Source organism: Phytophthora infestans, genomic scaffold (genome assembly GCF_000142945.1).
Source record: "Phytophthora infestans T30-4 supercont1.22 genomic scaffold, whole genome shotgun sequence".
Classification (NCBI taxonomy): domain Eukaryota; phylum Oomycota; class Peronosporomycetes; order Peronosporales; family Peronosporaceae; genus Phytophthora; species Phytophthora infestans.
In genome coordinates, this window is record NW_003303737.1 from 317,161 (window position 1) to 374,524 (window position 57,364).

Below are 57,364 nucleotides of genomic sequence, written 5' to 3' on the forward strand. Positions count from 1 at the left end.
CGCCACCTCGCGTCATGCATCGAGACAAATTCGATTGACACAGCACTCGCAGGTCCATGTATTCGTATTTGGCATGCGTGAAGGCATGACACGTACTGCCTGACCCGAGCGGAACCTTCCTCTCTCGAGGTAGCATTCGCCCTCGCATTACGCGAAGACTACGTTGTGGCGGCGTCTTACGCGCGCGCGATGTCTACGGCAGCTCGTGAGTCAGCCCCCGAGCCCATGGAGATCGACGCGATTAACGCGTCGAATATTCACCGTCAGTCGACTTCTCGTGGGCCCAACGGCCGTCCTAATCGCCCGCTCACTTGCTTCCGCTGCCGAAAGATCGGTCATCGCGCGGTGGAATGCCGCGCGCCAGCGCCGGTACTCGCGCACACCGCCGAAGTCTCACCTGCCGTTCAGTAAAAAAAACGGTCAGGGCCAGTAGGTGCGGGGCGCCCTACTGGCTGGAATGGAGGTCCGGGTCCCCCGGTGGCTACCCAGCCTTCTAGCCCTCCTGTGCTCCACGCACACTTTAATGCCACCGCCACGTCGGGCGACTCGAGACTGAATATCGTCAGTCTTCATGTCGCCGGCGCCCGGCGACCACTTCGGGCACTCCTGGACTCAGGAGCGTCGAATAACTTCTTTCCCGAATAGTGCTTATCGATGCTTCCAAGAGAGATCGCAGTCCGTAATAGTCGAGGTCAGGTCGTCGTCAAACTTGCTGACGGAAAGCCACGCCGCGTTGCGCAGCACGAGATCACGTTGCCGTACACATTCAACGGCTTCCGCAGCAACGACGACTTCCTCGTGATTGAGATGAACTACGCGTTCGACTGCATCTTGTGTATCCCGTGGCTGTCACGATATCAACCAGAGATTGACTGGTTGGCTCGGTCGGTTAAACACCGCTCTGGCTTCGATGTGAGTGAGGTGTTCACGTTGGATCGGTCGGCTAAACACCGCTCTGGCTTCGATGTGGGTGAGGTGTTCACGCACCTCCTGGTTGCCCAGAAGGACTGGCCCAATGTCACGGTCGTGGACCGGTTGTCCACAATGCAGGTTGAGCAGAGAGCGAGCGATGACCCTCTCTGTATGTCTTGCACATCGCTGTTGCGCGAAAACACCTCGCTGCGAAGCGAGGTTTTAGCACTTTGGCGGTAGAGCAGGGGCTCCCGCAATCCGAGCAGGCGGTCGAGCATGGGTTCCCGTCACGCAACACGGCGGTCGAGCATGGGTTCCCGCAACACACCAAGGCAGTTGAGCATGGGTTCCCGCTACACACTCTAGCGGGTGAGCAGAGGTTTTCGCAACGCGATTCGGCGGTCGAGCAGTTGGAGCTTCCGTCATCCACACCGGTGGTCGAGCAGTTGACACTCCCACCGGCTACGACGGCGATCGAGCAAAGACTCTCGCCAGTCGATGGCGCGGTCGAGCATCGAGCGCTCCCGCGCTCAACCGACACGGTTGATGATGCCCCTCCGTGTGTGGAGGGGGGTGATCCCTCGTCCAGCGATAGCGAGTCTTCAGTCTCGAGCAGTTTCTCGAGACGCCACAAGAAATAATCCAAGCGACGCCGTCTTAAGCGACGTGATCAGCCCACCGCCGATATCGCAGTCACTGAGTCCATACACGTCCTGAAACACGTGGAAGGAGGCGCCGTTCGCTCACGCACACTTGACATTGAGAAGTCACATCACGAAGCTTCTTCCATCACACGCCTTCCGGGTCTTTTCTGGAAGCATTTTCTGCGCGATCTGAACTCAGGAGACATCGAGCAGGTCTGCTTGATCACCGAGCCTGCCTCGGCGGAAGAGATCCACACGGTCGCTACCGAAAATCTTCCACTTCGTCCAAAGAACGCTGAGCCGAAGTCGGCGCGCGAAGAGCGCTTCGCTGCCCAGTCGTGGGAGTCACTCCGCGACTCGGGCAATCGAGTATACGACACCGTCCGCGAGCTCGCGGATGTCTTTCCCGACAAGATTCCAGCTGAACTCCCTGCTGACATCCGCATTCGCCATGAGATTGACCTCACGCCGGGTTCCAAGTACTGTGTGACGCGACAGTGGCCCCTCCCACGCGATCAAGCCATTGACGAATTCTTCGAGAGCCGCCGCAAAGCGGGGTCACGTGCGCGAGAGTACCTCGCCACACTCGAGTCCGACGTTCTGCGTGAAGAAGGCCACGGGTGGATGGCGCATTGCTCACGCTTTTAACAAGCTAAACGACGCCACCATTCCAGCACAAACTCCGATTCCTCGGAAGGATATGGTACTCGACACCATGGTCGCACTGTTATTTTCAGCGCCATCGACCTGACCGATGGCTTCTATAAGATCTTGATGCGACTCGCGACATCCCGCGCACAGCGGTGAGCACTCCCAGCGGGAAGCTGTGGGAGTGGTTTCTCATGCCGCAGGGTCTGAAAAACGCACCGGCCACGTTCAATCGCATGGTTTCCCACGTTCTGCGCCCACTTCGCGACTTCGCCTCGAGCTACTTCGATGCCATATTCGTTAACAGCCGTGCTGAGGGCAATCGCAGCGCCACAGAAGTTCATTTGAATCACCTAAGACAAGTGTTCCGGGTCATGCGCGAAAACAAACTGTACGCGAACTTGAAGAAGTGCATCTTCTGTGCCCCGGCGATCCCGGTCCTTGGCTGTTATGTGGGCAAAAATGATGTCCGAGCGGATCCTGAGAAGGTCTCGTCCATCTGTGCGTAGCCCACGCCGCAGAATCAGACGGAATTGCGTCAGTGGCTTGGCCTCGCAAATTATCATCACAAGTACACAAACAATTACGCTGGTCTGATCCAGCCATTGTCTTCATTGCTGAAGAAAGCCATCACGTGGTCGTGAACTCCCGAACATCAGTCAGCCTTTAATGAAGTGAAGAAAAGCTTGAACTGATGCAGTTCGACGACGAAGGTCGAGAACGCGTCGTGAGTTACCAATTCAGACAGATGAAGCCCGCCAAGAAGAAGTATCCGGTCCACGACAAGGAACTCCTTGCGATGCGCTACGCACTGATCACATTCAGAGTGTACTTACTCGGTGAGCAGACATTCGCGGTCTACACAGATCACGCGTCGCTGCGAACAGCAACGAAGAGCCCTCATCTCTCTCAGCGCATGGCACGATGGCTGTCATTCTTCTCCGAGTACAACTTCGTCGCTCACTACAAGCCAAGCAAGAATAACATCCTTGCGGATGCCCTATCTCGGCGCCCCGATTAAGATCCACGCCGAGATTAGGGTCGTCAGTCACCTGAAGACGAGGACGACGACGAATTGGACTGCACCACATGTGTGGCCGCAGGTATGAACCTGATGACGGCGGTTTCTCCAATACTTCTCCTGCGGGAAGGGATCTCTGCCGCGTATTGCCGTGACTCGATATATGCCGGCATCCTGGAGCACCTTCGCACACCAAATTCATGCCACGCTAAAGACACTGAGCCGATCCACGCGCGACCAGGATTCACAGAATACCAACTTGACGGCGATCTGCTGATGTACAGTATCGATCGATTCGATGCTCCTCGCGTCGTTGTCCCCAACGACCCCGATCTACGCGCAAGAATTATACACGAATTCCATGACGCTCCAGTGGGTGGTCACTTGGGCCGTGAGAAGACTTTCGCGGCGGTATCCCGCGATTTCTACTGGTCGCACCTATACAAGTGGGTGCGCAAGTGGGTCCGCTCCTGCGAAACCTGTCAACGCGTTAAACCGCCACCGTCATCCCAAGCTCCGCTGCGTTCTCTCTCTCTGGCGACAGAGGCGTGGCGCTCCGTGTCAATGGACTTCATATTTGGTCTCCCACCCGATACTGACGGTCGTACTGGTGTTCTGGTCTTCGTGGGTCGCTTTAGCAAGATGTGCCATCTCGTTCCGGTTCCGGACTCAATCACCGCGGCCGATACCGCGGTGCACTTTGTAGACGCTGTCTTCCGACATCACGGCCTTCCTGAATCAATCGTCTCTGACCGCGATCCCCGATTCACATCGGCGTTCTGGACGAAACCCTTCGACCGCCTGGGCACCAAACTCCTCATGTCGACTGCGGCACACCCGGAGACTGACGGGCAAACGGAACGCGTCAACCGCGTGCTGGAAGATGTTCTGCGCAGTTACGCCCCGTCCTTCGACAACTGGAGTTCCTTCCTGCCTCTTGCGGAGTTTGCACTCAGCAATGCCGAACATGCGTCGACGGGATTGACTCCGTTCTTCGTCAACAACGCGCGTCATCCACGTGACCCCGCACAACTTGCTGTGGGCCAACCCACGGCGACTGATGGCTTCACTCTGGAGGGTGGGGTGGGGGGGGGAATGTGATAACCCTGCCAACCGGTTCCGATACTGGTTCAGCCACCAGTTTCCGGTGAGACAACGGCTCTGCCGTCTACGCCTTCAGCTACTCCTGCAGTAGACATCAACGCGGTGACGCGTTTACAGTCGAAGAAGCTCCTCGCACCCGCGCAATCTACGTCGTCGTCGTTAGTTGACTGGACACACCGAACGCTGATCGCTCCAGCACAGCCACACTCGACTGTGGCTAACAAACGCGCCGAAACCTCCTGCACGACCCACTGACAAGGCAGCGGTATACGACTTTGTCCTTCATCGCCAATCGGTTACCCGATTCGTCCGTGACGCGCTACAACTCGCGGTTGACAAGCAGAAAGAAAACGCTGACAAACGTGGCCGCAAGAACACAAGTTCATTCAAGATTGGTGAACGTGTATTACTCTCAAATGATGGAATTCGTACCTCTGCTATTACGAACCTAGGCGCGAGCAAACTCGCGCCGCGCTACATTGGGCCATTTAAAGTACTACGAGTTATGGGTGATGCCTACCCGCTATACATTCCTACGTCGCTACGACTACACCCGACGTTCTATGTCGGGCGACTTAAGAAGTATCTTCCCGCGACGATTCCGGAGGCGGAACAGGAGCATGCGTTGAGCGGCCCTCGCGACGAGCCTGTCGATCCAGCGTCCCATCTGGCCCAGTTTCCCGCTGGCGCGAAAGAGCTCCACTCCTCGGTCCGCCAAACACCTGCGCCTCCAGACTACGCAGTCGCTGCACGAGTTCACGATTCGACTGCCGCAGACTACTCGCCGTCGCCTCGGCGTTCCGAGAGCTCTCAGCCGCCCGCTCGGCCCCCTCCTGTGCGTCCCGAGAAGTGCTCAGCGCCTGCTCAGCGTCGTCCTGGTCAACCAGGTCGCGTCGAATTCGACCGCGACGGTCCTCCGCTCATCGTTGACTCGAACGGAGATACGTGCTAGATCGTGGACCGTATTGTTGATCACGAAGATCCTCCCCGCGCGCGTAACTCGACCAAGTCGTCGGCTCAATTCGCGGCTCCCGCCGCGCAGAAGTATAAGGTACGATAGCTCGGGTTTCAACCTGCTGATGATACGTGGGAGCCCCGCGCCAACTTGCTTCGTGACGTTCCTGATGTCGTCCACGAGTACGACTCCAGCCTTGAGTCAAACGCGGCCGCGACCGACCTCGCGGCGATCGAGAACGCGACTACGCGCCCAATGAGACGTCGAATGCGCCGGATACGGGCTCCATCGCGAACGCTGTCGGCGCGAGCCGCCGCGAATAGCCGCCTGGGTAAACTCGGAGATTGAGCGCTTATACTTCTCGATCCAAGCGTGTTCGGTCGGCATGAGCGGATACTCGACAATATGCTGATCCCACTCAGCTTGCGTCGGGCGTCGCCCGATGTCACACGAACTGCAACCTTCGCGTACGTTGACATAGCACAAACGGTCTTCGGTCCAAGCGTCGTCGCAGACTTTCAGGCGCAGATCACCGAGTGAATGCTCGGCCTGTAGGGCTTCGCGATCACCGAGCCAGCCGACGACACTTTCTCCAGCCTCATGCATCCGATTCCACCGTCGGATGAATGCGCACCATGATCTCTGCAAAGCTTCGTACGTCGCGCCGTCGAGTGTTTTGTTCCGGAGACGCCTGAAGCGCCGAAAGTGGTCCTGCATGGTGTCCAACGCGTCCGAGGTCACCGCCCCGGACAAGTCGTACAGCGCCCACGGCTTCATATCCTCGTTCATTACGCCGGGCCGAATTCCAAGTCGACTCACGCTCTCAGGTGCGATACCAGCGGTCCACCCACTGTTCAGCGTCGTCGCCGAAGCTGGAGCCGCCCGCGTTATTCCGCTTCCTGTCTGGTTCGCCGCCCTAGTCTGCTTCGCCATGTTGCTCCCGTCCGCGCAAGTTGTATTGTGCTGCTCCTGGGCTTCGCAGGAGCTCCCGTCCGTCAAGTTCTCTTCTCCGCCATGTCCCAGTTTTCCCGATTGTTCTCCGAGTACACTCACGATTAGGTGATTGCTGCCTTAAGGGGGTGATGTAATGGGCCCTCTCAAGTTACATATGTAGGTAGTTTTATAGGTTCTTTGTTGTGGTTCACACCATTACATAAGTAGGAGGATTTGCATTACAAAAGTAGGTGCAGCAGCACACGAATAGCACTGCTGTCGCCCTATTAGTTAAAATATGGGGAGCCAGACCCATAATCAACCAATAAGGTATTGATGTGTATTTGAGTGGTCAGGGCAAGCCGCCCTGGACCCAAATAAAAACAGAGTTGATTTTTCTTCAGACTAAGTACTTGGATTCAGTATCACTGGACTTGTACGCTTCCTCATCACTACGTTTAAGCAAGTAACGGACACCCCAGGCCCGTTACAGTGTTCATCACAATGTTGACTATTTCATCGCTCGAGTCTACGTCTGAAACGTAAAGGTTTAGTCTCCGTATATTTCTCGCAGCTGAAGTTTGGGTGGACCGTTTTTCCGTTTCGATTTTTATCTCCATCGGCGAATCGGGCGCGAGAACACGTCCAGAATTGGTTGTATTTTCACCAACACTAGACAAATTGGTGACACCATCACCAATATCATCACCAATATCATACGAATTGGTGACACCATCACCAATATCATCACCAATATCATACGAATTGGTGACATCATCACCAATATCATCACCAGTTTCACACGATTTGGTGACACTGTTACCTCTAAACGGGGGGAAAGCGACGCTGACGCCTTCGAAATCCTCGGCATCATCTCCGCTGTTGTGGTCGCTGTCGCTGACATGGACCCGCTTCTTCGTCTTCCGTGACGGCATCGCTTACTATTGAGTGCTGGTACTGATAGTGTGGAGAGGGAGATTTTGAAACTGAGTGGCCAGCAGAATCTCTAAAATATTAAAATAAGATACCCTTACCCCGATATCCCGGTAGCCAAACCCTGGCCGTTCTCGTAGCAATAGTACTGGTGAATATAGACACTTCCTTATTTATTTCTGCTAAGACGTGTCGATCAATAGTACTGGTGAATATAGACACTTCCTTATTTATTTCTGCTAAGACGTGTCGATCAATAGTATGTAAGTGGACACTTGGCGTTTTGGTACTTTAACGGCTGCGAAGATATGTAAAATTTCTAATTTTGAACTGCCACGGATTTAAAAAAATCACCCCCTCCTCCCTTTCACTCCTCCCCTTTTTTCGCGGCTTACAGCCTTTCATTTTGAAAGATTTGAAAGCGCTGTTGAAACTCGCCGTCATCGGAGATATCAACAGCCATGCGTCTGCTTCGGATTCCGACGCCGCTCATGAGGCCACGCAGAGGCAACCCTCCCCCCCCCCTTCTGTAGCGGTTGACACCGTGTAATGGGCCCCTCCATAACATAAGTAGGTAGATTTCCTTACATAAGTAGGTGCATCAGCACACGCTAGTCGTGTGCAGAAATACTGTTATGTCATTGGCTGATATATGGGGAGCCGGAACCATTATTAGCCAATTAGACTATGACGTGTATTTGAGTGGCCAGGGCTATGACATTGGTCCTAAAATAAAATCAGAGTTGATTTTTCCTTAAACCTAAGACTCATTCGTCCTATTGCCAGCTTCCTCAACTCTATAGTATAAGCAAGTAACGGAGTATATACCTCGCACGTTATACCTGGTAGTACTTCGAAGGCCTTCCAAAAGCCAAAGTCGAAATGAGTTAAGACCTCGACCTCGCTGCTTTCCCCCATCTCACTCGGATCGAGTAGGAAGCTCTCCACCGCCTCGCGGCGGTGTCTGGATAAACCGTCGTCACGTCGCTGCTGCGCTCAGCAACGCCCGACGAGCAGCGCGTTGTGACACAAGAATTCATGGAACGCGAGTTCGCCGATGCGAATCGGCAAGTGCCAACTCCCTCGCGCATCTCCACGAATGACGTCGTGAAACTAGCTACGTCCACCTTACTCCGGTGTCGGAGAAGACCGACTTCCGCTGAATCTCTGGTTTTGAGAGACCGCCGTCGCCATCGCCTCGAGGCTGATCGAGGCACCTTTCGCGAAGGTCCATTTCCTCCTCTCGCGGCGGTCTGGAAAAACCAAGGAATGGGCTCTCGGCAAGTTGGTCGTCGATACCAACGTCTTCCCACTCTGGATACCCTCCAGAGTGACCTTCGGCTCGCGGTCGAGCCGCCGCAAGATGAATCTCGAATTCGGTCAGACGCCTTCGCCCTTCGGCAAGGAACGATGGCTATGCGCGACTACGTCCAGAGGCCACGACACCTCGCGTCGTGCATCGTGTCTAAGCAGCCCATCGTTATGACCTCTCAGGTTCATGGGTTCGTGTTCGGTATGCGCGAAGGCATGACGCGCAACTGCCTTACAAGATCGGACACCTCTACACTCGATGAGGCATTTGCCCTCGCCCTACGCAAGGACTACGTGGTTGCGGCGTCATACGCTCATGCGCTATCTGCTTTAGCTCGGGAATCTGCGCCCGAGCCCATGGACATCGATGCGACGAGTAATTGCCAGCGTCATGTAGCGCGTCGGAACGGTGCTCGGAGCTGACGTTCTCTCACCTGCTTCCGTTGCAGGAAGGTCGGACATCGCGCGACGGAGTGCCGCGCGCCAGCTCCAGTGCTTGCGCATGTCGATGCCGGGCCCGTGAGTTCTGATCAGCCAAAACACGGTCAAGGTCAGTAGGTGCGCGGCGCCCTACTAGCTAAAATGGAGGTCCGGGCTCCTCGGTGGCAACCCAACCTCCTAGTCCTCCTGTGCTGCATGCACACTTCATGCCACCGCGATTCAAGATTGATCATTGTCAGTCTTCGTGTCGCCGGTGCCCGGCGACCACTGCACGCTCCTTGATTCAGGAGCGATCAACAACTTCTTTCGCGCATCGTGCTTGTCGGTACTCCCGTCGGACATCACTTCCGGAAAGGCAGAGGGGACGTCACTGTAAAGTTGGCCGATGGGAAATCACGCCGCGGCACGCGGCGCGAGATTTCACTTCCGTACACGTTCGACGGTTTCTGAAGCAACGATGACTTCCTCGTCATTGAGATGAATTACGCGGTTGACAGCATCCTGGGTATGCCGTGGTTGACGCGCTTTCAACCAGAGATTGGCTGGTTGGCCCGGTCGGTTAAGCGTCGCAGTGATTATGATGTGAGCGAGGTGTTCACGCACTTCCTGGTCTCCCAGAAGTATTGGCCTCACGTCACCGTCGTGGATCGTTCATCCACGACGCACGTTGTGCACAGAGTGAGCAATAGCCCTCTCTGTACGGCTTGCGCAGTGCCGCTAGCTGATATATTCCCGCTGCGAAGCGGGGATGAAGACCAACTGGCGGTCGAGCAGGGGCTCCCGCAGACGAACAAGAATGCGGTCGAGCAGGGGCTCCCACAGACGAACGAGATGGCAGTCGAGCATGGGATCCCGCAGACGAACGAGATGGCGGTCGAGCAGGGGCTCCCGTTAATTGAGCCGGTGGCCAAGCCGTTGGCGCACCCACTGAGCACTACCGCTCTCGCGGAACACTACCGCGGTCGAGCAGGGGCTCCCGCTAGAGGGGAGTGACCACTCGTCCAGCGAGAGCGACTCATCATCCACGAGGTCGCACTCGAGGCGTCGAAAGAGGAAGTCAAAGCGGGTCGGCTGAAATCAAACAGGTTTGCCTGATCACCGACGTCGATTCAGCGTCTCTCAAATGAATGCAGTCAGTGACGACGACGCCGCCTCACGCCCAACGTGCGCTGAACCGAAGTCGACCCGCGATGAGCGCTTCGCAGCGCATTCTTGGGAAGCGCTACGCGAATCCGGCAATCCTGTCTACGAGTCCACCCACGAATATGAAGATGTCTGTCCGGATCAAATCCCAGCTGACTTACCAGATGACCAAGGAATGCGCCACGAGATTGATCTCGTGCCCGGCTCGAAAATGTGAGTGACGCGGCAGTGGCCGCTCCCTCGAGATCAGGTTCAAGCTATCGATGATTTCTCCGAGAGCCGCCGCAGGGCGGGTTATGTGCGTGAGAACATCGCCGCAGTCCAGTCCGACCTTCTGTATGAAGAAAGCAACGGGTGGATGGCGCATCGTCCATGCATTCAACAAGCTGAACGACGCTACCATCCCTGCCCAGACGCCGATTCCTCGGAAGGACATGGTGCTCGACACAATGTCGGGTAGTGAGGTCTTCAGCGCCATCGATTTGACCGATGGGCTCTACCAAATCATCATGAGGTTAAGCGACATACCGCTCACAGCGGTAAACACTCCCAGTGGTAGTGGCTTGTTATGCCACAAGGCTTGAAAAATGCTCTCGCCACGTTCAATCGCATGGTATCCCATGTGCTGCGCCCGCTCCGCGATTTCGAGCTGAGTTACTTCGACGCTATCTGAGGCAAGGCTTTCAAGTGATGCGCGAAAACAAGCTGTACGCAAACGTGAAGAAGTGCAACTTCGGTGCGCCGGAGATTTCGGTGCTTGACTGATTTGTGAGCAAGAGCGGCGTCCGCGCCGACAGCGAAAAAGTGTCATTGATATGTGCGTGGCCTACACAACAGAATCCCACTGAATTGCGTCAGTGGCTGGGGCTCGCAAATTATCTCCACAAGTACACGACAGATTACGCCGGATTAATCCAGCCGCTTTCTTCGCAGTTGAAGAAAGATAAGACGTGGTCGTGGACTTCCGCACATCAAGCCGCCTTCGACTCGGTGAAGAACAGTCTCGACGACGCCCCAATTCCCGCGCTCTCGGATGACTTGAAGTCTTTTCACATCGTCGGCGACGCGAGCGATTTTCCAATGGCTGTGCCCTGATGCAATTCGATGATGAAGATCGAGAGCGTGTCGTGAGATACCAGTCCAAACAGATGAAGCCGGCGGAGCGCAATTACCCTGCTCACGACAAGGAGCTCCTTGCGATGCGCTACGCTCTGATCAAGTTCGAAGTGTACTTGTTGGGTGAGAATACCTTCGCGGTGTACACCTACCATGTATCGCTGAGGACAGCGATGAAGAGTCCTCACCTCTCCCAGCGGATGGCCCGCTGGCTCTCCTTCTTCTATGAGTACGACTTTGTGATCCATTACAAGCCCGGCAAGAGCAAGTTTCTCGCCGACACTCTGTCTCGGCGTCCCGACTACGACCCACGCGGCGCATTAGGTCGACAAGCTTCGCTCGATGAAGACGAAGCAGACGAGTGTGCCAAGTATGAGGCGTCAGGCGTCAACCTGACGAGTGTCTCTCCGGTAATGCCGTTTCGCGACGAAATCCAAGCTGCTTACGAGTATGACTCGACGTACGCCAGTATCCTGGAATATCTTCGCTCTCCCAGCGCTGACACACTAGGAGCTCTTTCTCGCTCTGTACAAAACCATATTTACCGATATCGTCTCGAGGACGAGCTGCTGACGTACAGCACCGACTACTTAGATGCCCACGTGTCGTTGTCCCTAACGATCCCGATCGGCGCTCACGGATTATCCATGAGTTTCATGATGCCCGACTGGGCGCTCATCTCGGTCGTGTGAAGACGTTTGCCGCTGTATCACGCGCCTTTTATTGGCCTCATCTGTATAAATGAAAACGTAAGTGGCTGAGCACCTGCGAGATCTGCCAGCGCGTGAATTCTTCTTCGTCGTCCCAGGCTCCCCTGCACCCTCTACCAGTGGCCACCGAGGCCTGGTACTCGATGTCGATGGACTTCATCTTCGGGCTCCCACCCGATGTTAAGTAACGTTCAGGTGTCTTGGTGTTCGCATACCGCTTCAGCAAGATGATCCACCGGGTTCCGGTGTCGGATTCGATCACAGCGGCAGATACCGCTGTGCACTTCATCAATGCGGTCTTCAGCCATCAGAACCTTCCTGATCCATCGTCTCCGACCGCAGCCCGCGATTCACGTCGGCCTTCTAGTCAAAGCTCTTTGCGTTAATGGGCTCGAAGATATTGACGTCCACGGCAGCCCATCCGGAAACGGACAGCCAGACGGAGCGCGTAAATTGCGTCCTCGAAGACGTCCTTCGAAGCTACGCGACGTCGCTCTCCAGATGGAGCTCGTTTCTGCCTGTGACCGAGCTCGCGCTGAACAACGCGATACACGCGTCGACTGGGCTGACACCCTTCTTCATTAACAACGCGCGACACCAGCGTGTACCTCCTCGCCGTGGACCATCCCACAGCGCCGTGTGTCTCCTCTCTGGGTGGGGAAGAAGTTGTCGACAAGCCGTCTACTCCAGCTCCGATGTCTCCGGCGGCAACACCAGTACTGGGTCAACCGGTACATACACCGGTTGCTAATGATATGTCGAGTGTATCCTCGGTTCCCACGTCGGTCAACGTAGTGACACGCTCCGCATCGAGCCCTCTTGCGCCGGCTAACTACGCGCCGAAGCATGCGGCGCGACCAATCGACTCCGCAGTCGTCTCCGACTTCGTACTACAGCACCAAGCAACCACCCGCTATGTTCGAGACGCACTGCAGGATGCAGTGGCCAAGCCGAAGGAGAACGCCGATAAGACTGACCGCAAGAGCACGGCCACGTTTACGACAGACGAACGCGTGCTCCTGTCGACTGAAGGTATCAGACACGCTGCGGTTACCAACCTAGGCGCGAGTTTGCTCGCGCCGCGCTTTATTGGGCCGCTTACGGTAATCAAGGTCATTGGTGATGCTTATACACTTGACATTCCTACGTCGCTACATCTGCATCCGACGTTTTACGTCGGACGGCTCAAGAACTATCACCCCGCTACGATTTCAGAGTCGTCTTAGTCTACTGAGCCGGAGCATGCGTCGAGCGACCTTGACGGCCGTGGTTAGCCATCGATCCATTCGCACCAGGATTCGGATCTCGAGGCTCTGTCCCTGTCTGTTAGCGACCGTGACCCGACCTCTTCAGTATCTGCAGCCAAGTAAATATCTCCCGGTTCGACTGACGCAGCTGCGCACTCTCCCCGATGACCCAGGCAGCTTGCCCGAGAGCCTCATCCAACTTCTGCTGGGCATCCCAGTAGCGGTTCAACAAGTCATTCGCGTTCTGGACAGCCAGAGCATGAGCTTTATCGACGCGACGGCCCTCCTCCTGTTGTTGACGGTACCGAAGATATTCGCTGGATTGTTGAGTACATCGTTGTCCGCGAAGATCCACTCCGCGCTCCCAGGCGTCATCGTGGACGAGCCCACGATGTTCCGGCCGACCGTCGCTATTGGGTATGATGGCTCGGTTTCCTCCCGACGAGGATACGTGGGAGCGTCGTGCCAATCGTCGTCCTGATGTCCCGAATGTGGTCCTGGCGTATAAGCCCAATCTCGTTGCGAACTTCTATGTGACGCACGCCAGCTCGCACGAGGAGAACGACTCAAGCGATCCCGCGAACGTGATCGAGACCGATGACTTGGTCGACCACTTGAACGGGACCGAGATCTCCGATTTGAGCGACCACGCGAACGAGATCGAGTCCGGTGACAAGAAACTTTGCGTGCAGAGCGTCGGCGTGAGCCGGCGCGACTAGAGGCGCACACGATCTCGGCCAATGATCGACGATACTTCTCGATCCACCCGTGTTCTTGTTCACCGAGCGGATACTCGGCGATGCGATTTCTCCACTCCTCGACGGTCGGACGCGACCCAGTACAAGAACTACAGCCTTCAGCGACCCTCACGTAGCAGATGCGGCGCATTTTCTCCCATGCGCTGGTACAGACACGCTCACGGAGTTCCGTGAGCGCTCCTTGACGATCTCCTCGCGGTACACCAACCAGTCGACGAGTCCCATCCCTTGTTCCTGCGTCCGGTTCCAACGCTGGATGAAAGCGCACCTCGACTCCTGTAATGCGCCATATCCGACACCCTCGACAGGCTTCTGCCGCAGTCCACGCAAGCGCCGTAAGTGATCCGTCATCGTGTTCAGCGTGTCTGGAGCCCGCGCTCCGGATATATCATAGAGAGCCCATGCCCGGAGCTGGTCATCCATCATGCGCGTGCCGCGTGCCGCTGCTGTTGTCCCTGCTGTCGACGACGTCTGGTCGTCGGTGTTCCTGTCCGCTGCTGATCCATCGTGCTGCTTGTCAAATTCTCCGCAAGATGAGTGGTGTCACTGCTGCGCTTGGCAGGAGATTTCTCCGTCCCCGGCTCGCTCCGCCCGTTAGCCAAGGCCCCGTTCGCCATCCTCACATAGCTTGATTTGTTCTTCGCCCGTTGCTTATGTTGCGTAAGTGCAACTTTCAGAGGGGGTTAATGTAATGGGCCCCTCCATTACATAAGTTGGTAGATTTCTCTACATAAGTAGGAGCACCAGCAAACGACTAGCGTGTTTTGAAATACTGTTATGCCATTGGTTTATATATGGGGAGCCAGAACCATTAATAGCCAATTCGACTATGACGTGTATTTGAGTGGCCAGGGCTGTGACATTGGTCCTAAAATAAAGTCAGAGTTGTTTTTTCCTTAAACCTAAGACTCCGTCGTCCTATTGCGAGCTTCCTCAACACAACAGTGTGAGTAAGTAACGGAGTAAATACCTGGCCCGTTACACACCGTCTCCGCAACTGATCCACAAACACCCGAGGACCGTATTCTCTCGTCTGATGACAGGAAGTTGGTAGTGCGGCCTATGGAGAAGCGTCATTTCGCGGGCTGGGACAATTGGTTTTAGTATCTGGACAAGTATCAAGATTAAATGTACCAAGTATTCCGCAAGAGGACGTCTACGAGTGTCGAGGCAAGAAACACGAGCCTAACGCACCAAGGAAAGGCTACATCCACAGCAATTATTCCAGCTTCTTTCGAAACGTATTACCAGCGGATGATATGCACGCATGATTGGTCACGGCAATACCGATCTAAAGGGAAACGAGAGAGGTTTTTTTAAAGTCGACACAATGTCAGGCGCAGTTGTCTATTACAGTGGTCTGGGTTGCGGATTTAGAATTCCAGGTGAAAATAACTCAGCAAATAACTGTCCAAAATCACTCCGTCGGTCAACTCACCTACGCCGATCACCCTGCCAACCGTCGAGTTGAAACTGCTGACGTCCTCGGCTTCGTTGAGGAGTTGCAGGCGGCTGGAGCAAAGGAAAATATGATCATGGCGTTTTCGAGACGGAAAGCAGGTACGCCTGCTATTTATTATGAGATCTATACCGTTACTAAGCCGCTTTTATTAAAGGCAAGCGAGTCACCCTAAGGGGCGAACACAACGTGGTTGCCAATATCAAGGAAGCACGGCGGGGAGTTACAGCTGTGGAATCTGGACTGAATTGCTGTTTCCGCGATTTTTGTTCTTAGAAGGGAAACACAGCTACGGTCTATGTCGACGAAAATAAAGTGGCTCAGACGATCACTTTTCAGACTAATCAGGTGCGCCACTTCTTTGAGGCTTTTCCAGAAGTGATGTCGATGGATTCCACCCACAACATAAATGACGCTCGGTATAAGCTGCTTAACGTTATTATTCATGACGTATTCGGCCATGTAAGTGACAACTCTGTTGTAATTTTTGGCTCTTTGTAACTCATAGTGTGCCATTGTGTCTTTTTGTGTCGCTTTGTGCACCCGGTGCCTTATCGTGGCTTTTATGACTCTTGATGCCTCATTGTGGCTTTTTGTGATCTGTGTGTCAAATAGGGACAATGCGTTCAACATGCAACATGCACCGATGGAAAATGAGAGCGCTGAATGTCTTACGGACGCCGTTCACGTGAAATCACTAGTTCACGTGAAATCACTAAAACAAGGCGACTGAGTCGGCTGCGGACCTCTGGTATTGCACTTCTTTGAGTGTACGGTCCGCTGCATTGCTCTTCTAGATTCGGTTTCAAACGCCATCCTGCGGTATATTCGGTTGCGGTTTTTGCTGAAGTCTTCGCATGTTTAAATTGTTTAAATACACACCACACCATTGGAAGGATACGTCTTATACGCATAACTCATATGTTTTCCTTACTTATATGTGTTTCCCGCAAGAATAATAAACTGCGTAGCGACACGACAGACACGACCTTGGCTCTCGTCGATAAAACCTGTAGATAACTCATTCTTTTTCACGCTATTGGTCTCCGTGCAGGGGTAGTGACGCTGACACGACATGCCAGTAAAAATCACCAAGTCAATTGTACACTCACGTAACATTTCATTTCGAGCCAGTGTACGTGCTACATTCAAGCTACAATTAGATTCGATGATGTATGCCAGAAAGTCTATGATTGATGAAATTTATGAATTTAAATTACGTACTTATGTTCAAAACGTGTGCCTTTTGTGACTTTGTTTACGGGACACACCTATATGTGTGGCTTTTCTATGCACTTAAGTACGAATGCACACACTTACATGTATAGTGTGACGCTAACTTTTAGTAATTGGAAAATTGCGGAAACACACTTCAGATATTGTTTTTATTTCAGGGTCGCCTCGACAAGGCTATGGCGCTGCCTTTTTGGAGTAAAACAGCTAGTAATACAATGAAGACCTGTTCCATACTGGAATCCAATCTCTTATCGTCAAGAGGATGGAGCTCGATATCCCATTCGCATCAACCAGGCTCGTAAAAAACCGTGACTACGTGCATATCGAGGGTATTGGTTTCGTGACGTCTTAAACTGACGAACGTCTTGGCTACAATCTCTTGAACTTCGTCAGCTTTCCATATACAAATTCGAGGGAAAGTTTCCACTATTGGATATTGGCTCCAGGCTGGACCCAACACCACATATATATATATATATATATATATATATATATATATGCGACGTGCATTTTCGATCCATTGCTCGTGATGTCCGGTAAGCCCACTGCGTTCTTGTCAAATAAGCCTACTGAGCCCAGATAAGGAAGCTGTCCTTCATGCTAGACAAAGCCTACGCGGATTTTAAGGCTCATGGCGCACCGAACTAGAAGTATCACTGCGACACCTGTTCGGCTCTGATCGGCCATCGCCTGGAAGACTTTTCGAAAGGTAATCGTACGTGCAAGCTATGCTTCGGTCGCGTACCGGTATGATCAGCGTTACGGAACCCCCGTGGGTCTTTTTAACAACTTTTTCTGCAAACACTGTAACGTTTCCTATCTAACTCAGGCAGAAAACTTGAAAAGAAGATGTCTTAAAAAAAAACGTAGCCGACCGTCCAAATGTCAACCTTAACCGTGTGGGACGAAGATGGCAGAATCTCAGGAGCACGCGGATCCGCTTTCAAATGAGTCACTTTCACACTCAGCGACGATGTTCCCTCGTCAAAGTGAATAACTCCAACAACAAAAAATTTAAGGACAAAAATGAGGACCTAAAGTTGACGGGCCTTGCTTGGCCTCAGTTTTGGTAGATGCTCCTGTGAGCATTTATACAAATGTATCTCTGTATTTGCTCTCTACAACCGTACTAGCAACTTCGCTAAACCTACGCGTTATTGCATGAGCTGCTGTGCCGTACGGTGTCTGGAATGATTTTCGGAGAATGTTTTGTCCTTATGTTAAGTACAAAAATTGTCAAATGGAATAGTACAATCAAGTATAATTTAATTCCATACAAAGTGGCGTCGTGTGTCTCAACTGTCATATCCGACAGGCAAGCGCTCAATTTTTGTCTTTTAAGGACAAAATCACTCGGAATTTCACGATCTTGCATCTTATTTCGTCCTCATTTGAAGAACAAATTTTGCTGGGGATAAGAAACCACTTACTTTTGTCTGAGTACTTCAGCACATTCTTCCATCTTAAGTCACGATGCATCAGATTGATTGCGTGCAGTGCCAATAGCGCCATGTGTATATCGCGCAAGGCCATCAGGAGCTGCTGGGCGGTTTCAGGCGGGGCAAGCAGACCAATGGGTGCCAGTTTCACGTGCTCCTACTTCATGTATGTGCGCTTTAGCTCCGCAATGTTCGGGACAGAATAATTCTGCATTAGACGGCGTAATACTTTCAGATTGCAGATTATGTTGTCACTTGGCATGCCGTCTTCATTGGGCATCTGCCGGCTACAGCCGAAGAGCTGGTTTTCGGAGCACGAGGAATGGGGCTTCATCCAGATGTACACTATCCAGAGGAAAGGGAGCTCTGCCACCGGCCAACCGCAACGGACAGACGTCCTCGCTACCGAAGTCGACGCGGGCTTCTCCGGACCTACGGTAGCTTTTCAAAGTAGTCATTTACGATTTTACTTCGTCGAAAACAAGCCTTTCTACCGCCTCAGACTACTTCGGCCCTCTAGTGGCAATGATTACGCCACCCCGCTCCGTACTTCTCATGCCTGAAGACGTTCAAAACCAAGCAGTAGTGTCGTTTTATTACGTACGGAACATTTAAGACCGTTTTTGGCGGTTACGCTACTGTCCGGTTAGCCACGTCTCCGCATTCGAATCGGCCTCAACAGCCCGTCGTCGCCAGGTTGGTCACAATTAATACGACACGGGGGCTTCAGGCGAATGGCTCCGTAAAGCGGTTGTCGATATCTCCAGCGAAAACTACGTGACCGGCCAAGTTATTAGCTACGACAGAAACTATGTCACCTTCCGGACATTACTTGGCGAGTTTAACTCTCGTACCGTGGACTTAGAAAAGGTCGCACCGGTATTATGCTTCCTGACCGGCAAATCCTGGCCAAAAGTTGAGGTCGTCACCGCGGAGGCGTTAGCCGAACGGAACACTGAGCTTTCGGACAGGGTTCTCGGTACCAACCAACGAGGAACGCGCTCAATTCCGCGCCTGCTCACGGGATTCCAAACTGTTCATGAACAGCCCTAAGTGATGGATACGCTCCGGTGGACGAACAACTTGACCGGGGTCGAGTCTACGGTGAGCGTACGTCATGCCGTTGACTATACCTTCTTCGTTGGCGGAAACCGTCGTATACCCGCCAGGGCACGTGCCAACATTGGTGATGTATCTGATGCTGATCCCCGCCATGCAAACGAGATGATGGAACCGCCTGACGGTGAAGAAACCGAGCTGGACGATCTCGAGACACTGCTACAGTCGATAGAAGGTGCTCCCGAAGCGCCCGAAACCACCCGGACTCCAAATGCGACGTATCCAGCCGCTCCAGTGCTGACAAACACGGAGACACTTGTCCCGCAGGATTGCCACGCCAAAATCCTATCTGCCATTGCAGATGACCCAAACCTCATTCGCTTCTATCTGGGACTTAGTCAACAAGAAACACAAAAACGATCTGCACCGCCATCAGAACATCGGGAATTGAAACGACAGCGAATCATATCCTCTTCTGTCATGCTCGATGTCTCAGAACCTAGCGAACGACGATAACACGACGCCTTCAATCCGACCCGGACACAGTAACTGATCAGCGGTACCATCACGGGACCGGACTACCCAGGTAAGGAAGGATCCCTCACATGCTGTTGATTCTATGACTTTATCGCGGTCCACAAAGTTTAAGCCACATCCGGCCATCATCGCCCGTGTGTACGACGTCCAGTTTGGATCCCGAGGTCTCTGAATCATGCATTTCTGGTGATTCGATTTCTCTGCTCGAAGGGCGCGGTATGCAGATAGATCCGTAAACCTCAGCAATTGCTCAACCTCAGTGGCCATGCCGAAAGCTCGAAAGCCCGAGTCCCTTGGCGGCGATATCGCAAATGCACTAATAGTCCTACTCGACTTTGCGAAGAAATTCTTCAACCATCACACCTGCCCGTTAATCAGTGACTCAAGGGAGTTTGTCGAAGAACTACGGTGTTTCTGCCAGTGGAACTCAGAGGATGTGGGCACTCTAACATTCTGGTTCCACCGCTTGTTTGAAGACTACAGAGCTGCCACCGAGACGGACGCCCGTCATGGAACGAATTCAAGAACAGGGATTCGCAGGAGGCTCTCCTTACAATACCCGGACTTACAAAGTGTGCTGTACGTTATCCAGACAGAACGTTTAGCATCATTGACAGCTGTCTCCACTGAAGCTGCGCCGAGAATTTATCGGTATCGTCTTGCCTTTCGATTGTTGCAAGTCGAACGGAGATAGCCCGTACAACCAAGAAACACCTCAAGACGTCTTCGATGCGTTACCGAAACAAGGTCGTCTCTCAGTTTGCATGAAGTATCTATCGTCACGAGACTGCACGTCCAAGAGTGATGACCGATGTGCATTTCCAAACCACGCTCACTTCATTCCGGACGCCCTACCACCTGTGGTTTGCAAGTACATCTCAGCGCAGATGGGGGGGGCGAAGAGCTGCGCCAATGATGGCCGGCACATCCCGTCCATCGTTTATTTGTCCAAGCGTCTTGTCCGTCTTCGCGGTTTCCTGCTTGTTCAGTGTCGTCAATGTTTAACAAGTCCATGTTCAGCTTCCATTCAAGGTTTTCTAAGCCGCCGAGAACCCTTCAGGCGCCAAAGAAGCTGATCCGTAGCCCCCGACCGAGTGGCTTCCCGTTTCGTGTCACACCGGGGACTGTCCGCCAGCTACAGGATATTCTTCACCACCGACTGCACGAGCATGAGCCCACCCGCTGCAATCGTCTGGCTTCAGCCTTTATTCAGGCCGGTATCTGACCACCGAAGTATATTCTGTCCGCAACTGGACCAACCCAACCTGCCTATTCCATTGGCGAAGAATTATGCAGTGTCCTGACAAGGGCGTCGGCCTGAAGATGCTGACCGCCATTGCAGCTTGAGTTGAAGTTGCACTTTATTTTCTATTCTTTCTTTCTAGGCTCTTGTCCCAGTCGGAGACAAGACACGACACAAACTAACAGAAATACCAGTCTTGAATTAACCCTGTTCTAAAAGCCCCTCTGCGAACCAAGGGCATATCACTTTGAACTAGTTCAAAGTAAACGGACGGAACTAGAGGATAAGTTGTAGGACTGTGAAGACCAAAGCCAAGCCCATGGACGAGATGATCCGCGCAGACAAAGGCGTGGTATTTCAAGTGACAACCACCGGAAGTCAACGTACAACACGGAGCGTGAGTACGTGAAGATTTCACTCCCTCGCTTCAGCGGAGGCACAGCTCCAAGATTGGCTTAAGTGGAGTCACAAGTTTGGACGTCTGTGCCAGCTCAAAAAGTGGGCACCAGAAGAGGAGGACCTGAATTTGCAGTTGGTGCTGGAGAATGAGGCACTGGAGGCGTGGCAAACAGCTTCCGAGGATAAGGATATGAATAGTGTGGCACAGTTTACGAAGGCGTACGCGTTGTGGGGACGGACGTACGTACCCAAAGCATACAATGAGCAGTTGGAAGAAGACTTGTTCATGTTCGCCAAGCGGCGTAATGAGACAGTGTCACAGTGTCACCGGCGCATGAGAGAGATTGCTCGCATGCTTCGAGACTTGCCAACGAACCCCATGAACTTGGACGACAAGTCAATGATCAGGTACTTCAAGCGTGCGATGCCGAGAGATTGGAGACATGCGTACGAGTGCAGTGGTATCACATTCAGTAGTATGCCGCAATCCGTGCAGTATTTCGAGCGCCTTGAGCAGTCAGAGCGACGCGAAGGACAAGAGAACAAAGGCAAGCCGAAGGCGAGTAAGCCGAATAAGCAGTACGGCAACTACCATGGCAAGAATAGTAGCCATAAGAAGTTGAATAATAACCACACGAGCAAAGCGTCGTCGAGCAACAACGCAGAACTAAGTGGAAAGTGGTGCAAACTGCATAAGACAGCGTCACATAGTGACCAGGAGTGTTTTACGCAGAAGAAGAACGACAAGAATAGCTACAATCAGAAGTCAGCGACAAAGAAGTCGGAGAACCGAAAGCTGACGAAGGTGGACGACACGGAGTCGGACTACAACTATAGTGATGAGAGCGAAGGCAAAATAATCACCAGTGCGATGAATGAAGCGTCTAAAAGCGTTGGTAGACCAATGCGACTGGGAATTCGGCTCTCGCAGACGAAAGAGAAAAGAGTAGCTCTACTGGACACTGGATGTACTACCAGTTATATTAACGCATCACTCGTGACTGCTAATAAGCAGCTGGGAGTCAAGAAGACCCCTTCAACCATGACATTCGAGCAAGTTGACGGTAAACTCAAGTCGGATGGTACTATGGTTGTGAAGTTCAGATTCTTGGACCTTAACTATGGCTCACGAATCACTCATCAGTTTGAAGTGATTGAGAACACCAAGGACGAGATGGTCATTGGTCGCGATTTATTGAGCGCATTGGGTATCATCGTGAACTTCAGAGACGGCAGGGTGGAGTGGAACGGAAACTCCGTGGTCGTGAATATGGGCAATGCTGGGACGTATCAAGAGATGCCAGACAAGAAGCCGAAAAGACACCTGCCTGTAGAATTGAAGGAGATACTTGACGAGGTCAAGGACATTAACGATACTTCGGTCAAACCGATGGACCTGATTGGCGATGCCGACATCGACCAAGAGACGTACGACCAAGTCGTGAAGTTGTTAGCTAGCTTTGAGATGTTGTACAATGGGAATCTGGGCAAGATGAAGCTGCCGGATTACGTCTTACCAATTGTTGAGCCGTTCACACCGGTTCATGCGAGGCCATACTCAGTACCGAGGAGTGAGGAAGATGCAGCTCGCAAGGAGATACACAGATTGATTACAGTCGATGTGCTTGAGCAAATCTTCGACTCAGAGATGGCGTCGCCTGCCTTCTTCTTAAAGAAGCCGGACGGAAGACTACGGTTGCTGACTGACTTTCGAGCGCTTAATCGGCTTTTGAAGAGACATCCATACTATGTACCGCTGATTCGAGAGGTTTTAGCAAAACTAGGTGGAGCAAAGTACTTTTCGTCGCTGGACGCCAATATGGGCTATTACGCTAGACAATTAGCGAAAATAAGCCGAAAGTACACCGCCTTTTGTACACCATGGGGAAAGTTCCAATACAAGAGACTGCCGATGGGAATATCTACGGCTCCGGACGAGTACCAGGCCAGCATGATGAAGATCCTGGGTGACTTTGATTTTGTCATCGTGTATCTAGATGACATACTGATCTTTTCGAAGACAGCCAAGGACCATGTGGAGCATTTACGGGTGGTACTAAAACGTCTGAAAGAGTACAATGTGACTCTTAATGGCAAAAAGTGTCATATCTTTTGTAAGTCGGTGGACTACCTGGGTTTTACATTGAGTGCGGATGGAATCCAGCCTCAAGAGAAGAAGATCAGTGCGATAACGCGCTTGACAGCGCCGAGAACAAAGCGTGAGCTGAGAAGATTCTTAGGACTGATTAATTACTACAGGGAGATGATTCCACACAAGTCCGCATTGTTGAAGCCACTGACGAGAATGACGTCGCCAAAAGCAACATTTGTGTGGACTTCGACAGAGAATGAAGCATTCGAAGGAATCAAGAAAGCGCTAGCCGAAGCAGTACTTCTATCATTTCCTGACTTTTCAAAACCTTTTGACATCTACGCGGATGCGAGTGGTAAGCAATTAGGTGGTTTGATTCAGCAGGATGGTAAGTTGATTGCGTGCTTTTCGAGAACACTTACGGAGGCACAGAGGAATTACACCACGATGGAGCTCGAGCTACTGTCAGTTGTGGAGATCTTAAAAGAGTACCGAACAATACTCTTAGGATTCCCGGTGGTGGTGCACACAGATCACAAGAACTTGATCTATCCTACGGAGAATTCGCTAAGAGTAAAAAGGTGGAAACTCTTACTGTCAGAGTACCGGTTGACATGTGAATATGTACAAGGAAAATCGAACATTGCTGCAGATGCGTTTTCACGCATGGAGTGCACATCCGTGTCCAACGAAAACGGTCACAGCTTAGCAGAAGCACTGTTCAGCGAACAAGGCGAATGTGTGTTGGAAGGAGATTATATCAAACAGTTCCAGAGTACAGACACGATGGTACAAGTGCTGTTGCAAAAGTGTGTGAATGGCACGAGTGACCCAGACTACCGAGTTGAGAACACCATGGGGGCGAGACTCCTTACGTACCAGAAACGTGTGGTAATCCCAAATGCAATGCGCGAAGAACTTGTTGATTGGTATCATCTGAACTTGCTGCACCCCGGATCAAAACGACAATTCCATACCATGCGGGCTAATTTCTACTGGTCGGGCATGGAGAAGACAATCGTAACGTACTGCAGGAAGTGCATCACGTGCAAGAAAGCCAAACTGCATGGAGGACCACAAGCATATGGCAAACTCCATCCAAGAGACCTGAACATGGTTGATCCGTTCGACGTAGTGCATGTCGACACGATGGGTCCCTATGGAGCTGAACGTCAGTATGCCCTTACTGTAATCGATGAAGCAACTCGTTGGCTGGAGGTTTCCATCCAAACAGACAGTAAAGGAAGGACAACAGCGGAAAACTTTGATACGACATGGCTGTGTCGATATCCACGTCCGAAAACGGTAATTTCTGACAGGGGAAATGAGTTCAATACCAGCGAGTTCAGAGAGATGTTAGCAAGCTACGGTATCAAGCCGAAAGCGATCTCGGCCAAGAATCCACAAGCGAACGCTATCTGTGAACGTGTACATTTGGTGCTGAATAATTGCATCAGATGCAACCCAGAGGCGGATTGGCGCAAAGTACTTCAGTATGCTGTATTTTCAGCACGTGCAAGCTACCACACTATTCTGGGAACTACTCCTGCAAACATGATATTTGGGCAAGATCTGATTACTCGCAAGCTTTATGAAGCAAATTGGAACTACTTGTGCAAGAAACGCTTTGATGCTATTCTACAAGAGAATGACCGTGCAAACTCTACCAGACTACAGCACTTCTACCAAGTAGGCGACCACGTGATGGTTCGCATTCCAGCCAAAGACAGAAAGAACAAACACCGGAATGTGGCTAACGGGCCATTCACCATCGTTGCGGTGCACGACAATGGCACTATTACCCTGGACCAAGGACCAACGCAGCAGCGAGTGAACATTCGTCGAGTGTTTCCGTGCTAATGAGCAGTCAGCATGGGGGCGAGTGACAAGGGCGTCGGCCTGAGGATGCTGACCGCCATTGCAGCTTGAGTTGAAGTTGCACTTTATTTTTTATTCTTTCTTTCTAGGCTCTTGTCCCAGTCGGAGACAAGACACGACACAAACTAACAGAAATACCAGTCTTGAATTAACCCTGTTCTAAAAGCCCCTCTGCGAGCCAAGGGCATATCACTATTTTCTTTTTCGTTTTAGGAATGTAGATTATTGCTAAAACTGCGAAGTGTGAGACACCTACACGGTTTTTATTTATTTATTTCTGGCGAACAGCTTTGTAGTGAGCTTAAACTATGCAAACTACTAATGCACTAGGACTTGTGTAGCCCGCTGACGATTTCTACTGTACACTAACGTGGTAGGTAAGTGTGTTAAGCGTCTTATAAGCTTAGCTATAAATCATTCTACTAATTTACCCCGGCAACATTATGCTAGCAATTAAGACGACTATCAATACATCTCATGTACGTTTAGCTATCAAATATGTCAGCTCTTTACAAAACTCAAACAGTTATCAACTGGTATTTGAACAGTATTTCTTGCGAACACTAAGTAGCGACACAGCATCTGCAAGAAGAATGAGACTGCATTATTGACAAACTTTTAAATCTACACGTACAGTAGCTGTGTTATGTAGTATCAATATCAATTTTTTTTAATCTCCAAAACATTTTTTCTCAGAGAGTGGACGCCTTCCAAAACCAACAAAACAATCGCCTGAAGTGGTTCTCTAACTCTTAACTACAATAGTTGTGCTGAGGCAATAGGTACTTCAGCAAATAGTCGAAAAGCGTGCGAAAAAGTCGTTTTCGGAACGAAACTTATTAATTCGATAGAGTTGAGCACGTTCTCGTCGGCTGCCGTGAAACGACCTCTTGGCGGCAATTTACAGTAATCAACAGACCGCTGCTAGCCTTCGCCACTATCAGCCTCATAGACACACAAGCTTAACACGGCGAAAACGAGCACGTCCAACATACTGGGCAAAGCTCGCCATTGCTTCCACGATAACAGAGTTCAAAACTGTTTATGTACCCTTACTTGCTCAGTGTCTCCATAACACTCTTCACATGAGGTGGATACAGCTTCGAAACGATTCCCTGGCGGCCCAACACGTCGACTTGCTCACGCACAAGCTGTAGCGTCTTCTCCAGTTCGGGGCTGCCAGATTTCAGTGTTTTGTTCTTGTGAAAATCCTCCTTGATGCGGCGTGTGGCGTATGCGCGGAAGTTGTAGGTCTGTTTTAGTCCAAAATCAGCAGATACATGGTTTAGTTTAATCTAAGTTTCGCTGGATAGAAGGCGAGATGGCAGCAGCGAAAATCTGCAACAGAGTTAACAGACGCAGGACCACACGACACGCACCTCGAACTTGGCTGCATTGCGCAGCATCTCGCGGTACAGACGCAGGACTGACGACGACGACGCCATAACTACTACCAACTAGAGTCTACACTGTTTGTAGCCAATCGCATTTCGTTTAGCCTTCCTTACAAATGCCAAGTTTAAAATCCTTGTTGCACATGTAAGGCACAACCTTCGTACAACCGTTGTCGGTTGTACCGGTATCTGATTCCACGTGCCAATGGCACTGCCCGCATCTGCAGCGTCCGCTATCTGCAGCTTCCTAACGGGTCTGGACGCCATCTCGCTGTCCCACACGAGCTCCTTCTGGCTTCAACACCTCAGCGTTTCTTCCTACTGGCAATCAAAGCTCCCTACTCTCGCTGACCCGCTGCACGCCGCCGCGTACAAGGCCTTATTCCTTCGCAGTCATCGCTGGGCTTCAAAGGTCTGATAAAATCTGATTCCAGTGTCAGAACTTCTGATTCAGTCTCAGAGACACGAGCTTCAGCTTCGACGTCTGGTTCGCCCTGCTACCGGAGCAGACTGACGGAGCGTACACGGGCGGTATCCTCTACGGCCTCCAGTCGGTGCACGCCGAGAGCCGCGTGTGGCCAAAATTCCACCAGCAGTTCGTAGTAATAAGCGCCTTAGGCGACTTATTCTGCTCTGTACTCGACTATCGCCCCGTGGTCAAGAGCAACCTCCAAGTGGGAAGATGGTACCATCTCGCTCTGACTTACGACCATCAAACGCACCGTCAAGACGTGTATCTTGATGGAGAAAAGCTTCGATCTGACACAGGAACGTTGCACCGAGAGATGGACTTCCTTAAGTACGAACAAGTTGGAACGGGGTGCATTACAGCCAATGAACTTCACTTCCCCAAGCCAGGACACTTGGGATGGTATGGCTTTCATGGGGTTATAGACGACTTTCGAGTGTGGCGTGGGCTGCTGTCGGCAGAAGATGTAGCCACTTTATCTAGTGGCGAGGACGTAGTGGAGAAACACTTAATAAGTTCGTTGAAAGTGGGTACAGGTTCGTCACGAGGGCTCAGGTGGAATGTCTGCGCTGTTCGCTGTTCAAGGCCGAGAGAAGGGCCACAACTGCACATGGCGACGCAGAGTAGGAGCAGTCGACTTGCCATTACGAGACCGGAACAATTACCAGCAGATGCAGTCGAGTTGCTGTGCAGCTAACTTGACTGGGTTTGATGCATTCCACTTGTCGCACACGAACTTCTGGTGGCTGACGTATTTTAGAGACGAAGAAATCTGGAAGCAAATTTTAGAATCTAGAACAGTATCAGATCTAGATCCGATCTGGAAGAAACAGTACATGACGTCGCGGTCGATGGTGTTCAGGGGCCTGCAAGGTAACGATGATCGACACATTGACTCGTACGCGTACTTGGCAAGTGCTGGACGTGAACAGCCACACCCGTCTCGCTTCCGCTTGACTTTTCTGGGCAGCGAGAGCTTCAGCTTCGACCTTTGGTTCAGTCTGATGCCAGCAGCGGATGGAGAAGCGTTTGGTGGCATTATCTACGGCCTGCAGTCGTCCAGTCGGGAGAGTCGACGCTGGCCACACTTCCATCAACAGTTCGTACTTGTGAGCTCTACTGGAGATCTGTACTGCTCCATCTTGGACTCGAGACCTGTAGTAGCGACGAAGCTGGACTCAAATCGCTGGTATCACCTCGCACTGACCTACGACAACGAAACGCAGAGTCAAGACGTGTATCTGGACGGCGCTAAGGTCCATTCGAGTACCGGTACATTTCACAACGAGTGGGGATACTTGACTCATGAGCAGATCGGCACGGGATGCATCACAGCTGGTAGTCTGCACGTCCCTCGCCCTTCCTACGTGGGTTGGTATGGCTTCCACGGTATCCTCGACGACTTTCGCGTCTGGAATGGTAAATTACTACAGGACGACGTGAAGCTACTGGCTCGTGGTGGACAACTACCACGCCAAAGACTGCGAGCTTCAGTGAAGACAGCGACAACATTCGAGGACTCAGCACGACCGCTCTCGTGGGTAAATGTCCAGCTGACTATGTGCACTCGACCAACAGAAGGGAAACACATGCAACTGGTATCTTTTCAGTCGTCCAAACAGCCCAATTGCACCATCTCTTGAGTTTCTTTACATGGCTAGAGACTTATCTCGGACGACCAAGCGCTCTGGAGATGTTGACTCGACTGGCGTCGCATGCGTTCGTACTGCTGTCGCTGCTGCTGCTTCACCTTCCGCTCCGTCTGCACAGCTTCCGCGTCTTTCTTGCGCGCGAAGCAAATGGCAACACTCGAAGCGACCCCGAGCACGAACAACAGCGCGCCCATACACGCCGCCAGAACGAGGGGAGGGCCAAACGACACGCCGCTGGACGTCGTGGGCACAATGCACCGTGGCCCGGCCCACGACTTACTCACACACTCACAGCGCCGGTTGAGGCATCTCCCTGTCCGGACAAACGTCGATCTCGGCCCGTGGGCTCGTCGGTGAGCGGTTTGGACAGTGCAGTCCGCGTCCGTACGACAGAAGGCCTTGCCGCGCACCTCCACAAGTTTATTCTCTTCATCTTCGTACTCGTCGAGGTGGTCCAGGATCCACCGACGCGTCGGGTGTGTCGATGGATCGCAGCCTACACTCATGAGTGAGCCAGGGGACAGATCTTGGTACACGCGAATGTAGTCGAGCTTCAGGTACATGGGGAAGGCGTCGCAAATGGCGTTCGCGACGGGGTCCAGTCCGTCGCCACGACAGACATTCTTGGGGTTGGGTGGCTGCGCTCCCCACTTACTCGACATGGCTACATTGAAGATGAGATACATGGGCTCCTCGATCATGATCTTGCTCGGGTTCTTGACGCTCGCTCCTTGCGGAGGCTCCGTGATCGTCTTGGCTGGAATCTCGTACAGTGGCTCACCTGACAGCATCCAACGCACGCAGCCATGTGGACCCGACACCCACTCGACTTGGTACTGCACCCAGTCAGTGTATGCTGCCATGTGCACGGGCCAGTTCGCAGACAAGGCGTCCATTTGAAAGGCGAAACTCGAGTCGTCTTGGGGCAACACTGGCGCGTCGTCACGAGGGTGGCAGCTCGGGTCGGAGTTGCCAGCACTACAGATGAATTCGCCCATGTACGAGTTCATGGCCGAGAAGCACGTGCCGTTCGAGTTGATCCCCCAGCGATCGTCACCTTCAACATGGATATAGTCGAGATCCGAGCTGATATCGAGGGAGGCTGGACACGTGGTGACGGAGCATACGTTGTCTTCGATACCGGCACTCAGTGCGGCTTGCACGGTGGTGTAGCGCTGCGTCTCGCTCACGTTTTGTAGGCAGAAATTGTTTGCAGCGTAGCGCATGTTCTGATACCACGATGGGTGGCCACGTGCACTTAGATACACGCTCTCGGGGATGCCTGGGACGTTGCTACCTGGTGTTTCGCACGAGCTGGAGTAGATGCAGAGCTTGTTCTCGTCCTCCGGTGGGATAACGCGGAAGTCCGGCGGCATGCCTGGCCCCACTTGGATCGACGCCGAGATGGTGGTGCCTCCACCTTCGACGATATCGATCTCGGGCGCCCCACGTCCTTGGTGAGGGTTAAGTCCAGAGCCTGGATGCGACTCGCATGCGTTAATACGCTGGTTGGCTGGCGTGAATGTATCCGGGTCGCAGGCATCGTAGGAAAATGGCCACATCCGGTTCGTTGATCCGCTGAAGATCGCACGACCGAGATTCCCCATCATCCAGATCCCAGGCCATGTCGGGTAATAGCGCAGAGATCGAACTCGAGCGCTCTCGTCCAGACGAATGTCTGGGTTTCCAGACTCCTCAGAAAGAGCTCCTGGGAGTTGAGCACGAACTTCGACCATACCTCCTTGGATGCAAAACTTGTTCCACGACTGCACCATACCTCCGCGATAGAACTGACATACCAAAAGAAACATTTGGTTAGATGTTTTTAACTTTCACACAGTTCAGGGCGATGGAACTTACAAAGGTGACGTTCTCAAAGCCTGGCGTTTGGAGATAGCTATTCCAGACTTGGAGCTGAAGAACGGAGTCTTCCAGCTCAATCTGGAAGCTACAAACGTCGTGGACCTCGTCACACACTGTCGTTGTCTTGTTGTGTGCATAGACTTCCATTGCGTCGTTCACACCGTCCGGTTTCTCGATGGACGTCCACAAGTGATCGTCTCCTGGTCGAAAGGACCTCCCGGGAGTATTGAACTCGTCACTCATCACCAAATCCCAGGTATCGCCGCGTGACGTTTTCCAAGTATAACGCTCTTGTGGGGTGTCGGGTCCACCCACATTTTAAGACCCGACTGCGTTGTTAACTGGTTGTCCGGTCTTTTCGTTCGAGCAGCCAAGCTGTGGTGGACTTGTGCGAGCAGAAGTATGGAGGATATCAACGAGAGTCTCGGTAGTCTCATCGTGCCGAAAGTTGTGTCTCGAATCTGTTTTTTTTGCTGCTGCGCATTGTGGGAGCCTGGGACGTGTCCATTTACGGACTCGGATTTTTCGGGGACAAGAACTGGTTTGTTCTAACGGTATATTAGAGACGTCATTTCGTAAGAAGTGAAGCTGAAATTGATGGCTGCTGACATCTCGTTGATGGATCTTAATGATAGCATTTTAAGCAGATGAACTAGCTGGTGGGGCAGAGCGGATATTTTAATTTTGGAAATATATGGAAATTTTTCACAATTACACTAGACTTGACAGCTGGTCGACTTGCTTTTGAATAAGGAAGTGCCTACGTTCACCAACTATTGGGTAGAAAAAGGCAGGGAAAACTACAAACTGGGATACCGACGGCTTCGGTATTAGCGGTTCAGTTCTGAATTCAGATTTTTAAAAAAATCGAGCGGCTAGAAGGACCTGGCTTCATTCGCCCCACACCCCCCCCGGTTCGCCGCGCTCCATTAAAGCTCACCTCCTTCTATCGCTACGATGTCTGCTGCGACGCCCAAGAAGAGAAAGCGCGAGGAGGAGAAGGAGGAGGAGAAGGAGGAGGCTACGGAGCCCATGCAGGAGTTCCGCCAATTCCAAGGCGTATTTTCGTGTTGGGAAGCATTTCAAGATGCCTTTGATAGGTAAACATGAAGTTGTGCATTGTTGAATTAATGAACGGTGTGCACTAATGTATCGCTATGCTTCCTTCAGCTATCAGCAGGAGACACACCAATTATACAAGATTCGCTCCACCGTTTCAGTCAAAGACCGCAACAAAGCTCGCACCAAGCAGGCTGCGAGACGAGAATCTACTGCTGAGCTATGGGACGTATCCCTCGGCAATTATGCGGTGTATTTCATTTGCACACACGGCTGGCAGTTCAAGCCAAGAGGCCAAGGAAAGCGGACTAACCACATTATCCGGGCAATCCAGTGCCAGGCTAAACTGAGCGCCAACTTGGTGAAGGGGAAGGATGGACTGTTCCAAGTTCGCGTTTCGAAAATTTACGCAAGCCACAACCACGCCGTCGGCCCTGCCGTGTACTATTCGTATTCAGAAGCTCGACGAGTCAACTCCCCCGCCACGAAAGGCGTTGTGAAAACTCTCGTACAAGGTACAGTGTTGATCTTGCTTACAGACCTGAGCGTGTGTCTAAACGTACTATGCAGGCGGGTCGAAAAAGAAGAAGATATTGCGGTATCTTAAGGAGGTTTCTGGGAAACCTATCTTGCCTAAAGACGTGGAGAACCTTATAGCGAAGATGCGGAGAGAAACCTACACATCGCAGGACGATAACGTGCGCGTCTCGCAGCTACTTAAAGACTTCAGTGAAGGTCCTGGAAACGCTGTCAACGTGTTCAGAGACCAACAAACAGGTCTGACATCATGCATCACCTTTCAAACGGCTTTCATGAGGCGAATGACTCGCAAGTTTCCAGAGGCAGTGTGTATCGACGCTACATACGGTACAAACATCAATCGGTACGCATAATTGGTTTTGCGATCACAAACTCGTGGATTGTTGGTTGACTAATCACCAATTTTTATGTTATGTGCGCATATAGATATCGATTATTTAGCTTTATGGTCACCGACAAGTTTGGATGTGGTGCATTTGCCCAACACGCCATTATCGATGGAGAGAGCAGGTCCAACATGCAAAGTGCTGTGTCTGCATTCAAGGAAAACAATCCCGCTTGGAAGAAGGTCAGAGTGATAATCATTGACAAGGATTTCACTGAACTCGCATTGTTGAAGGATGCGTTTCCGGACGCTGTTGTGATTTTGTGTCATTTTCACGTCATCGACTACCTTAAACGAGAGGTGAGCAAGAAGAACTATGGATTTACGAACTTTGAGAGGACTCACGTGAAAAATTTGGTGACGCTGATGGTGCGTGCTGAGACTGAAGAGTCCTTTGATCACTATCTCTATGCGTTGAAGGAGTTGTGTGCAACGAGGCTAGCTTTCATGGATTACCTCGAAGAGAATTGGTGGAACTGCAAGGATTTGTGGTGCATGTTTAAGCGTGGTAATATTACTCATCTCGACAATAACACAAACAACCGTCTAGAGGCAAGCTGGGGTGCCGCTAAGGGCATTTTAAATTGGCACATGGCAATGGACGAATGCATAGACCACTTACTTTTCTTGCAACAAGCCGCGGAAGATGGGTGCTGGACGAAAGTGAACCGCGTTGGTTGCCGTTACAACCTTCACTACGACGAGGAAATGAGCGTGTTGGCGAAGCTTGCTACCCGTCACGCTTGTGATTTGGTAGAGGATGAATACAAGCTTAGTGGACAGCTAACATACGACACCTCCAACGACAAATTAAGGCCGTCGTTCGTAAGCTTGACCCGTGTAGAGTCAAATGTCACGTATGCTGTCAGTGTGGAGAAAAATCAGTGCAGCTGCAGTTTTTATCGTACATTGCAAATTGCTGAAGAAGAAGACGATAATGACGAAGCTGAAGATACTGTGCCAAATTTTACTGTGAAAGATGTCGAAGCTCCGTCTACTCGTGTCCTAAATCACAACGAAAAGTATCGCGCTGGGATTGCAGTTTGCCAGAAAATAGCAGAAACTATCTCTGATAAAGGATCGCGGAGCTTCCACAAGTGGATAAACTACCTAACGAAAGTGGAATCGCTTGCCAGGCTCGATGGTGCTGTCCCTGACCTCTCAGAAACCACGATGACCCTGACCGTTGGTGAGCGAGTCATTAACTCTCCTCAAATTGGTGAGCAAGTCACCAACTCTCCTCTTGTTAGTGAAGAAGTCACCAACTCTCCTGATGTTAGTGAAGAAGTCACCAGCTCTCCTGATGTTAGTGAAGAAATCACCAAATCAAGTGTGGTTGTCGCAAATTGTGATGATATTGGCGAAATAATCGCTAATTCAGTGGATGCCGGTACGCCTGGTTCCAAAGTGATAGTCCCGCAAGTTAATGGCAATGGTGAATGTGCATCCAGTTCGCTTGGGATTGGTGATATTGCCACGAACTCAGTCAGCGATACAACGCGTACAACGCGAAGACGGCTTGATATGGCTTCTGAGAATACTGGTGCAGTTAAAACCCCGATCATTCTACTCAATCCAGCCAGCAACCCTGCAGGACGACCAAAGGAGAAGAAAGCAACAAAAAATGCCAAGGCGCGCAAAGAGCTTCAAGAAACCAAGACCCTTTCGAAGCAGTTGACAACTGTTGGCGACATAACACTTACAACGCTTCGTGAACATGTTGACCAAAAAAAGTTGTCTCTCGCCCAGTCTTTTCGGCTATTCGCCCGATGTTTGGAGGGGCCATATATAAACGGCCAAAGGCACGCTTGAAAAGACGTGGAGAAGAGCTGCAAGTTGAAATCAACATTCGGTATGTCATCCCGGAAGTTCTGGTGGACAAATCAGTAGCAGCAGCAAAAAATGCACTGTTTCGAGAACAGACTGCCAGCAAGAAGACACCCACACTAGGCGAAATTGGAGTGCATATTTTGGGCGTGGGGGTCTTTTCACTACAAGACGTGAATACTATGAAGGATTGGCATACTCTCTCGAAGAGAATCAAAAGCACGCGAGACTTGATCAAGTGGGTTCAATCAAAGCCGGAAAGTGGTGTGCAACAGAGCATTCTCTCCACGCTGCCTACTTTGAATATGTATTCCGCATTCAAGTCTCGGATCGCAGAAACAATTGTTCAGTTTCAAGATCTAACTAGGTTTGCGGGTGAAAACTGGCTGTGCGACGGGTGTATATTTGTTGCGGCACTACACGCGGTCAAACAAGCACAACCGATTGGTAAAAACAGAGGTGGGGTTACTGAAGTATTGGTTGTGGACTCCGTTTTTCTCGGTTTTGAATTGGAGGTCGATCGAAAAAGATTAATTGACATGGACAAGCACATACTAACAAAGGTGACAATGGACGCATCGTTTTTTTTCCCCGTAAACATTTCGGTGGACGTGCCACATTGGTGTGCCGCAATTGTCGACTTCCGAAGCTGCTCGATCTGGATCTATGATCCGAAACAAAAACTTGACTATATCGACGAAGTTGAAAGGATCATGAAGAGTTACGTGGTCCCGCTGATCGATCCTGCGTTCAAGTTTAGGTTCAAATACTCGTCTTCATGGCTGCAGAAAGATGGATACAACTGCGGTGTTCTCATTGTAAAGTGGTTTGAAACCTACCTAAAGGTCGCAATGAACACGAAGCAACAGGAAGACTTGCGTGCACTGACACCTGAGCAAATACCAGAGAAGGATATTGAAGAGTGCAGGTACAAAATGTTCGAGACGATATGGCTCGATATTTTCGATAACTAAAAGGCATACAATACATGTAGCGCATACCGTCGTCATTATGGTATGGTTGTTGCATGTCGAGTGCCACATGCTGCTGCGCCGCCTCGCAGACGACACGGTCGTCGAGGCACTGACGGAAAGCAGGTCCCAGCAACGAATGCAGCAATGCGATTTCACAGAGTCCGAAACTTGTGTGCCATACATAGGCTTTTAAATATTTTTCACAAATACTCTTCTCATACCGGCTCATACCGGTCTCTCGTTCGTACGATAAATTCGGAAAACAAGCTTTTTTCTACCCAATAGTTGGTGAACGTAGGGAGAGCCTTTGAATAATCCTTTGGCAATACATGAAGTCTCTAACTTGAAGCTCGGTAAAATGCGATGCTAGAAAAAAAGAAGTTACTTTTTATTTTACATTTCAGTGTCCTTTTCACTTCGTCAATTTTAAAAATAAACAGATACTGTTTTAATAAATCGAGGTCAATAAAAAGTACAAATCGATCAAGCTGGTAGAACCAGCCAAATCGATGGATCTACCATTTAGTCCACACCGATATCCAGTAAATCGACCATTTTTGCCGTTTTGAAATGGTAATTCGATTACAGACTAAATAAATCGATGCCTGCCTCTTCCTATCTCATTTTTATGCATGGTTATATGCGCCGAACAGCTCGATCTACGCCGTAAAACGGAGGGACATTCTTTCTGCAAAGCACAATAACTCTTTTGTCAAGCATCGCATACCAGTCGGTAAACCTTTGATTTTTTACCACATTAAATGTGGTCAGAATAAATAAAAACTAAGTTTGACCACATTTAATGTGATCATTAACTGTGGTCAAAATCAAAGTCTTACCGACTGGTAGTTAACTTCCGTAGTAGGTATCGACATGGAATCACGTGCTCATATTTTTTAAGTAAATTTTATTGAAAGGTCATTCATGTGGTAGAGTGGCAAGTAACGATCATCTTAGACATAATATTTTTCTAAAGTTTTGTGAAAAACATAATTCTAGAAACGATAGCTCATTTTGAGTCCATTCGAAACGAAATGATTGTTTGGTATTTAGCCTAAAAAGGCGTTATGCACACCATCGCGTCCGTACGTTACGGCATGTACTTTAAAAGTTATGGTCAATTAAAAAAAAAGCAAATACCTCGGAGCTGGCTGGGCTTAGTCAAATTTATTTTTGTCTTTTACGAGCTAGAAACTAAGAAGAAGCAGATAGGGTTTCCGACCGCTCAACGGTCACTAGGACTGTTTGAAAAGGGTTTTACTGCGATTTGAGCTTGGTTCTCCAATGCGCTTGGACGATTATTTTTCGCTTGTCTGGACCAGTTTCGTTCTGTAACCACTTTTCCGGTTTTAAATGCCGGCGCTCCTGTGTCGCTACTCGCGCCTAGAAATACATTTTGTCCATTTTCTCCAGATTGAGAAAAATGAAGACTCTACTTAAAAAGGCTTATGTTACGTTTTAATGGACTCAAAAGCAATGTTTTAAGGGATATTAGAAATAACAGCCGAGCTATTAATAGCGAGTCCAGGACTCCGTAAAATTGAATTATCAGGTTGATAGTTGTGAGAATCTGCAAGCAATTAATTACTGAATAATCGCGATCATTCTGACAGAGCCGGTGGCTAACGGTTTCGACAGCGTACACGTCCCAGAGCTCCCTTTTTATTGACAGCGACATCACCGCCTCTAGCCGCTCTGGTTCCATGCTCTTGCGTAGGTCTGTCAGAACCAACTTCGTAGCAGAGAAAAACCGCTTGCAATCATTTGACGTTTGGAGGAACAAAACCGACGTTCATGTACCGTTGGCGCTAATTTGACTTGCGTCTCTTGAACGCGCTGCGAGCAATCGAGGGTCGTTTCTCAGGCGTTTCGGCTTGACCGTGATCGTCATCAGCTAGCCTGAGCATCGCACACGCCGAACGCTCGGCAGCATTAAGTGCCTCGTGGTGTTGCGTCTTGACGATGCCTGACTCCAGTGGCTGCTTGTTGATAATGGTAGCAGCCGTTCCCAAGCGGTCGTCCAGTTGCGGGTACTCCGCTCACATATAGTCGATCCGCCAGCGAACACCGGAGAGAGTCAGTGTCGACTTCTGCAAAGTTTGTGTGACGCCATTTAGCTTCTCTAAGTCGCCACACAGTTAAGTTACTCACTCGCTCTCGCGCCGGCTTAAAAGGTAGCTCTCGAGGCCATAGTCAGCGACAGAGCCATGATCCGTTTTTAGTAAGAATGGCATTAGCTCCGTGTAGCGCTTGACCATAGCACAAACGCTCGACCATCGAGTGACGTTTCTCATCACCGAAGCCAGATGGATTAGCTTTCGCAGCATCGCGCGGCACTTAATACTAGTAAGCCGTTTCATCAGTGCCTGAACACGAGTCAGAAGGGGCTCGTTTGGTAGTTCATCGCTAGGCTGAAGCGTGACTGGCGCAGCCAATCAGAGGAACGGCGCCAACCCGACATCCGATGTACTGATTAACGCTGCAGTTATCGCCAACCATAAATAGCACAGAGCCCCACGGACGTTGGAGCCGACACAACGTGTCGGAAGTTAGGTCGAAGAAGTAGGAAACAGCGCGATGGACAGTCCAACTTGTCGATGCAATGGGTTTGCTGGAGCAACTGTCGTCGAAGACAGCACAGATAGCCACGTAGTGACGACCTCCACACGTCCACCCGTCAAGGACGATGCCAGACGTGAGTGGCAGCACCTTAATAATGCGGCCGTCTACATGCTGGTGCAACAACATGATGTAGCGAGTCAGCGTTATCGCACTAATGTCGGTCATCTTTGTGCTCTGACGCACGACCTGACGCTCGCAAAAGCTAAAGGGAAGGCGTTCCATGACAGCCAAAACAACCCACCGGAAAATGTCGTTCGTTCGCGCATCCACAATGTGTAGGTGAAGTGCATTCGTCCCACGGAGCTCATTTTGCGTCTCTGTTTCGTAGCTTGAGTGGAAACGGTGGTAAAATTTTGAGCGCTGCGGTAGGTACGGCTGTAGCTATTGCAGACAAATTTTCACGGGGTTTCTTTTTGAAACAGAATGGCGCAGATGTCTTGGTTTGAGAGCGGCATGGCGGGCAGTAGAGGCTGGAGGCAGCTTAAGAGCAAGTAGAGAAAGTGCAAAACGTAAAGTGAGCAGCTAAGAGTCGCTAGCATGTCTTTTGGAACTGCTGGTGGTCAGAGCAGCTACGATCATGTCCACCATTGTCATTTTGTCAATTCAAAATCGAACTGATCTCGAATTGGTCAATGGTCAGCACGGTAAAATTATAAATGCATTAAAAAAATTGCACTAATTTTTCAAGTGATTATTTTTACGGATCCCACATGTTTTTAGCTGACAGTACTACCAACTTGTCAGAAATACTCTAGGGTGCAAGATCGGGCTTCTGTCGGCCAATTTAAAAAATTAAATCCACGTAGAGAAAGCAATTATATACTTTAGTAATGCTCGTCCAGTTTACATGTCGAAGTGGTCGTGCTCAAATTAGAAATAAATTGAGCACAGTACGGACCTTGATAACGAGCCATGTTTTACCTGGCCAGAGGTTAATACCAGTAGTAACTAATTATAGGGGCTGAGTATTATAGTACTATGAGTCCAGGAGAGACTTACTTACTTACTTAAATCCATTTAGACAGTTTCAGTATGATATGCATGTGTGCCTTCCCGTTAGACCTGGTAACGCACAGCGAAGTACATTTGCATTGTATGCTTCTCTAAGCCGGCGGGCGTCCTCCCGTAGCTCATTTACGTGGATATTGGCGTCTTAAACAGGCTTTCTAACTCTAGCAATGACCTGGTTACTGAAAACGACCTGAGTAACATGATATGCTGCCATACCTGATAGAGGAGTCGTCCACGGGTCATATCAGGTAAGACAGATTTTACTGAAATGACTCGGGGTCAGACATGACCCATATAACACACAGTCTTATACTCATTAAGCAAAATAGTTTTCAGTGAGTCAACATTTTGGCAATGTAGACGTTTTCTCCGCTATTTCCCCAGCGATAAAAAGTCCAAGATACCGCCTACGTTTCTACGACAATCCCAGATGCTCGCTAAGATTGCTACTTTGCGGTTATGACATTCGCTTCTAGAGTTTCCTACGCGGCCAGTGCACTGTGCACAGGATAGGTGGAAAATTCGGCTAAGTACCGAGGCATTATGTTTTAGAAAAATAAACATCGCCAGCCCCGATGCCAGCTCAGGAACAAGACATTTGTTAGGTCATTCTTGGGCTCAACAGCTGTTCGAGAACGTACCGTAATCTTTTCCGTCGTTTTTAAGTGATGGTTAAATATCGTTGGCCATCGTTCAGCTCTTCAGTTTGAGCATTTCCTTATGAGAGACAATTGAATCTTTAAGGCGAATATAATGCGTCACTGGATTGGGCTACTAAGTGTAGTTGTTCTACTGGTCTCTGTCACAGCCTCGGCGGCGGTGAACTCGAAAAGGCTGTTAAAAATTCCAGCGACAACAGAAACGAAGGGCGAAGGGAGGGTCACTAGCAGATTGGACAAGAATATTTCTCCCATCAAGTCAGGCGCCGAAGCCTTGAAGCTGAGGGTTTGGCTGACAAAGAAAGAACTGCTGTTGATGCGTTCGCAAAACTGAAGCTGGACAAAGGCGTGGATCAGGCTCTTTCTAGTCCAAAACTGAAGGTATTGAGCAACTACGTCGACATGATCAACAAGAGCAGCGTTGTGCCAATTTTAAATGCAATAATTTCATTGAAACATTTGTCCATCCCAATGACAATTTTTTCTTGCACCTCGATGTGAAAATTGTATTGGTGGCTGCAACGAGTTGGGCTGTGCGAGCCCCAGTCCACCTCGGTTCACTAACCGGTCACCGCAAAAGCAATGATGGACGTCAGACCTGAATCATAACGCAGCGTACGGCTCCCGAATTCACTCTCGGTTAGCTCGCCCAGCTCTAAGCCATGGCGCTGCCTAGCCGGATCATCTACCAAGCCTGGTTCCAGCCTGATACAGTCGACGGTGGATACCACCACTGTATCTGTGGCAAAGTTTACCAGCAAGATATCAAGTCGGGCTATTCCAGCCTGATACAGCACCTGAAGGCGGCACACAAGGGCTACGAAGGTCTCACTAATGCGAACGGAACACTCCAGCCGAATAAACTGCGTTCCTCAGCGTTTACAAGAACGATTCGCTAAACAAGTGGGCCAACTGGATAGTCATGAAGTTTCTACCTATCCGGTTTTGTGAACACCTTCACACGCGTGCATGTACTATGCTGCCACGCGTATCATGGCGTACACTGAAGATTCACGTGTTTGCGGTCATGAAGACGGTGGAAGAGTATATCCGGAAGCATCTCCCATACTCCTTTGGCCTCGTTTTTGACGGCTGGACTACGGTTGGTGTCCACTACGTTGGGATTTTCGCTGTTTTTACTACAACGGACCCTTTACCTGAAGGCCGAGTTCTGCTCCCTGTCCCCCCTGGAAGATGAGAGTGATCTAAGTGCACAACGTATCAGTGCCTTCTTGGCTGACACGCTCTGTGAATTTTCGCGTCCCTGGGCTAGCGTGTTGTTTATCGGGGATAATTGCTCGGTGAACCAGTACCTCGGAGATAACGGTGGCATTTCGTTTGTCGGCTGTGCTAGTCATAGGTACAACCTAGCTGTTCAAATGTTTCTAGAGGGTTACAAATACTTGATCAACAAGGCCAACAAATCATGTTGAAGTTGTCAACAGTAAAAGGACGTGCGTGCTTGGCGTCAGTGACTGGTGTACACCCAAATATTAAGAACGAGACGCGTTGGAGCAGCGCAATGAAGATGCTGAACCGATGTGATAAACTGATCCCAGCTCTCCTGCAGCTAAGTACGAAAAACGCTGTAAAATGCGGTGTCAACAAGCTGATTCTATCAGCAGCTGAAGCCATGGAGGTATCAGAACTGCTTAAGGATCTTCGAAAGCTGGACAGTGTGACGGTGGAGCTGCAGAGCGAGACACTTACTATGCTCGATGCGCGCGAGCTTTGCGAACACACAATTGAGAGCTTTCCGTCAATGAAAAGGTTCTTGAGTGCAAACGCTTCGATTGTCAATAGCGCAGTATTTGAACGGGCTGTCGTCAGGCTTCAGACGGGCCGGAAACTGACTGCTGCTGAGATGGTAGCCTCCGCTCGACTTTTTTTCTCCCATAACTAACGACCGAGCATCAAATGACGAAAAGGAGAGCAGTATGACGAAGACAACATCTCTTTTGCGCAGCAGGCCTTGAAGCGCCGCCGCCTGACAGGGCCCAAGGAGACGTACATTGACACCAACTTCATTCCACTTACATCCAACATTTGTGAGAGACTTTTCTCCCAGTCGAAGCTCTTTCTCACTGATCAGCGGCGAGCGAGGAGGCCGGCGACACTGGAATTGCTAGTGTTTTTAAAGGCTAATCGGAGCTTGTGGTAGACATGGCGTTGTAGGCGATGGCAGGAGTAGTGAGGCTGTTGGGAGCAATACAATGTCGACATTGGGCAATTATAATTGTGGCGTCCAAGCAAATCTCAATCAATTATTCAATGTAAATTGGCACAACGCTGAACAAGAGATACCCAGATAAAAAAAGTGTCAGTGCTCGAGACCCTCACAACAAAAAATGGCGAGGATGCTGTTGCCAAAGGTCTTGTGACTGCGAAACTGGACACCAGGTCCAAGGATATTGCCACAAAGCTGCAGACTGTGCAGTTTCACGGCTGGTTGAACAGCGAAAAGCCTGCCAAAGACGTCTTTGCGATACTGAAGTTCGCTGACAGTGACATGCGACGATTTGCGGTAAGTCGTACACTGGAGACACTGGACATATACATCAAGCTATTCAATGAAAAAAATCTGCAACACAAAACTGATTTGTTCAGGGCGCCGCAAAACGGTTTTGGTGGCGAGGTAAAATTTGCCATTCAGATTTCGAAAGCCATGGATTTGTCGGACCAATCGGCGCTCAGGGTACGCAAGTTCCAGACTGCGCAATTTAACCGATGGATTAAAAAAGCATTTGACTCAGTGAGTATTCTTATCAAGGTGTTCTAGGTCCCGAAAAACAATTTGGCGTCTGCCACTTCGGAGATGGAGTTGGTCAAAGAGCAGTATAGATCATTCTACAACAGAGCCAATGGTATTGACGAGCCTCCTGTTGTGGACCCTCGACGTGATTAAGCCAATGATCACATCTATACCGAGGAAGTACTCGTTGCTTCGCTCAGTAAGTCACGCAGACGTCAGGCCTCGTACACGTTTGATCTAGCTGCGGTCGTTAAAGTCCAAATTCATCATGAGGAAAAACATTCGCTTCAACACTGTTTTAAACTATATTTAAAAACGGAGGCACGCTGTGCACGAATGCTTCTTCCGCGGACTGCACGGACTGTACGTCTGTACTGCGGCACTATTGAAATTGCATGTGCTTTGAAAAAAAGGACATGACTGAATTCGGCGATTAAGGATTAAAATCACCACATAACGGTAGTTTATCCCATGAGGTTGTTCTATTTATCGAAGATATAAAAAGGGATATATCGATCTAGTTAATGTGGCTAATAAATCATGCCACGACAAGCCAAATCAAGCGCTCGTGGTTGATTTACGACAAATCAAAATCGATATCATTCAGAACACCTTTTGCGCGTTTGAAACGCAAACAGAGTGCATATTCTCCAGCGTTCTAGGAGGCGAGTCATTCTGACCCAAAACTACGATAATCCTTTATGCTCAGAGCCCAAACTAACGTTATAAGCTAAAACAAATACTATCGGTGGACATGGCGGCCGACACAGTGCGTGACGCAGCGTCTCTGACGGTGCGTCACTTCAACGGAATATACGCTTTGTTTTTATTATCTTGGCAACGACTACATCTGCGGCTTTAAAACACGCCACGAACAGAAATTTAGCTCACGTCATGAAAATTGGAAGTGTGAAATCGCATGGAGAGAGCAGGTCGGCTGCAAAAAGCGATCTCCAGAGGAAGCTGGAGCAGCATGAACACAGAAATATGTTTCTTACAAAGATTTGATCTACTATTTTTTTTGGACACCGCCTGACAATTTCTCGGAAGTAGCTGATGTTGCAAAAACAAATATTGAACATTTCGGTTCTTATTTGTGATAATATCACAAAAATAGCCGGCTAGCCACACGAACAAAGTGAATGCCTCAATGACTTAAAACGCTTACAGAGCTCATTAATCAGAGTCTCTTGCTTATTAGCAAGATCTCGCTGTTATTATTTTTCTTTGATGCTAACAAAACGAGCAAAACCCCAGCCAGAATTAGTATACAAATCAATCAATCAATAAATCAGTACGTTTTTTTTATCTCCACGTTCAACAATCAGCGCAGCCGTTGCACCTGTGCCCTGTCTTCTCAAACCTAACTGAAAACTCTAATACACAGTACCAGAGCTTCGAAAATTAAAATGTTGATTAATATTTGCTCAGATTTAATTATTCAGTTATTATAATCCATTGGAACCCATTTTTTTGTTGGGGCATAGGGTTAACCCATGTGGGATATTTATCTTTAAGGAGCTATTCGGTTCGAAAAGGACAAATTGGATTAATTATGCGCGACGCTGTGCAATATTGACCTTCTGGTGATAGGATCGACGCCTTAAAGCACTTCAATTTTGCCTTTATAACCATATTTTAATTCTAAAACAATTTCAAAATCTTAAATAGCTTGATATGAATAATTAAATGTCATAATCTCTGTGTATTGCTCTACTAATTTAAATTTGAGCAGCCCTGTACATTACATGACGCTCACCGTGAAGTTAACGTCAAGGCTGTTGAGTACCCGATGACAGAAATTTCTGCGGCCGCAGTGGATTGTGAAAATTCGCATCCATGAAATATTATATTTACAAAGCGACAGTTGTGGATGACTTTTTTATCCAGTACACATGTAATGGATTTTGAAGTTTAGCAAATTATTTCAGCATTGGTTTCATTAAGCTCGCAATAATTATAATGCAGTACCTGTGTTAAGTTCGCGTTTGTACGTCAAAGCACAGATGTGTCACAAGGTGAACATAACATACTCTTTTGTAATTTGTTTTGTCGGAGTTGCCACAGCTCGAGCTCGAGAGCCAAATCGGCTCCGTTACCTACCAACCCCCTTTAATGCACGCTAATGCTTGGCTAAGCGCTCATTCTCTGCCTCGGGATCAAGCGGAAATCCCGTCTAGCTGGAGCTTGCAAGATTGTTTTTCAGGATCGTGCTCATGGGCTTCAGAATTCATGAGACATTTTTTAACTGGTAGTACCGGATATTTTAAATTGCTCATTCGAATTCGACAATTGATGCCTCTTTATTGCGACTTGGGTGCTGTGGCTCGCGCCATTGTCGGTGAGCGTGGTATTTGCCAAGATCCAGTACGATTGAAAACCCTAGCACCACCAGTAAATTTTGCTTTAATACTGTGGCCTGCTGTTTTTCTTCTTTACAAAGCGAGACATCCGGCAGCGGGTTATGGATTCGACACTAGTTTTACGAGACTACACTCTATGCATTATCGTGAGGTGATCTCACGGGAGACGTTGATTCGTACGATTCGTTCCCTGAAAGATTGGAGACTGATCCTGCTACAATTGAGAGTGGAGGACAATGCGAACGAGGCTTGTAGTCGATGTGAGTCGATGATTGGAAATATGGAAGTAAAACTGATTGAGTTAGAAGTCTTAGTTCTCTTCGTCCCTCCTACATGCAGCTCGTAGTGCCCTCCTACCCAGTCGTTGGGTCCGCGTACACAGATTGTATTCTTGGACGGACACACTTAAGTGGGACGGACACGCTTGGGAGAGACTGAATCACCTGTATACAAATATGCATACAAACCGTAAACTGGAACGGACGCACCTGGGTGGGACGGACACACTCGTATGCAATGCACACGCCATATGTCACTATTTTCCTCCTAGATCCCGCGATCGACCCAACCGAAGTTGGCGACCAATCACAATTCAGGATACCAAATGATCTGTCAATGAGGTCGCACTATTCCTGTCATCGGCACGCGCAGGTCACGTTCGAAGCGGTTGGCATCCAGACGAGTAGACAGCGAAGTGCAAAATAGTTACCTACATACGCGGATCTTCAACTTCATTTAAGTTTTCAGCTGCGACCGACGCGTTCTTGCTTTTGGTTTCTACAGCAATTGTCCCGAAAGCGTTGAATTGTACTTTCAAGAGTGCACAATCGTGGAGACAGAGCGGTACCTTTTTTGCGCACCAGATTCTGTTTTATGGAGACTTATTGGAGACGATTTGTCCGTCTTTCTGAATAATATCTCTGAATTCCGTTAAAGCGACTTTAAACTGAGACACTTTTGCTTTTTTGAGAGGCTTTAACTCTATTCCGACTTCAAACGTTTTATACCGGTGAATTCCAGTTAGCATACAAATCCTGTCAAGGTCAGCTAAAGTTGGCGCTGCTAAGCCGCCACAGCTAGTTAAAGTCGCTAGAGCCACTTGACTAAACGAGAGTATGGTCCTGTTAAAGTCGTCCAATCAAGTTAAAGTCGCCACAGCTAGTTAAGGTAACCGGGGGCACTTACTTAAGAGAGTATGGTCGTCCTGTTAAGAAGCCGCCACAGTTAATCAATGCGCCGCTGGTACCTGGAATAGCCCCTCATATACGCGTCCGATAGATAGAGTCGATATTTGTTTTAGTGCTAGAGCTCCCTAATTCGCTTAAGACTGTCATTATTGAGCACATGATCCTATTTGTTTTAGCATTCAGCGTCGTTAGCACTTCTCACATTTTTATTTTTATTTTTTCGGTTTTCAGAAAGGTAGCTAGCTGTCAGCTTCAACTCACTAACTGAGCCTTGTCGTCGTCACCAGCGCTGTGGGCTTTTGAATAGTACAAGATCACCCAGAGAATCCGTAAACGTAGAGCCAAATAACATATTAGTATTTCGTAATAGGAGTGCGTAGGGTAAGTCCACCAAGCTGTCTACAAAAACACCTCAACATCGTTAGTGCTGGACCTAGCATCTGCCAGCAAAGAGGTAGTGCGGGCAACTTCTCCATCCACAGGAATGTCCTTGACGCGTGTATGTGTAGCACCACAGTTGAGGTGGGTATGAGTGCGGTACTCGCTCTTGAGAATAATACTCCAATTCGAGATAACATCCACACTCGCCGCAACGTTCACAAATCGGGCGGTGAACCTTGCCTTACAACCAGTATAACCAGTGTTGTTTTCCGATCCCCCTTCGCTCTAGATCCTTGGTACCTGCTGTTAACACAACGAAATGTTCTAAAGCTGAGGTCCAACTCCACTGGTATTTGGTCAGAGCAAGTCCTAAATAAACACATTTTAAAATTAACAAGATAAAATTTGAAAAACAAAACAGCAAAATCGCCGTACTCATTGTGCTCCAGAACAGACCCACTCAACCGAACACGATAGTGAGTGTTGGTGGCCTTTTCGTAGTCAGCAACGGCATCGTCGATAACCTTCCACGAGTTCTATGCAAGACGAGACATCGGCGGGACTTTAGTGGTAACCTTATATTGCTGCTTCGATGAAGGACCGCTCAGTATCCGTCTTAGTATCCCGTTCGCGTGGTTTATTTCTGCCAAATTCATTAGCGCAGCCAGGGCACGGATCACCGCGTACATATGAATCATCAACTGCATTCCCCAACGAAAACTTTGAACGTTTCAGTATAACTGAAGGACACTCGTCGACGGAAGACTTGCGATTTTTGGTGTTTGTCTGCACCTAACAAAATCACGTTACTTTTAACGAACATATACGTAAGCGAAACTGCAGCTTTCCTTGCTCTCCTTCGTTTGCTAGATCCATAGGACTCTGCTTGAGAAATCCGCTACAACATATTCTAATACGAACAATTGCATATCAATCAAGCGCACAATCTCATGCATGTAAGCGACCATTACCTCGTCGCTTTGCCGAAGCACCGACTCGTTTCGAGCGAGAAGGGTCTTTAACATTCCTGGATCCATTAACCTTATGTTCTCTCGCCTTTGAGGTAGAGCTCGAATTAGGTCTTACTACCTGTTTGACGAGTCACGTATCGTTAGTTGTCACTATTTTAAGCTCAATAAGTATGCCTTTTCACACCTGTCATCGTGCTAGATTCTGCTGAGTCAGTCTTGGCTTCTGTCCCGCTATTATCTCCCTCTCCAATGCATCGGCTTGCTGTTTAGATACCAAGAGCAATATACACACACTTTTTGAGGCAATACGGCTATAAACGTCAGTTCAGCCGTGGGCTCATACGCACCTGGTTCGTTTGTTGACCATCGTCCGTTTGTCTCACCGCCTTCGCTTGACCTCCTTCCGCCCCCTGCAGCTTGTATCACCCTTCGCTTTAGTATTCCTACACACATGCGGCTCCCGAGCTTGCTACGGGGCTACCATGAACATTCATCGAGACAAGTCTCTTGCCGTCCACCGATTCACACCTAAATACCGGTGTAAACTGGTAAGAAGATAATCTTGGCGACTTCATCTTCCAAAGCCACTTTATTTGCAATGATAGCGACTTTATTCTATAAAGTGACTTTAGTGTGCATAACTTCGTCTAAAATTGTCTCAGCATTAAAATTGCTTTAAATTAAAGTTTAGCTACTTCGAATATCTCTTGGGATCTCGTGTGCATTCCTTTGACTCGTTATGAAAACGCCGTGTAATCATGATGACTACAATTCTATCCCTACTAGTTCATAATATCAGGATTCATGTGATTTGGACCTCGCGAAAGAAGCACATTCTCGAAGACAAGTCTCGTTTATATACGACTACGGCGTTTTCAAATAATACCAGGTGTACGATTGGTACCTACGTTCGCTCTCTTTTGTTCTCAGTGGGGTCGATTGGCGTCAGCTAATAGCAAACCTTGCTTCCGTACGACGACAAACTTTCGCTCTCGCCTTCGATCCTCGTGCCCCTCTACCCCGGTCAAAGCTATACCAGTGTCTCTTTTAATTTCCTGTTAACTCGCGACTTAGGAGATTAGTGGACGCCGCCCACGACTGTCATATAGATGGCATATGACAGGTGTCGTATGGCCGTCATAAGACGGAATTTAACTCCTATCGTAAGCCGTTGTCCAAGATAGAGTTGAAAACGGCCCCCAAAACTGGCATAAGCATCGTTGTTGCGTCCGGTAGAAATTGTCTCATACCACGTGTAAACACTCGATATCAATGATTTGGGACATTATGAGTTGAATGCAGCATAGTCAGGAAAGGGGGAAATGTCATCGCATATTTGCTTTCTTCGGATCCGTAGAACTGCAACGACGGCAACAATTTCGGAGGATGAGATCCTATGATGAGATCCTCCAAAATTGTTGCCGTCGTTGCAGGATCTCATCCTCCGAAATTGTTGCCGTCGTTGCAGTTCTCTGTGAGCAATCCCGGGAGCTCCAGGAGCTGCGTCGTCACAATGAACGATCTACTGGTTAGTGCGGAGCTAAAGCGCGAGCTCAAGGTCCGACATCGTCTCACAGTTTCGTGTCCCGGCGTGCCACACCTCTCTGCGTGGATCCTGCTGTACAAGTACGGCACGGATGAGAACCTGCTCAACGTCACCACGTTGACGCGGTCAGTTGTGCGATAACGGAGACCGATCTGGAATCATATTAATTCAAACCAAGCGGGTGTTGCTGTGGTGATGTAGGGAAGCCTTCAATGAGCTCCTTGCTCGCTTCGCTGGGTGTTATACTATCCACAAACCTGGTCGGGTAGGGGGGAGGACACCAAAATAGACAGATCATCGTCAAGTACTGGGAAAGTTGCTGCACTACTACGAGGGTTTGATGTGTGCTAAATCGCTTTGCGATAGATTTGCAGTTACTCCTGCGACTCCCCAGCGAATATTAGCGCGGGCGGAGTGTGCTCTGGACGCATCATTGCGTGGCTTCTTCCCCACACGTATTGGCTGGCCTTCGCTCGAGCATCAACGCAGGATGGTAGTGTAGGTTGCGGCTCGCAAATCGTTGCTGGGCAATATCTTCGGATACGTGGATGGCAACAATTATAGAGTGAGTTGTATGCAGTCCGTTAATGGCATGTACGTGATAACTAAAGTGGTGTTTTACTGAAGGTAATGCAGCCGAGTGATTCCAATATTCAGAATGACTATTATAACGGATGGCTTCATGCCGTTTTCGTGACTGGTACGATATGCTTTGGAGCAGACGGTTATATACTTTGGGCAAAACATAATTGCCCCGGATCGTGGAACGATGCGGATACGAGCCTCGAGCTGCGGGAGAAGCTGCTGGACACGACATTATGCCCGGATCCAAAGAAAGTCTCGGTATCATCGGCGACTCCGCTTTTCTATGCTCGACTGGCATGCGTGGTAGGATTTTCACACCGCTGAAAGACGGAGACATTGATCGCCTCCTTCATACAGTACGAAGTTCTGCGCGCAGCCTGCACAATACGATAACGTCAGTTCGTCAGACTGCTGAATGCGGCATAGGGAGCGTGGAGAAAGTGTACCATCGACTGGTGCCCCCACCTCTCTACGACCAAGACCGATGTAGGATTCAGCTCCTTAACATCTTTCTGCTCGCCAACTACAGGGTTCATACAGCAGGTATAAGCCGAATTCGTGCGACCTTTACTCGTGGATTCGCCAGCGGCTAGATGGTCACATGGAAGGGCTGAGAGCTTAAGTTGTACTTGTACTTGTAGTAGGTCTAACCCAAGCAACCAGACGCGCTCATACTTATTTCCACGAAGCCTTTTTATCTGAAATTTGTCTTGGACAACATCTCACGGCAGTCGTGGATTTATCCAGCAGCGTACAATCCAAAATGCGGTAAGCACGTAGCAGAATATAAGTTTCATTTCAAAAGCTACGAGCATGAATGGAAAAGTCAACTTAAGGAGGCCGAATGTGCAACGAAGAGGCAGTGTGAGTAGGAACGGTTGACATCTTCCCCGTGATTCGGCGTGTGGCGCACTAGATATCCACCGAGGGGTGTTTTGCATTCTGAATAGCAGATAACATCATCATCATCTCGCGCATGTGCGGGCGAGATTCCTCGCGGTTGACGCGGTGTCTCTCTTCGGCTGCTTCTCTTTCGTCGCGCCTCTCTACAAACACCGTTCTTCTGCTGCTTCTCTCTCTTCTCGACGCTCCTCGCGTTGTCACACCACGAGGGCTTCACGTTCGGGGGTGCGCTTGATTTCTGCTGCTTCCACGCGTTCCCTGTCCTCCCAGTCAGCGTCAGCACGTAAGATCATGATAGCCTGACTAACTCCGAGGAAGTGTCGGCGGAGCTCTGCGTTGCACAGGTCAGTTTCATTTTAAGATCGGCGGCTGCCTTTTCGGCCTTGATCCGCTTTTGCTTTGTAGCTTGCTTCTTCGAACTCGTCGTACATCCGGTACTTGGATGCAACCCGTATAGCGACCACCACCCAAGCGGTCCGAGCTCTCCGCTAGACCCGAATACCTAAGCTTCTCGCGTGCTTCGACAGAAATAGTTGCTGCAGGCATCTTTGCCGAACCTATGGAGGTTGCAGGCTTCTCTTGCTTGGGTGTGCGTTTGGCCGACGCCGGTTTGGGGTTGGTGCTATTGAACCGGTTGTACACACAAGGCATCAAACCGTATAGCTGACGCACAGCCACACTCAATTTGCATCCAGTAATGAGCTTACACGTACCGAGGAGTATTTTTGGCAGTGAGAAGATGTGGGCTCCACAGATGAAAATCGAAAATGAGCTGTGGCGCAGCAACTGATCTCCTTGACCGCCAAACGCCCTTCGTCCAGATGATGCAGGACGTCACTGCAAAACCACCTTCGTTAATATGCAGACCATGGTGGATCGAAATACCGCCACCGAGGTACTCAACTACAGACCCAGGAAAACAGAACTGAAGACTTGGAGGTCCAAGGTCCAAATGGGAACCAAAGCTAGAGTGTGGCTACCGTACAAGGAGGTTGTGGAATATAGTCTTGCAAGCACCGCGGACCCGCCTGACGAGAAATCGCTCGAGAAAGTACATATTGTGTCGAGTCAGCGAACATATCGGTACATTTCCTTCAGAGATATCATGATATTATGAGCTCTGAGCGCTTCGTTCCTGAATTGGCACCACTCTGATGTGCGTTTCATTACAAGCTCACTCGCTGTTATTTAGAATGTGGGTCATTTTCATTGGTGCACTGAACCTCAACATAGATCGGAAAGAGATTAAAAAAAACTTAGAGATAAAGAACACGTCTACCGAAAAGTATTGGGATCCCACGCCATCGGGTGAATTTGGCGACAGGTAGTACTTCGTCTAGCCGAGAGGTATTCGTTACCATATCGCTAAAAGCGACGGGGTCAGTAGAGCAAGTTTTAATCGTCTTCGCATGCATACTATGGTGTATAATCGCTAGTATCTGCCGATGTTCACCAAAATTACCGGTTTCTCCCCTCGATTTACCTCGCTCAGGAACGGGCGCTAGCAAGAACAGTTACGGGTACCCTTCGAGCTGCATCGATGCGTGGATGCACTTGGTATACTTACAACGGCACATAAACCAGAGGTCCGAGTCGTAGTTCACGGTAGCCTCGCATCCACAGTGTGGTGAGCTCCGTTTCTGAATTAAAAAAAATCAACGTTTGCATCGCACGCATGGTTAGCGAAGCGCATGCGACCGCCCAGAAGATGCGCATCGATGCCAATATACCTCGAGCGCATACCGTCCGTTTGTGTACGAAGGGTGAGCATGTAGCCGTCGTTCCTCTGACGCTTAGCCCTGTCGGCCTACACATAGCGAAGCCGACCAAGGTACTCGCCGAGCACCTCACCACGTTTAAGGGCGACATTAGCAACCAGTGCGTACTTCCCCGTAGTAGGCTCTAGCTTGAGAGCGACCTTGTTGGACTCACGAGGCGGTTCGCGCAAAGCTATCTTCAAACGCAGCACTTGTCGGTGCAAACCACATTCATGTTCGCGTTGCGGCACGTGTCAATCCGGCATGGATCCGAGCACCCGCAGTCTCCGTAATTGAACACAAACGGTAGTCGAATCGAAGCCGGGTTGTAGTATTCGTGCAAGTAAACTATTCGAGGAGGCCAGGGAGACGCCAAAAATGCTACTCCAGATGTAGAAGCGTAGTCGATGTCAGGACAAGGTGCTGGCGTTCCCGCGAACATACTCATAGGACTCGTACGGATCGTCTCGGTAGCGCTGGGCAAGGACTCAGGCTTCGAGGAAACCTTTGGCGGCGCTCGCTTTACTCGGACTTCGTGGACTACGTAGTTGGGGCGGTGTGAAGGAGGAAGATTCTTCTTGGGGCGTGCGTACAATCCAGATGGGGGTTGTTTCCGTTGCGGTGAATTAACATGATCGCTGACAGCACCCTGGAGGGTGCCAGTGCGGCTTCTTCTCGTTGTAGAGTTCCGCTCGAGAGCTCCTGGAACTGGCGGACGAACGGCGGCCCCTCTTAGACTCACAGATATGTCCAATCGAGAGGTAGGTACTATGGTAGGTGCCGACAGGGCAACCCGACCGCGCGGCTCGGACTGAGATGCTCAGGTTTCACCTCCTCGTCGCTATTGCTGCTTGAGTCAATAACAATGATCTCACGCGACCCCCATTTATCTCTTCTAATGCAGCACATGTAATTATTGGTTAGTTGTAGGCTACTCTGTATTAGTCCACGGCTGCAGCATTCCTTGATACTGGCCCATAACTATAGTCCTGCCTACTTCTTTGGCCGATTTGGAAATGATACTTAAACACGAAAGGCGGAAATCAAGCAGCACAGTTCATCGGCAAGTTGAAATCGACCACATTTACGTCTCATCTAATTTTCACTAATCTTATGTCAATATTTATGCAGGGTCGTAAGACGGTCTTACGGCGCTTCGACTTTTACGTTATGACAGTTTGGGGCGGCGTCCAGTCGGCCACACTTCGAGAAGTCCGATCACCAACCCAGTTGGTGATTGTTGAGTATTTACACGAGATAAGCCCCCACCGTAGTACTGGTATATTTGATATAAGATACATGTAATATCATCTGCGTCCTAAGATTTTTTAAGGTAATATCTTAAATGTCACCTGGACTGGCTTCAGGTATTAAATTCACTTAATAGGAAGCTAACGCTAACCCTAGGCGATTTCCAGTGCAGTATATTTGTGTTGAACCGTAACAAGCCTAATCCAGATGTTTGCGTAGTATAAATCGATAATGACCTAATGAGCACAATCACAGCACACAAACATAGAGGAATTTCCATAATCCAGTACTAGTGTACTGTTTTAAAAAGGAGGTGACTATTAATTGTACTGTTTCCAGTTCGTGTTTTAATTTTTACAAACGTAAGTTTGTCATTACTCCCTGATTCGCTACGCGTTCGCTGCGTCGTGTACGTAGTCTCCCTCTTGTTGGTTGGTACACACAAAGTCGATGGTCTCTAACTCAAAGTCGACTTTGAGCTTCCACGGAAGGTTGTTGGCAGGCTCCCATGTTAGTTCGCTATAACCAACCCCTGCACCAATTAAACTCTAATTTATGAGCCCAGCGCTTGGCGTAGAGGCGTTCTACATCGTTCAGCTCTTCGCTCCTTCCGCGCCGAGCTCGACTACTGTCAAACAGACCAGACCCCCTCTGACCGATCGGCGTTGTTGTCCAAGCCTTTTTGCTACTGGGAGGGCGCGCAGGTAGGTTTTTGCTAATCTTGAGCTTGTAGAAGGATCCGTCTGCCTTTCGATTGAAGTTCCATTGCCAAACTTGTGTGAGTTGGTTCAGATGCTGCTACCAGCTTGAGCAGAACGATGTGCAGGGCCTTCTGCAGCATCAGTCTCATCGATACGTGCGTCGACAGTCAGTTCTATAGGAGAATGGGCATTTGACGGACAATGTGCTATTAGAGACGTCACTCTTAAAATGACATGACAGGGGGGAGGCACATACCAAAGTTCACAAATAACACTTTAATATAAAACTAACCAACCGTTATGAAACCCACATGTTTCGGTGCAAGTTTATACAAAATTGTAATGGCAAAATTCCTTTTACCATCATATTAAAAATATTGTACAGGACCAGGGGTCTGAATAAAAAATTTCAGTATCACTAAAATCAGTTTTTTTAAATATAAAAACGGATTACTGCAGCTTCCTTAAAAATATGAATATGATATTGCTCCAATATTTCCAGTATAATTTACAAAAGTAGGCTCATAGAAACTTTAGATGCCTTACGAAACAATTGGACGTCTCAGCACCGTATCTTGATGTCTGTATTTCCCATACTAGCTCTTAGTTAAGAATCTGATAGCCAATCATTAGCTTGCTATGATCAACGGAGGTGTTCTTTCAGCTACAGAAGCTGTAGCGGTCAAATCTTATGCAGTGGTAGCAAGAGGAAGGCATGCAAGGAAGATTACGCGACGCATATTCTTCGTGCTGGTCCAAGCAAGCGCGCTAAGCATGGGGGAGACAGTGGTGATATTATCTACAGCGAGTTGTTGAAGCAGCTACCCCCAACATCAAATGCATGCGAGCGATTATTTTCGCAGTGCAAGCTGGTGCTTACACCTTAGCGGACATGCATGTTGCCTGCCAATTTTGAGCTGATTATGTTTTTGCATGCAAACAGGAATTTATTGGATGTGACGAGGCTAGCTTCAGCTGGAAGTGACGCAGAGCTGTAGGCAATATTGCAATACTTACTGCAGTTTTTTTTATTGGTAATTGTGGAATTTCCCTTTTTATTGCGCTGACCCACCGTCAATTCCGTATAATACTGTATTGGAGAACCCCTGTACAGGACACAATCGCATATAAGACTGTGTCCAAGTATCTTTCTTTGCCTATTTTAAAAATTGGTGAAGTTCCTAATCAGGACACTTACAGTTGGATACTGGACACATGCTTCATCTCATTACTTTTATTGCGAGTAAAATCCCTCGTTCATAAAATGCTGCAATATTTGCTGTCAGATGTGCGTACTTAAACAGTGTACTGGATTTTTACGAGGCGCGAACTTACCGGGGCTGTACTGTTTTACTAATCCAAATTCTGACTTAACTCGCCGATTTTCATAATCCAGTTCACTAGTACTGGATTTTGGACATTCTTCCACAAACATACAAAACATACACACACATGCATAATGTAAACGCTACCCATAGACATTTTTTATATTGTGTAAATAAAAACGTCGAAGAAGGATGTCCACGAGATGCGAGGAGATCTGCAAGCTGCCTGTGTGTTTTCGCTCTGGTTTATATGGAGCATTTTTGATTTTGATTTGAACGCAAGCGATACGATACACTCCTATGCCGATGAAGCTAGCTGCATTCCTCTCCATCGCCGCGATTGCTACAATGTCGACGACGACTGCCACGCCTACTCAAAGGAACATGATTTTTGTATCCGGATACACGGAGGCTCCATGCGCCGACACTCCGTGCCTTCCGGAGCATGCTCCAGTGTGTGGATCGAATAGCGTCACGTACGAGAATGAGTGCGAGTTGGACCAGGCCAATTGCAACAACGCTGGCCTGAACGTGACTCAAGTGAGCTATGGCGCGTGCCCCTGCGGTATCCAGAATGAATGAGGTCGCGATCGCGTAATTGACATGGAAAGGGGTTAGCTCCGAGAACCACTCCCCAAAAAAAAAATTTTTCAATCAGCTACTTAAAATAATGTAAAATTCAGCACTCGATTAAAAAGAGCGATGAAGACAACGTTCTATTGCTTGCTCTCGTCCTCAAAGTTAGTTGTCCAAAAGTCTTTGAGCTACCAACGCAATATGCGCATTGTCAGTAAAGATCACAGACCACGTACTTTTAATCTCCCTACAACCACTGCCTTCTTTTCTTCAAGTCGTCGGAAGCAACCTGCGGGGCTATTACGCTGTCTTGTGGGCGACGGTAGTATCTCAAGTCTCCAGTACGTCGTGAATGGATGCTAGACCTGCGCAGAATACACAATCCCAGACGAAGGAAGCTCTGCTGGTCAAATCGAACAGTGTGCCGTGTACATTGCACCGTTGTGTAATCCTGAAATCTGTGAAACACCCGATGGTGTCAACTCGAAAGTCGTCGTCTTTTCAAGCGTTTTCCTGCCACGATAGCAAACCCTACACTACTTCAGGGAGGCCCTGGCGTATCGCCCACTGACTGTGAGTTTTTTTACGGGAGTTTTTTTTTTGGGAGTTCTGAAATCAATACGGATGTCTTTCTATTTCATCGCAGTGGAGGAATCAATGGACCATCGACGATGGTGACACTGCACGAGTTGAAAGAAGCCGTGAGCGTATACACGACGGCCCATCAAGGTACAGGACGCAGCACAAAATTGAAGTGAGTCGCATCGCAGAGTACTACTACAGGATCTCCTTGGAGCCATTCGTTTGACACGTCGGAGGCGCCTGGATGTGCCAATGACTTACATGGAGTCGGTACAATAAGAATGACGCTGCTGGCCGGATACAAGTCACCACGTGTCTGAGGCTGCCTACAAGTTTGTTTAGCTGCGTCCTGGTCATTCGTTTGCATCCGATGAGCTGTCGGACCCGTGTCAGCGCCTTCGTAATCTTCTCTGGTGGCATGGAAACTGTCAATGCATTGAGATTCCAGTTCAACCCAAGGGCTTTTCCTTCCTTAAACCGGCAAGTAAACTTTTTCTCGTTGCACGCAGATGCTCCTAAGACGGTGGTCATCGAAGCTCGTAGGGCAAGATTCGCCTCGGAAAGACGCGAGCCGACGTCAGCTTCAATCGCGATATGCTCATCGCACCATGCCTTAGCATCAAAGAAGCCCTTAGCGCAGGCTGGGTGATCTGGCCATGATGGGGCTGCACGAGCGTATAAATGATTTATCGCCGAACCGGCAACCCAGTACGAACAAGGCGAGTTTTCCAGCCAAACGTACATATAGGTCGACCACAAGGATCCTCAGCTCCGGGATCGTCCCTGAAAATCGCCAACTGCATCAGCAGCA

At 49.5% G+C, this 57,364-nt stretch overlaps 5 protein-coding genes across 5 annotated transcripts; 3 read left to right on the top strand and 2 right to left on the bottom strand.

The window, feature by feature from the left end:
• Positions 1 to 25,703: 25,703 nt before the first annotated feature.
• Positions 25,704 to 26,663, bottom strand: PITG_11555 (uncharacterized protein; the record flags this gene model as incomplete). The annotated part of the gene is made up of 3 exons (XM_002901061.1): positions 25,704 to 25,707; positions 26,275 to 26,471; positions 26,598 to 26,663. The coding sequence occupies 3 exons, from the start codon at positions 26,661 to 26,663 to the stop codon at positions 25,704 to 25,706; spliced, it is 267 nt and encodes an 88-aa protein (XP_002901107.1).
• A 154-nt stretch (positions 26,664 to 26,817) lies between these two features.
• PITG_11556 (uncharacterized protein) lies at positions 26,818 to 27,783 on the top strand (the record flags this gene model as incomplete). The annotated part of the gene is made up of 4 exons (XM_002901062.1): positions 26,818 to 27,004; positions 27,075 to 27,286; positions 27,365 to 27,652; positions 27,733 to 27,783. The coding sequence occupies 4 exons, from the start codon at positions 26,818 to 26,820 to the stop codon at positions 27,781 to 27,783; spliced, it is 738 nt and encodes a 245-aa protein (XP_002901108.1).
• A 134-nt stretch (positions 27,784 to 27,917) lies between these two features.
• Positions 27,918 to 28,724, top strand: PITG_11557 (uncharacterized protein; the record flags this gene model as incomplete). Its single annotated transcript, XM_002901063.1, has 3 exons — positions 27,918 to 27,935; positions 28,014 to 28,536; positions 28,606 to 28,724. The coding sequence occupies 3 exons, from the start codon at positions 27,918 to 27,920 to the stop codon at positions 28,722 to 28,724; spliced, it is 660 nt and encodes a 219-aa protein (XP_002901109.1).
• A 14-nt stretch (positions 28,725 to 28,738) lies between these two features.
• On the bottom strand, positions 28,739 to 30,839 carry PITG_11558 (beta-glucan synthesis-associated protein, putative; the record flags this gene model as incomplete). Its single annotated transcript, XM_002901064.1, has 2 exons — positions 28,739 to 30,523; positions 30,594 to 30,839. 2 exons carry the CDS (start codon positions 30,837 to 30,839, stop codon positions 28,739 to 28,741), a joined length of 2,031 nt encoding a protein of 676 aa, XP_002901110.1.
• Positions 30,840 to 55,701: 24,862 nt separating this feature from the next.
• On the top strand, positions 55,702 to 55,977 carry PITG_22940 (Kazal-like protease inhibitor; the record flags this gene model as incomplete). Its single annotated transcript, XM_002901065.1, has 1 exon — positions 55,702 to 55,977. One exon carries the CDS (start codon positions 55,702 to 55,704, stop codon positions 55,975 to 55,977), a length of 276 nt encoding a protein of 91 aa, XP_002901111.1.
• Between the last annotated feature and the right edge of the window lie 1,387 nt (positions 55,978 to 57,364).